Source organism: Lactuca saligna, chromosome 8, assembly GCF_052625555.1.
Source record: "Lactuca saligna cultivar CGN05327 chromosome 8, ASM5262555v1, whole genome shotgun sequence".
NCBI lineage: Eukaryota > Viridiplantae > Streptophyta > Magnoliopsida > Asterales > Asteraceae > Lactuca > Lactuca saligna.
The window spans coordinates 257,921,618-257,993,706 of NC_136424.1; the positions used below are offsets into that span (position 1 = coordinate 257,921,618).

Consider the following 72,089-nt stretch of genomic DNA (forward strand, 5'->3'; position numbering starts at 1 on the left):
GGATATCCAACGACCGAACCTTGTCGTGAGGTCTCTAGTACTCAGCCTTGACCTTCCTACAGGCTAGGCACCTCTCAACAAAGCAAGCTATGTCCCTCTTCATACATGGCCACCAATAATCGAGACGAAGATCCCTGTATATGTTCGTCTCCCATGGATGGATAGAGAACCTGGATTTGTGCGCCTCCTCCGTCAATGGCTGACATACGCCTCCAAGATATGGGACCCACACCCTACGGTGGAGGGTCAACAACCCTCCACTATCATGGTCGAAAGAGGAAACCTGATCCACAATACGATCGCTCTTTTGATGTTCCTCCTTCACAGCCTCCTATTGGGCCTCTCGGATTTGCTCTAGCAGCGGAGTCACCATGGTCATCCACATGCAGATATCCTTGATCGGCGCCGCCTTGCGGCTAAGCACGTCGGCCACTACATTGGCCTTCCCCGGGTGGTAAAGGATCATACAATCATAATCCTTCACCATATTCAACCACCAACGCTGCCTCATGTTCAGATTCAGTTGGTCCATGAGATACCTTAGGCTCTTGTGGTCTGTATAAATGGTACATCGAACCCCAAATCTTGAGGGAAAAAAACCACCCCCAACTCTAGATCATGAGTTGGGTAGTTTGCCTCGTGAGGCTTTAATTTCATCGAATCGGAAACAATAACATGTCCTATCTTCATCAAAACTGCACCCAAACCCAAGATGGGCGCATCGCAATATTCAACAAAATCCTTTATGCCCTTTGGCAAGGCTAAGATTGGCGCCTCACACAATCTCTGCCTGAGTGCCTCGAATGCTGCCTGCTGCTCAGGCCCCCAACGAAAGACTACGACCTTCTTCGTTAGTCGAGTCAAGGGTATGGCTATCTTGGAGAAATCCTGGATAAATCTCCAATAGTAGCCGACTAATCCCAGGAAACTCACAATCTCAGATGGAGACTTCAAAACCTCCCACCTCATCACGACCTCTACCTTGGCCGGGTAAACCAGAATACTGATCTGGTTGACAAGATGCTTAAGAAACTACACCTCGCGCAACCAGAACTCACACTTGGAGAACTTGGCACACAAGCTCTCCCTTCGCAGGGTCTCCAAAACCTATCATAGATGCTCCTCATGCTCCTCCTGCGACTTGGAGTAGACTAAGATATCATCTATAAATACTATCACGGACCTATCCAGCATCGGTCTACATACGAGGTTCATGAGATCCATGAATGCGGCAGAAGCATTAGTGAGCCCGAAAGGCATCACCACGAACTCATAGTGACTATAACGCGTCTGAAAAGTTGTCTTTTGTACATCCTCCTCTCTAACCCTCATCTAATGGTAACCTAAACGCAAAGCAATCTTAGAGAATCAAGATGCTCCCTGCAACTGGTCAAAGGGGTCATTAATCCTTTGGAGTGGGTAACGGTTCTTTACCATTACTTTATTCAGCTCCCGATAATCTATACACATTCGATGCGACCCATCATTCTGCTTTACAAACAGAATCGGGGCTCCCAGGGCAAACTGCTCGATCTAATGAATCCCTTATCTACCATCTCCTGCATTTGTGTAGACAACTCCTGCATCTCAGGAGGAACCAACCGATACGATGCTTTGGCTATCAGAGCCGCACCAGGGATAAGGTCATTACTGAACTCCACTTTCCTCTGTGGAGATATCCTAGGGCACTCCTTAGGGAAAACATCTACAAATTGTCGTACCACGGGCACATCACCCACCGTCGTCTTACCCGCCTCCCAGGTATCCATAACATAGGCTACGAATCATGCTTAACCTTTCTGAAGGTAGCGCCTTGCTCTCGCAGCCGAACATAAGGCTAGTCCTTGTTGTGGCCTCTCGCCATGAATCACCAGCTCTCCCTCACCTGGGGTCCTGATCTGAACCAACTGTTGTGCGCAGTGAATCACTGCCCCATTGGGGCTCAACCAATCCATACCCGTAATAACCTTGTTCTCCCTCAACGTTATGGGAACCAAATACACTAGATAATGCTCTTTTAACAACCTCAAATCAAAATCCCGGAAGACCTCCGATGCTCACACTAACTGGTCATCTGCAATCTCGACCTCTAGAGGGCAATCCAACACGCCCGAAGACTCAGTAAACTTTTTGCTAAGCGCAAGAGAAACAAACGATTGGGTAGCGCCCGAATCAAACAAAACCTGAACCAGTATATCATTCACATGGAACGATCCTAAACATGTATATATACATGCATATATCAATATCAAAACATCATATATATAAATCAGAGGGAAAGAATCCTACCCGTCACCACATCGGGTGCGGCGCGTGCCTCCTCGGTAGTCAACTGGAAGGCCCGAATCCTCACTACTGGATCCTCTGTCTTGCTATGTCGGCCATCAGTAATCCGCAGGGTCACTGGAGCTGGCGCCTTCACTGGTGTTGCTGCTGCCAACTAGGGGCAATTGGTCTTCTTATGGCTCTTCTGGTTGCAGTGGAAAGAAAGAAACTCGGATGTATGAATAGTAGGTGCAAGGGCGGTACAATCCCTGCTGAAATTCCCCGTCTTGCCGTACTTGTAGCAGCCCGACGATCCCAACCTACACGCCCCCTTGTGTAACTTTCCACATATCCTGCAGCGTCCTCAGCCTTGTTGGCCTTTTGGCCCAGCTTCTGATCCTGTGGGCTTCTTCCCCAAAGCCCCAGTCATCTGTCCATCCTTGTCCTTCCTTTTCCGGATGTGCTGCAGGTCAATCTCCCTCTCCGTCGCCCTAACAATCATGGAATCCAGGGTTGGGCAAGCTGAAAAACTGACATGCTCCCGAATATCGGCTAGCAGCATGTCATGGTAGCAGGTCCTCCTAATGTCCTCATCTCCCGCATACTGGGGTACCAGCAACGCCCTCTCCCATAACTTGGCAGTGATCTCCGCCACAGTTTCTGTAGTCTGTCTCATATCCAAAAAATCCCTGGCCAGCTGCGGAAGCTCCACAGCTAGCGCGAAATCACTCCTGAACCGAGTCACAATGTCCGGCCATGTCATAGCCTCAATGGACGAGGCTCCCAGAGAGTCACCAACTAACTCCCTGTAATCCCGGGCTCGGTCTCTCAAGCATCGTACTACATATCGCCCCTTCGACCCCTCTGGGCATAAGCTAGTCAACTGTGCAGACTCAATGTCTGCACTCCATTGTCTGGCAGCAATGGGGTCCTTCGCCCCATGGATATCCAGCACACCACTGCCCTTGAATTCCTTAAAGGACAATGTGTGTGATCCTGACTGGCTGGTCGCCAGGTCACTCCTGAACGCCCTAAGGCGATCCTCCATCAACTCGATAATCCCTTCCTTGATCTACCCAAAGATGACTGTGGTCACATCAAGGATGCCTCTAGTGATCTCGGACGCGATGAACTCGCGTAGCCTCTAATCCACTGGTTCGTAACCTGAACCCAAACCCGATCCCTCTCTTGACCTGCCAACTGCTAGCCTCGGACGTAGCACCACCATTCTGCAATACATAATGAAAATTATCAGTGATACTGATACATCTAAAGGGATCACATCTATCACAAGTTTCCTAGTCTTGTCTCAGCCTTCCTCGACTTGAGTACGGATCCTCTGCTTTCAGTAGTACGGGCCCAAACTACCTTCCACATCTGTCTGTACTTTCCTCAAGAACTGCCTTGACTCCACCAAGTCCCTCCTACTACTACTGATCTCTGCTACTTTCATCCTAGGCTTGCCCTAGGGTACCTCTAACTCCACCCAAACCAGTCCTCAGCTACTGAGGGCCTCTATTCAATGTCCATTAGTCACCATATGGATATAGTCACATGCCACGAGGCTCGGATAATCCTTCGAGTAAGGGACTCATCCCTATAACGGTTAGGACTCAGACAAGAGCTACGCAATAGGGTCAAATCCAACACTATGAGATTAATCAACCCTAATTGCATGTGACCTAATGTACCCACCTAATAGCTTACTCCCATCACTCTGAGTCCCATGTAGCACAAAGCAAGCAGCATTCAGACAAAAGGAAACAAGCTCAACCAATTCTATCCACATAACAGGAATCTATACTAGCATGCGATATAAGCTCATGTAATTAGGCATAACCTAAGCAGGCTACCCTATCGCTGTCTAATCAACACTATCGTGAAACTCAAAAGCACATATAACAGGCACATAAGTCATCCTTCCTAGATCCTTAGTCCTATTCTAGCATGATGTTCTACTGAAACTAATAATCATAACATAAACTTGTATTGGTACTTCGGGGAAAACTTACTTGAGCTCAGCCGGTCGTGCACATCACACATGTTGTTGTCTCTTTAAAAATTAAATTAACTTTTAGAAAACCATTCTATTTGTAAAAATCCTTTAATCCCTCTGTTCGAGTCCAGACATCCCCAAGGGTGCACCTGAATCCCTCAAACCAGGGCTCTAATACCAACTTGTAACATCCCAAATTTCGAGTCCAAAAATTTCAATTTAATATAACGATTTAAGAAAAATTTGTTCTAAAACATTACTGTGTCATATCATTTTATAAAAACCATAATCTCGTGTCTGAAAAACATATCACAAAAGTAGTAACAATGTCAGAGTACAATCCCAAGAATTCTCATAAGGAGGGATCGCATGTGTGTATGATGTGCATCTACCGCGCCGACTCCTTCCCCTTCACTGAAGAGGTACCTGAAACAAAATTGAAAAATGTAAGCACAAATCTTCGTGAGTTCCCTCATCTTACCACATACCATATAATCACATAACATGCATATACTGTCAAGCATATCTGGGTGCTCGACCTACCCCTTCGGCCCTCTCGACCGAATGCTGCCTAGCATATCCGGGTGCTGGCCTCCCCTTCGGTCCTCTCGACCGGATACTGGGGACTATTTCACCCCTCTACTACTATATAACATGTATCACGTAATCATATTCTATCTAGCATGGGTGGGTGTTACTACCCCCTTCGGCCCTATCGACCGGAAATCTTGGGGGTTTTGTCCCCTACTACTACTAGCATATAACATCATACCATACTATCACATAATATACCAGGTAGTAGCAACCTAGATGAATATCACAAAGACAATCATCTAACATACGACTACTACTGGTGGGCCAGCATTGGTGCCTTAGACCTATTTCTATTGGAAGGTAACTCACCTTGTAAGGTTGATTGCTGAAAAGTTGATCGACAGATGTCTAACTGCTGCATCGGCGATCCTCCGGCTATATATCAATAAAACACTGAATCAAAAATTGATAACTACTCTTAGGGTAAAATAAGTATTTTACCCTTGACCAAGTCAAAGTCAAGGTCAACTTCCAGTTGACCCGACTCGCCGAGTTCCGCCAACACGTCGAGTCCCTATCTTTTCATATGGTCTTCTTTACGCCTTAATTCGTCGAGTTTGGCAATGACTCGACAACTTCTCTTTCTAAAATAACTCTGAACGAACTTTCATCCGACTCGCCGAGCTGTATGAACAACTCGCCGAGTTTATCTCCCTCATATGACCACGTCCAGACTACGACTTGCCGAGTTCTATGAACAAATCGTCGAGTCTATCTTCGAAGATTGAGAGATTTCCTTGGACTCTTCGAGTCTGTTCATACACTCGTCGAGTCCCAGGATTCTTAGGGCCCGATTTGCATCTAAACATCTACGGGACTCCTGTCCCTAACAACTGGTCCATTGGAAAAATGGATTAGGTGGTCATCACGCCTCGACTTGTCGAGTCCCAAGAATAACTCGGTGAGTCCATCCTTGACCAATACCATACAATCAATTTAAATGGGTCTTAACGCATCAAAATCATAGATCTGGCCTCCTAATGTCCATTTTATACGTAAAGTTCCAAACTTGGTGTACATGTATGGGGTTTGTGACTCAAAAATCCATAAAAAGGTGCTCTACAATGTGCATGGGGCTCTCATGGCCATAAGGTTGGCACCTATATGCCATGAGAGCCCTCCAATGACTCAGATCTAAAGGTAGAATGCCATGAATCACCTTACAACTCCGGAAATGGCCTAGAAGGCCTTAAATGCACCCAAAATCTGAGCCCTAAAGATGAACAACCAAAAGAAAGACCAAAATATGGGCCATTTACCTTGATTGAGCTGAAAATGGAAAAAGATCTCTAGATCTACAAAGCCCAACTCGAATTCCCAAGCTTCCTCCTTCCTTCCAAGCTTCACAACCACCCAAAGGCACCAAAAATGGCCTTAGATCAGTCAAAGCGGCTAGGGTTTCAATAAGAGATCTTCTGGGAGCATAAGGGACATTGGAGGCTGCAATAAAATGTTTAAATAGGGTGCAAACCCTCGAATTTATGTTTTCCCTCAAACAACACCTACTCGCCAAGTGAGTTTCCTGACTCGTCGAGTAGGTCACCTAAAATGCATGCGAATCGCGACCCTACTCGATGAGTTGGGACACCAACTCATCGAGTCACCAAAGAAAATAAAGAAATGCTTAGATTAAATGCGTACTGGGAATCAGGTGTTACAAATACTCTTTTCTATACCTGTCATATCTTTGTGTTTCCATGTGAACTTCTTGAGTCTGGTTCGAAGGAAGTTTAATAGCTCTTGCTCAATTTGCTCAAGTATTAAGGATTCTATGAGGACTTTGGCTTCAAGATCCTTGCTTTTTAGGGGCACTTCCTTCACGTCTTGCTCCTTTGTTTCTAGAACGTGTCATGCCCCTTCCTTAATTGCTATGCTTGCTAGGGTTTCATCATAGACTTCATAAACATTTTATAGCATTCATTTGACTCTTGTTGATCTACCATGATCTTCACTATTCCCCACAACGTATGCATCTTTACACACTGATGATATGTTGATGGAGGCACTTTTGTCTCATGGATCCACGATCTACCTAATATTAAATTATAAGAAGATAAAGTGTCAATAACATAAAATTTTTATATAGAGTTTACCCCCTCTATGTATATTGGTAGCTTTATCTCCCCAATGGTTTGTTTTGTTTCTCTGCTAAATCCTATGACGACCAAGGATCCTTTGATTATCTCTGATTCTAAGATGTTCATCCACTTTAGTGCGTCCAAGAGTACGATGTTGATCGAGGATCCTCCATCAACAAGGATCTTTCTGATGAAGTGGTTGGCAATGCATAGTGTTATCATGAGTCCATCATTGTGAGCATCATGGATGCCTTCCCTATCCATCTCATCAAATGTAATTTTCTTTTCATTGCTAACAGAGGTATTCTTCCATGCTTTATCCTCCTTTTTCATTTTAGATACCTTAGCGTGTCTTTTAGCCTTAGAATAAAAAGTACCACAAATGTTAGATTCGCCCGAGATAATGTTAATCATCATGGTGTTTGGGGGTGGATATCCTGGTTTCTCCAAGATCTTGTGAGCATCCTGGTTGTTCTCCTTGGACTTTTCTTTCTTTCTTCCAAGGATTTATTTAAGATGCCCTTTGCCAAGGAGATAGATGATCTCCTTTCTTAGGGCTATGCAATCCTCCACCATGTGACCAAAATCTTCGTGGTAAGCACACCATTTAGACTTGTCTTTCCAACTGGTGGACTTGTTATCCTTCTTTGGCCACCTTGCTTTATCTCTGAGATCCTGCATACCATGGATTAAACCTAAAACATCCATAAAAAACAATAGTTAGTGATCTTAGGAGGTTCCCCTTCCTCTCATTCATCTTTGAGGGCATTAACCCTGTGATGATCTGGTTTGGAATAGGGCTTCGATTTGTAGGATCTTGGAGTTGTGGATTCGGCCTTCCTATTGGCATTCTCTTATTGACTTGAGGGTTTGCTCCTCTTCTGGGCTTCTTTATCGTCTTCAAGCCTTATGAATCTCATTGATCGACACCTAACTTCATCCAATCTCTTGCATGGGGTGATCACGAGATCCTCATAGAAGAGTGAATCCTTCCATAGACTCATCTTCAAGGTCTCTACAACAGTCACCATGTCAATGTAAAAGATGCTGAGAGCTTCCCTGCCAAGCCTATTTAAAAAATCCCTAAGGTGTTCCTTAGGATCCTAAACCACCCGATAGAGATCAGTAGTGATATTCTCGAAGGTTCTGCTACACGAACACTAGTTATTGAAAATATTAACTAAGTGTGAAAATGAAGGGATATAATAGGGAGGAATGTTTAGTATCCATTTAAGAGCTAATCTCATGAGGGTTTAACCAAATACTTTGCATAGGCAACCTTCCTTCAAGTGCACTAGGATGGGAATGATCTCCATCCTTTCTTGGTATCGTGTTACATGCTCTTCAGGATCTGTAGCGTAAGGCTCCATGCTAGGAGTCTATAAGCACTTAGGAACTTTGGTATCATCTATTACACGAGAAAATATCGAGATCCTGTGACTTGTTGGAGATGCTTCTGGTATGGGGTGAACTACCCCAGGTACGCTTGAGATCATCTATCTCATCTGCTGAAGTTCCCTAGCCATATTTGGACTTATTCTCGCATCAACATTCATAGAGTTAGTATTGATATTATTGTTGTTTAAGAAGTTACTATAATCAAGGTTTCTAGGAGTATTGAAAGGCTCATTGAGATCATTGATCATAGATGCTTGATTGTTCGTAGTTGCCCCCCCCCCCCCCCCAGGGTGACACATCAGTAGCAGGAGTTGTGTTCCCCTGGTTATTTCCTAAGGGTACCGCATTGTCGAAGTTCAAGATCCTTGGTTATACAACTGTGGGCATTGTTTCCTGGGATTTATGAAATTGTGTCTTCATCCTCTCTACTTCTCTAAGTAGTGTTTTGTTGTCATCTTGTCGTTGAGTCATCTATTGTGTCATTTTCCTCATTATAGCGAAGAGTTCAGCTGTAGTGACCGGAGCAATCAGATTCTAGAGTCCTAAAGATCCCAAGCCTCCTCGGTTACTGACCATAGGGGTGTTTTTCTCAGAAGTGTCAGGCGCATTCCTCTGACCAGGGGGTCCACTCGGAGGAGGTGGTAGATTTTTGGTTGGAATGGAAGGAGCGAAGGATGAAGAAATGATTGGTTTTGTAGACATGATCTTTCGAGGATTTTGAACATCACGGTCCCATGGTGGATCCTAAATTGTTTTGGTCAAAAATTACACAAGTATATATCAACCAAATTAAATGAGAGGTTGCGATGTTCGAATTATGCAATAGAAAAATGTAAAGAGAATGACACAATTGTTTACAAGGAAAGCCCTTCATCCTTGCTAGGATCTCTGAAACAAAACCTTGGGAGATGATAATGATCACCTCTGCCTTGATGATTTTTTTAATATAAAATGATGATTATAGAGAGTATTTTAGTAAGAATAAGTGAAAAAGTTTGTAGAGTAAGCTAAAAGTAAGCAGTGAGTGTTGTGTGCAAGATACATGTGTCAAATTATAGTCTAAATTAGCTAATAAGATGTCCGGTATACCCAGGATCCTCTATGACTAGCTTTGTGAACGTTGTTAGACTTGGTATTCCGGGTCATTAGCATAGTTGAGATGACTCTCTATTGAGAATAAGTCTTCTCTTGAAAAATGCTACACATGGGTTAATTAAAATTGAAATACAACCATAACAAATGTTAGTAAGTAATAATAATGGTAATAGTCGGGATCCTAAGATAGTTGACGATCCTGAATATTTGATGAGGATTGAGGATCCAGGCCCTAACAATAGGGTTCCTTTAGGGTTGTTTATATTCATAGTTTATTGCTATCAATTGGAGAAAACATAGATCCTTTATAGGTTTCATGTGAACTTAAGAGTTATGATTTTCTACTACACATGTTTTCTTATAACCTTTAAAACCCATCAAAATGGTCATTATGTAATAATAAAGTTATTGAATTGGTCTCTACGCCTTTATGGTTTGCAAGAAATGACTTTTTGTACAAGTTATTCCATCGAAAATTACTTTTTGTATATTTAAATAGTTTAAAAATAAAGTTTATTCTTGAACTTTCTATTTAATTGGTTTATCAACATTAAAAATTGTGTGGGTGTCGTGTGGGTGAGGTGTGGGTATCGGTGTAGGGGTGGATGTGTAGGGTGGGTGAGTGTAGATATGGATGTGGAAGTGTACGTGTGGGGTAGGTGTGGGGTTGATATTTAGAAAAAATTTAGAAATGAAAAAAAATGGAAAACAACAATTATCAGTTTTTAAAGTTATATGTAACCATGTGTGTTATGGGTTTATTACTTAGTAAGTGTGGCTTTTGTTCTTTTCTTGGTTTTAAGGAATTTTCCTCTACATTCATATTTCGTTGATACAGTTCATCATGATTGGGAGAGATATTGTTTGGACATTCTATCTGGATTCAAGTATCCGGATTTGGTAGTGTAAAAGGTAGGGTCCACCATCACCCCCCAGACGTCTGATGACTAAGAAAGTGTCAACATGCTAGACGCTTAGTGTTAGATATAAGATGATTAGGGATTTAATCATGATTGATTAATTACGGTGGAGTTTGTAAGGTTGCAACACAGATTGGCAAACAATCTGACAAAAGGTTTGGACAAGGGTTAATGCGTAAATCGATGATAGTGATGAGTTTAAAGTCCATTTAATTCCTTAATGTTGAGACACCTAATTCCCTTCTTATATGGAATTGGAGGTTTAAATCAATTAGGTAAACACACACATAAGGATTGAAACACATATATTATGTCATTCTAGGTTAGTGTGTTTGGACCTATAGAGGGAAGGTTAAATGTATATTCTTAATAATCCAATTGACAAAATGTAAGTAGGTAAATGAGAAAATGAATTACCTATATAATCTTGAAATTTAGTTAGGCTTCGAAAAGTAGGGACTTAACATTTATACGATCAATAATGGATTTTGTAACGACCCGTCTCTGGTATGTTGCTTTATAGTATTTATTTTAGAAGTTTGTAGGGGGACTCGACGAGTCTATGTCCCAATTCGTCGAGTAGGGTCGTGATCATGATCAGCTTATGGGTTGGCGACTCGGCGAGTCCATATTCGGGGACTCGGCGAGTCGGCCTGCCAGGTAGAAACCCTAAATCCCCGGGTTTGCACCCTATTTAAACCATCTTATGAGCCCCAAACTCGTCTCCTTCACCCTAAAAGCTCCATTTAGCAAACCCTAATCATTCCATTGAGTATTTGAGCATTCTTTGTGTAATCATGAAGTTTTGAAGAGAAGGAGAAGGCTAGATCCAAAAAAGAAGAACAATATCGAAGTCTTTGCACCCATTTCAGAGTATTTTGAGGTAATAATCGGTTTCTTCCTATGTTGATGATTGATTCTCCTTTATAAGCATGTTTAGCACATTCTTTAGCTTGTTCTTAGTGGAGAAATCATATTTGATGTATTAGCTTTCGAATCTAGCCATGTTTCAGTTCCAAAAACGTAGATCTATCAACTTTATGGAGCCATTTTGCATATTAGCCCTAAATCTACTCTTCTAAAGTGCCTTTCTAGCCTTTATATCCTTTTGTATGCTTATGTACACGTAAAGTTGGGAACTTTACGTGGTAAACCAGCCTTAGGAACTCAGATCTATATATTGAATGCAGTGGTTTTGATCAGAATCGAGTTTTTAGAAGCTGCATGCATGAGACTTGGCGAGTCGTTCATTGGACTCGGCGAGTCGAGTCGCGAGTCCCCAATTCTTCCCCTTTGAGTGATTCTGAGTGGGGACCAGTGAGTAGTGGAATGGACTCAGTAAGTTAGAGGTTAGACTCAGTAATGGAGGGACTCGACGAGTTGTTCATACAACTCGGCGAGTCCAAGGCAATCTTCGTATGATTCAAGAACAACTCGTCGAGTTGTTCATACAACTCAGCGAGTCGGATGCAGATGACCTGAGTGTTGGAATAGAATAGGAACTCGTCGAGTATATGCCATACTCGACGAGTAGTAGCGACCAGGGTTGATAAGTGAGAGTAAAGACTCGGCGAGTTGGCGGCAAAACTCGGCGAGTCAGGTCAACTGTGAGTTGACTTTGACCAGGAGAGTTGACTTTAGCTAGGGGTAAAAGAGTCATTTTACCCAATGCAGTTATTAGTATTTGATTGAGTATATTTGTGGAATTGTAGCTGGGGAGATACCGGAGCAACAACAGATAGTTTCCAGAGCCACATACTCGGCAGTTAGATCACGAGGTGAGTTTCCTTTTCGGTAGGAACGGTTCTAAGGCCACAATGCCAGCTCGTTTAGCTAGTATTAGTTTCCGGACTTCGGTTCGATGCAGATTTTAGTATGTTTGATGCCTTCGTGGCTCAAACAGGATTTCTGTGTTATGTGTTCCGGGTTACAGCCAGATGTAGTATGCTATTTATGTGCTCATGATTAGTTGATATGCTTATGTTTTGCTATGTTCAGTAGTTCCGGACTGCTGTCCGATGCAGTCAGTTCCGGACTTCAATCTAATTCAGTTAGTTCCGGACTTCAGTCCGATGCAGTTAGTTCCGGACTTTGGTCCGATGCAGGAGGCAAGGCCTCAGTAGTTCCGGATTTCAATCCGATGCAGAGGGCAAGGCCCTGGTTAGTTCCGGAATTTGGTCCAATGCAGTTTCCGAACTTCGGTCCGATGCAGTGGGCAAGGCCCAGTATGTGTTTATATGTATTTTATGGTATGTGGTAGTTTGGGGGAGCTCACTAAGCTTCGTGCTTGCAGTTTTAGTTTTGGTTTCAGGTACTTCCGCAAGCAAAGGGAAGAGCTCGGGTTGATGGCATCGCACACACCACAGCTTCAGTTGTCTTTGGAGTTATTTTTAGTTATTCATAGATGAGATTTGATGCATTATTGATACAATTTACTCATAACACTTGTTATTGTTTTTGATATATTGACGTACGAGTTTTACCTTATGATATTATCATTGTGTTTTTAGTAATTATTAAACAAAAAATTTTTGGGTCGTATTTTGGGATGTTTCAAGTTGGTATCAGAGCCTTGGTTTGAGGGATTTGGATATACTTTCGGGTGTGTCTGAACTCAAACTAAGGAAACGGTAAAGATTTTCAAAGTAAAATGGTTTTGAAAATGATTTTGTAAAGGAACTTAGGAAAATAAGAAATTTGATAAAAAGGAAATTGGTGTGGCGTATGCGATCAACCAAGCTCAAGTAAGTACTCCCAAATTACCCATACATGTTACTTTATGTTGATCAGTTTTAGTTTCAGTATAACAGCATGCTAGAATAGGACTAAGGGTCTAGGAAGATGCCTTATGTGCCTGCTTTATGTGTTTCAGCTTTACAAGATTTGCATGCTAGTATTGAGTAGACAGTAGTAGGATAGTCTGTTTAGGTTATGCCTAATAGTATGAGCTTAGCATTGTATGCTAGGACAGTATTTCGTTATGAGAATATATTTGCTTGAGTAATTTCCTATATCCGAATGTTGCTCGCTTCATGCTTTGTGGGACTCTGAGTGACGGGAGTTAGTCATTAGGTGAATACGTCACATCACATGTGACCAGGGTTGAATAATCTCAAAGTGTTGGATTTGGCTCTATTGCGCAGCTCTTGTTTGAGTCTAACCGTTGTAAGGATGAGTCCTTTACTTGAAGGATTATCTGAGCCTCATCACATGTGATGGTATTCAAACTATTGTTACTAGAAGGCCTTCAGCAGCTGAGGACCATTTTGATTAGAGTCAGAGATTTCCTTAGGGCAAGCCTAGGATGAGAATAATAGAGATCAGTAGTAGTAGAAGTGACTTGGTGGAGTCAAGGCAGTTCTTGAGGAAAGTACGGATAGATGTGGAAGGTAGTATGGGCCCGTACTACTGAAAGCAGAGGATTCGTACTCGAATCAAGGAAGGCTGAGACAAGGCCAGGAAACTAGTATTGGTATCAGTGTTCCCATGAGATATTTCAGTTTTCTAATGTTGCTATGATTTGTTTAAGAATGGTAGTTTTGCGTTCGAGGCCAGCAGTCGGCAGTTCAGGTGCCGGAGGGGGATCAGGATCAGGATCAGGATCAGGCCCGAAGGCCGGGCAGTTGGATGAGCGGACCAGAGAGTTTCTTTCTTCTGTGGTTACCCGCATCATACTGGAGCATACTCATGTGATCTTCGGTTCGATTAAGGAGGGTATTCTAGAGCTGATGGATGAGAGATTGGGCACCTTCCGTGCCGAGATGGCGGCCATGATGGGGTTGCCCACACTTATGTTCAGGGAGTTCAGGGCATGTGGAGCTCCAGATTAGCACGGGGCGCGGAACCCCGTAGCGAGTACTAGATGGTTGGCGGATGTGGCCAACGCTTTCCGCACGAGCAGGTGTCCCGATGGGGGACAAGGTTAGATTGGCGTCCTGTCTTCTAAAGGACAGGGCACGGGATTGGTGGGAGGAGGTCGGACATACTATTGGAGATGATGCAGCGTTAGATGCCATGACCTGGACTGATTTTTCCACCAGGTTCAAGGCAGAGTTCGCACCGGTTATCGAGGTGCAGCAGTTACCTAGGGAGTTTCAGGACCTCACCCAGACTACAGAGACAGTGGCGGAGATCACCGCCAAGTTCAGGGAGAGGGCTCTTCTCGTTCCTCAGTATGCAGCTGATGAGGAAATGAAGAAGGCCCGTTATCATGAGATGCTGCGGAGCGATATCCGCCAGTTTGTGAGCCGGTCCAGCTGTAAAACACTGGATGACATGATTGCTAGGGCTCGGGAGAGGGAGATTGACCTTGAGATGGAGAACAAGAGGAAACCGGAGGCGGTTTCGGGTACAGGCAGTTCGGGCAAAAGGCCCAAGGTTTCAGATCACAGATCCAAGAGTCAGCAGAGCCACGGCCGATGTGGCAAGTGTAGGAGATTGCACGACGGGGTGTGCAAGGCAGGGAGTTTTGCAGCTACAAGTGCAGTCAGACTGGGCATTTGAGTAGGGATTGTACGGCTCCTGCTACCGCTATTGCAGCATCAGATCTGATTTGCTTTCAGTGCAATTAGAGGGGACATAAAAAGTCCCAGTGTCTGAGTTTAGCTGCAGCAGGGAAGGTGGTTGCACCTGCCCCTGCTACTTTGAGGATTACAGATGGCCGGCAGGGCCGAGCAAAGGCACCAGTGGCAAGAAGTCGAGCTTTTCAGATGACAGCAGAGGAGGCGCGAGTGACTCCTGATGTGGTGACGGGTATGTATTTTTCCCTTCATCTCTTTATTATTATTACTGAATATTTCTTATGGTTATATGTTTTGTATAGGGTCGTTCTCTGTGAACGACATCTCTGCTACAGTATTATTTGATTCGGGGGCTACCCGATCGTTTGTATCGCTAGCGCTTAGCAAGAGATTTGGTAGAGCTCCAGGGGAGCTGGATTGTCCACTAGAGGTTGAGATAGCAGATGACAGGACCGTGAGGGTCGCCAGGGTACATAGAGGATGTTCTCTTCAGTTGTTCGACGAGCAGTTTTCGGTGGATTTGGTCCCTATTCCCCTATGAGGAAATAAGGTTATAATGGGCATGGATTGGTTGAGTCCCAACGGGGCAGTGATTGATTGCGAGTTACACCTAGTGAGGGTTCGCACTCCCAGTGGGGGAGAGTTAGTGATTCAGGGCGAGAGGCCACAACGTGGACCAGTTCTTTGTTCAGCCGCAAGGGCGAGGTGCTATTTTCAGCAGGGTTGCGCCGGTTATGCTGCTTATGTTATGGATGCCCAGGAGAAGGGCAAGATGACAGTTGACGATGTTCCGGTAGTGCGAGACTTTCCGGATATATTCCCGAAGGATTTACCGGGAATACCTCCCGAGAGATAGGTCGAGTTTGGGATTGACCTAATTCATGGTGCGGCTCCGATAGCCAAGGCACCATACCGGTTAGCTCCCCCTGAGATGCAGGAGTTGTCTACGCAGCTGCAGGAGTTGTTAGACAAGGGTTTTATTCGGCCGAGTAGTTCACCTTGGGGAGCGCCGATCCTGTTTGTGAAAAAGGATGGGTCGCACCATATGTGCATTGACTACCGGGAGCTGAATAAGGTAACGGTGAAGAACCGTTACCCCCTCCCGAGGATAGATGATTTGTTTGATCAGCTTCAGGGGCGTCTTGGTTCTCCAAGATAGAAGTACCGCTCACCCGACTGACTAAGAAGTCGGTGGTGTTTCGTTAGGGGGCCTGAGCAACAGGCGGCATTTGAGACCCTCAGGCAAAGGATATGCGAGGCTCCGATTCTTTCCCTGCTTGAGGGAATAGAGGATTTTGTAGTCTACTGTGATGCCTCAGTCACAGGTATGGGAGCAGTGTTGATGCAGCGGGGACATGTGATAGCTTACGCCTCGAGACAGTTGAAGCCTCACGAGGCTAACTATCCTACTCACGATTTAGAGCTGGGGGCAGTGGTGTTTGCCCTCAAGATTTGGAGACATTATCTTTATGGGGTCCGTTGTACTATTTACACGGATCACAAGAGTTTGAGATACCTTATGGATCAGCCGAGCCTAAACATGAGGCAGAGGAGATGGTTGGATGTGCTGAAGGATTATGATTGTGAAATCCTTTACCATCCAGGGAAGGCCAACGTAGTGGCCGACGCCTTGAGCTGAAAGGTGTCAGCAGCCCATATCAGAGACTTATGTTTGAGGATGACAGTGATTACTCCATTGTTGGAATGAATCAGGGAGGCTGAGGTTGAGGGCCTCAAGGAGGAGAGGCAGAAGTGTGAGAGGATAGTAGGCCGAATAGCTTTGTTTGATTATGATAGTCGGGGGTTGTTGACCCTTCATGGGAGAGTGTGGGTACCGTACGGGGGCGGAGTACGGCAGGTGTTGATGGACGAGGCTCATAAGTCTCGATTTTCTATCCATCTAGGGGCAACGAAGATGTATAGGGATCGTCGACCCGATTATTGTTGGCCCTGAATGAAGTGGGATGTTGCTTGGTATGTAGAGAGGTGCCTAAACTGCAGGAAGGTCAAGGAAGAACACTAGAGGCCTCATGACAAGATGCAGCCGTTAGACATTCCCGTGTGGAAATGGGAGGACATCACCATGGATTTTATCACTAAGCTTCCCATGACCGCACGTGGGGTGGATTCGATTTGGGTGGTAGTGGATCGTTTGACGAAGAGTGCTCATTTCATACCGATCCAGGAGAGCATATCAGCGGAAAAGTTAGCCGATATCTATGTGCGAGAGATAGTCGCACGTCATGGAGTGCCGGTATCAGTGGTGTCAGACCGAGACGTCCGTTTTACATCCAGATTTTGGAAGCAGTTTCATGACGAGATGGGTACTCGTCTCCTTTTCAGCACCGCTTTCCACCCCCAGACGGACGGGCAGAGTGAGAGGATGATTCAGACTCTCGAGGACATGCTCCGAGCATGTGTTCTAGACTTCGGGGGCAGTTGAGATACGTATCTTCCGTTAGTGTAATTTTCGTATAACAACAGTTATCATGCGAGCATTGATCGACCTCCCTTTGAGATGCTCTATGGGAGGAAGTGTAGGACCCCGATTTGTTGGGGCGAGGTCGGTCAGAGGGTCATTGGGAGAACGGAGGTGGTGCTCAAGACGACTGAGTTGATTCAGCATGTTCGTAGTAGACTGCAGACTGCGTAGAGTCGGTAGAAGAGCTACACCGATAGGAGGCATTCAGATTTAGATTTCCGGGTAGGCGACATGGTCCTTCTGAAGGTCTCACCTTGGAAAGGTGTCATCAAGTTTCGGAAGAGGGGCAAGCTGGGCCCCAGGTTCATTGGTCCTTTCAGGGTTTTGGCCCGGGTGGGTCGGGTTGCTTATCGGTTGGATCTTCCTGCAGAGCTTAGCCAGATCCACAACACTTTCCATGTGTCTCAGTTGAGGAAGTGTTTGGTGGATGAGTCGGCAGTTGTTCCTTTAGAGGATATTCAGGTTGATAGCGGCTTGAATTATATTGAGAGGCCGGTCGCGATTCTGGATCGGAAGGCAAAGACCTTGAGGAACAAGGTAATTCAGCTAGTGAAGGTGCAGTGGGAGCACGGGAAAGGGTCTGAGTGGACGTGGGAGGCTGAAGATGAGATAAGAGAGAACTACCCCGAGTTATTTGCAGATTCAGCAGTAGTAGACTTCGAGGACGAAGTCGGAGTCAAGTGAGGGAGAATTGTAACGACCCATCTCTGGTATGTTGCTTTATAGTATTTATTTTAGAAGTTTGTAGGGGGACTCGACGAGTCTATGTCCCGACTCGTCGAGTAGGGTCGTGATCATGATCAGCTTATGGGTTGGCAACTCGGCGAGTCTATATTCGGGACTCGGCGAGTCGGCCTGCCAGGTAGAAACCCTAAATCCCCGGGTTTGCACCCTATTTAAACCATCTTATGAGCCCCAAACTTGTCTCCTTCACCCTAAAAGCTCCATTTAGCAAACCCTAATCATTCCATTGTGTATTTGAGCATTCTTTGTGTAATCTTGAAGTTTTGAGGAGAAGGAGAAGGCTAGATCCAAAGAAGAAGAAGAATATCCAAGTCTTTGTACCCATTTCAGAGTATTTTGAGGTAATAATCGGTTTCTTCCTGTGTTGATGATTGATTCTCCTTTATAAGCATGTTTAGCACATTCTTTAGCTTGTTCTTAGTGGAGAAATCATATTTGATGGATTAGCTTTCGAATCTAGCCGTGTTTCAGTTCGAAAAACGTAGATCTATCAACTTTATGGAGCCATTTTGCATATTAGCCCTAGATCTACTCTTCCAAGTGCCTTTCTAGCCTTTATATCCTTTTGTATGCTTGTGTACATGTAAAGTTGGGAACTTTACATGGTAAACCAGCCTTAGGAACTCAGATCTATATATTAAATGCAGTGGTTTTGAGTAGAATCGAGTTTTTAGAAGCTGCATGCATGAGACTCGGCGAGTCGTTCTTTGTACTCGGCGAGTCAAGTCGCGAGTCCCCGATTCTTCCCCTTGGAGTGATTTCGAGTGGGGACCAGTGATTAGTGGAATGGACTCAGTGCGTTAGAGGTTAGACTCAGTAATGGAGGGACTCGACGAGTTGTTCATACAACTCGGCGAGTCCAAGGCAATCTTCTTATGATTCAAGAACAACTCGTCGAGTTGTTCATACAACTCGGCGAGTCGGATGCAGATGACCTGAGTGTTGGAATAGAATAGGAACTCGTCGAGTATATGTCATACTTGACGAGTAGCAGCGAGCAGGGTTGATAAGTGAGAGTAAAGACTCGGCGAGTTGGTGGCAAAACTCGGCGAGTCAGGTCAATTGTGAGTTGACTTTGACCAGGAGAGTTGAATTTAGCCAGGGGTAAAAGAGTCATTTTACCCAATCAAGTTATTAGTATTTGATTGAGTATATTTGTGGAATTGTAGTCGGGGAGATACCGGAGCAGTAGCAGACAGTTTCCAGAGCCACACACTCGACATCCAGATCATGAGGTGAGTTTCCTTTTCAATAGGAACGGGTCTAAGGCCACAATGCCGGCCTGTTTAGCTAGTATTAGTTTCCGGACTTCGGTCCGATGCAGATTTTAGTATGTTTGATGCCTTCGTGGCTCAGACATGATTTCTGTGTTATGTGTTCCGGGTTACAGCCCAATGTAGTATGTTATTTATGTGCTCATGATTAGTTGATATGCTTATGTTTTGCTATGTTCAGTAGTTCCAGACTTCTGTCCGATGCAGTCAGTTGCGGACTTCGGTCCGATGCAGTTAGTTCCGAACTTCGGTCCGATGCAGTTAGTTCCGGACTTTGGTCCGATGCAGGAGGCAAGGCCTCAGTAGTTCCGAATTTCGATCTGATGCAGAGGGCAAGGCCCTGGTTAGTTTCGGACTTTGGTCCGATGCAGTTTCCGGACTTTGGTCCGATGCAGTGGGCAAGGCCTAGTATGTGTTTATATGTATTTTATGGTATGTGGTAGTTTGGGGGAGCTCACTAAGCTTCGTGCTTACAGTTTCAGTTTTGGTTTCAGGTACTTCCGCAAGCAAAGGGAAGAGCTCGGGTTGATGGCATCGCACACACCACAGCTTCAGTTGTCCTGGGAGTTATTTATAGTTATTCATAGATGAGATTTGATGCAGTATTGATACAGTTTACTCATAACACTTGTTATTGTTTTTGAGATATTGACGTACGAGTTTTACCTTATGATATTATCATTGTGTTTTTAGTAATTATTAAACAAAAAAATTTTGGGTCGTATTTTGGGATGTTTCAGATTGGGACGCTTTGCTTAATAATGATGTTATAAAATTCTACTAGATAATTCTTAGAGCACTCGATTTCAGATATTTAGAATTTGTAATATACTAATATGGAAATTCAGCCGTTTCAATATTTTCATGTGTATAAGTTTTATTAGTTATAATTCGTGTTTGTGTGGATTCTTGGCCACACTAAAATAAAGGAAGATTTTTGGTGATTTTATTGTCAACAAATCATTTTAGTATAATGAAATTTACAAGATTATCAATGAAGTTCAAAGGATCGACCAAATGGAGGGATTGTGCTCATTGGAGGGTCTTAAGGGTAATAACCCCTAACGAGGTTCCAAGGCGAAGAACTCGTACCGGGGGTCTCACTACCCAATCATCAAATAAGTAGACAATGGGGGCTGCCCACAGGGTACGAGGCACCTTGCCCCGTAAATTTGCTTTACTAATCAAATTATTTTGGAAGAATATTAATTTCAAATTATGTTTCGTAATAATTATTTGAAAACATATGCTTACGAAATATAATAAGCATTTAATGTTGATAAGAATTCAAATTCCTAAAAATCTCTAGTTCTTGATATCTTATCAGTGTCTTGATATAAAATTGTTCCTTGAATGTTCATTTCCATAATCTGGATTTCATGATACCTAAAAATAAGGTTGAAATATCATAGTAGTATTCTACATGATCCGTCAAGTAATCATGAAAACCTCTTGATTCCATAAACCATATTATATTCCTCCCAAACCACAACAAGTACACTCAAATAGTTATATTGGGAAGAATAGCAACAAAATCCTATAAAATTCATATCGAGTTGTATGCCAAAAAATCATTATCCAAATTGACTTCAAAAACATTAAACAATGTCCTTTCTTTTATAAAAAGAATATTACAACCTTGAGTTTTTCTTGTAAAGCATATTACTCTTAGGATGGAAGATATACGTAGAATCATACATCGAGCGGAACATGTCCAACCAAACAGGAAACTGAAGTGTTGCGAATACAATGACTGGTATGGCAGCTAATATACCGATAATGATTGGTACCCATTTCAACCCGTTACGGTATAACACAAAGAAACTTGCAACAAAGGTAAGCATCATGGCTGCTACAGAGATGAAGAGTGTTACTAAACCTATGACTAGTTTTCTGGGTAATGAGTATAGGAAATCACGTTGAGCATAATTAGATGTGATTATAGACAAGAACACTAGAAGTGAAGTTGAGGAAGAGAATAAGGAAATTGCATCTGCTATTATAAAAACTAAGAAGGTGGGTTCATGAATGAAGATAGGAAACCCGTCTTCTTGGTCATATCCTCCGGGAATAGTAAACGCAACTGCAAATGCTACAATGACAATAAGTGTTGCAACAACCATAGAACCTTTCATCCACTTCAAACTGCCCGAAACTAGATCTTTGTTGTTCTCAAAGAATAATTGCTAGGCCGTTTGGCCATCTTTGTTCTTATGTTCCCTTAGAGGAGGTGGCAGCATCTTCTCCACATCCTACAACACAAATGTTTTAAACAATTATAACCCATTAAAATATCCACTTATTTTATCAGAGTGTTGGATAAAATCATTTCTCATGATCCATATGTGATTTGGTTCAAAAGTCATTTGAAAAAGTATTTGATCCCTTGAACAATGAATGAGTCTAGTGTAACTTCAAACACCCCTTCCCTCATATCTATTTACCCCTTTTAAGGAAACAATGAGTTGTATAAAAGTTTGTTTGGAAAACATACATGGAACCATAGTAAATCTCGTTGCAACAATAGAGATACTCTTGACTGGGTCTGAAGTTTGACTTTCTCTATAGTTAGCCCAAGTAAATGAAGTATAGTATTTTCCTTTTTGTCTGTCCATGAAGCTATCACATACTTCCTTGAGCCTATCTCATACAATAGATTGTAGATACCTTGGTGACGATGCATAATAGCTATGTGAAATATAGTGTGTCCATCATCATTTGGCATCCATATTACATGGGGATAGATTCGGATGATTTCAATAATAAAACATGTGTTGCCAACTGCTGCAGCATTAAATACTATTCCGGAATACTTCTGAACACCATCCTCAACGCGCCTGAATAATATTTTATCGATGACATGCTTATTGAATTTAAGAGTACTTTTCAGAACCCTTGTTAGCAAATTCAATGCTTGATGATCCTTTTTCGAAATTCTCTTCTTCATACGTAGTTTAGCAAAAACTGAAAGAAATAAACAATTAGAAGCCTACATAGTAATGGTAGTTAGAAGGTCTATAAATATAAAAACAATGACTAGCGGTATAACTTACTTGAATCAACGTTTTTCCAAATTTTAATTGGTTCTTTTTTATTAACTGCATCAACCTTTCCAGACAAAGCATCAAGTATAAAATGACTTTCAGCAGGTGCATCCATGATTTCAGGGTAGTCTGTCAAAATTTTTACTGCGATATCTACAAAACATTTGAAATCATTTAATAAAGAAAATGATATACATATACGACAAACCAAAGTACCAAACAACATACAAAACAACCCAATGATATTTAATGCAAAAATATAATCATACTTACCAAACATATCGGCAGTTACACAATGGTTAAGAGTAAATATTCGATCTATATGTGTTAAGCTCTTCATCTTCTCAGAAGCATCATAGAGATACATCGCCATGTTATGATTTCCACAGTAAGTACTTGCAGCTAATGGAATAGACATGCCTTTGTGCTTTTGTAGCAATATGTCAACCATTTTGGGACTTCCACTTACAGCTGCTGCGAAAAGTGCATTATCGCCACCTCTATTCTCAAGCTCCAAATCCTTTTCTTCCATCCTATTAACTAGATTCTTCAAAAATTCTTCAGCCAGCTTTGTCGGTTCTGCTGATGCTGCAATATGAAGTGCTGTCTCGTAACGATCAGTGATAGCAAATCGAACCAACTCTGGGCGTTTGTCAATGATGGCCTTAGCAGCTTCCCAATCACACGTAACTGATGCTTCGTACAGAGGAAGCAATATCTTGATGTAATCATCTCTACTTCCTTTCATTTAATGAAAAAATAGTTGCTACTCAATTTATAATAAGATCGAGCATATCCTTAAATTAAGTTGACTTTCGAGAACAAATCACATTGAGTATATTAGCGTAAAAATGTTTTGTGTTCGTTTTTATTTTTACATATTTGTAATAAAGGTTACGTATAAGAGAAAGAGAAGTTGTGTTGTTAAAAAGTCCATGTTTATGGTAGATTTACCGTGGAGTAGATCTGTACGAGGTAGATTTTGTGGACGAGGGTTAATATCATGCTCCTCGTTTATGGTATTGAGGTCATTGGTTGAACCAGGTTCTGGTTTTGACTCCGACATGTCAACTCGAGTGCTTGAAATATTAATTTTGTGTTGCTTGCTCTTGTTATTCAGGCTATTGGTGCTCGTTGGATTCATCTGAAAAAATGAAACTGTTGTTTTATACAGATAAATGGTACATCCATGAATCCTCAAAATATAACAAAATTGCAAAAAAAAAAAAAATGGTCTTATAGTTTGTCATTCTCTTAATCCCTTATGTTAGGGTCCAAAAGTTTTAAAATTAGGAATGTAGTCCATTTGCGATTAGTTTTCGATCAAATCAAGATCAACGATTTTAAAAAGTGGTCCACAGACACATCAATTAATTTTATTAACAAATTCTTAATTATTCATCAAGTAATTACTCAATAATACTAAAATTTTAATTAATTTAAGTAACTAAACATTTCAAAACAATGAAACATCAAAAAAATACTTTATTTTAATCTGGATTAATATATATATATATATATTTGATTTTAAAATATATTTTTATAATAAGCAATAAATAAATGAAATAAATTAAATTTTGAAATAAAAATAAAACTAAAGAAAATAAAATTACTATGTTTGCAAGTCTAGTAGTTTTCAAAGATATAATCGTACGGTGACATGCAAATGTAAACCTAGGTGTCATGCAATTCTATTTATGTGCCTTTTTAAATGGGTTTGCATGAGCGGGGAGGCTTTTACCCCTTTTTTATATTTTTTTAATGTTTTATTTAAAAACTCCAAAGGGCCCACACCCCACCCTCACTCCTTTCTCCCTCTTCTCCCCCCTCCGTTTTGCTTCTCCGACAACCACCAACCATCACCGCCGCCACTCAAGCAATGACCACCGATTGCAGCTCAACATCATCAAGCGTAAGTTGAAAGTTGAAACTGCAGATTGTTTTGGATTGTTAAGCTTGTAAGGCTACATTAGAACCACCAACAAACTTCAAGCATGTGAGAAAATATTTGTCGTATTACACTACACCTTACAACAAACTTCAGAGCTTACGAGAACGGAAATTTCTCATGGACAAAAAATCTAATCTAATACACATTGACTTTGTCATTTATTTGTCCTTGTGCCTCATATGCATATGTAATTACATTACGATATCCACCTCAAACATTCAATTATTTCACATATATAAGTAAAAAAGAGAACTTACTTCTTGAGGAAACTTGCTCATATGGGATTTATCGACGACTTCAACTCTTTTCTTCTTCCTCCTTTAATAATAAGTTTGCAAACCAGCATACACAAAGTCGAGGAAAATTATTTCTAGGGTTTTCAAATTCGACAGTGTTAGCCCCTCATTTGTTTACAAATGTCCATTTTGCGTACATACATAACCAGTCACAAAGACATCATAATAACCAGTAGCATTAGAGGGGGGGAGTGACGCCGGTGGTAAGGGGAGGAGGAAGGGTTTGTTTGTACTCTATGCTGAGTTTTTCTCCAGTTAAAGGGGATAAAGTCGCCAGTGATTGGCGTTGACTTTAAGAAGCAGTTGAAAGTGAGGGGGTGGGGTGTGGGTTGTCGGGTGTTAGACAATTATTTTTTATTATTATTTGATAATATTATATTGTGAAAACTGTTAAACCATCGATTTGCTTCTGATTTCAAATCAGTTGTTTTCCGAAAATGTTGTAAGATCCGTTTAGTCGTTATTATTTATATATTTATTATATTATTCAACATATTTCTAATATTTTAATAACCATACAAAGACGAAATTACACCATGGGTTCATATGTTTTGACAAAACACGCTATTTCATAACAACAATCTTTTTGACAAATTTTGCTTTGTAAAATAACTTTTGTATCATTTTAATTTAATTTTTTTTTTTTTAAATGTTTTATTTTTATTTTTTATATATTATTGACAAACACTTCATGAATAGTCCCTAAGGTTTCTAATTAACTTCAAAAGAAATTTATACAAAGTCGTTGTATTTTTCAAATTTTATCGTGGTTGGTTCTCGCATGAGAAAACTTCTCTACATTTATTATTTCCTTTTGTTATTGTGGAAAGCCTTTTTTTTTTTTATTAGGGGGATATGTTGCAGAATATTTATATAGGACAATGTTATAATAAGGATCCCTATATTATACAACAAATAATAAAAAACGTATAACTAACACTCCCTTAGTTTGAGCATGAGGTTTACAAATGTTCAAACTATCTTGAAAGTCTAAAAATAACCGATTAGGAATTTGTATCGTAAAAAACAACCGAACTTTGGAAAATCATGGAATCGGTGACCGAGTCAGAAGCAGCCTCACATGACTAGTGTAACAGGAGCATTTTTTCGCCTCAAGAAAGGAGGGAAAATGTTTGGTATTGGTGATGACATTTACAATACTATAATATGATGGTTGTAACCGTCGTAAAATTTACATGAACAATGCGATTTCAGTGATAGGAGATTCAACATCTTTGAGATCACCAGATAGGTTCTTGAGAATATGATAGAACTCTGTAATAGAACTTGCACCTTTCTTTGTATTTCGAAATTGATCATGTAATTGCAACATTCTAGACATTTTGTTGTTCCTAAAAAATTTCTCAAATTTATCCCATAGATCTTTGGCAGTGCAATCATCATTAGATATAATTTTTAATAAATTAGGATCTCCCGATTGGTGTTGATTTGCCAAGGATGTGACCATAGCTTAAAGTTCAATGGCACATGTTGGAGAAAATCTGACGCCACAACTTATATCGAGACCCATCCACACTTAGTTTAAAACTAAATTGGTTGTACATTTTTGTGTGAGAGAGTACACGAGATTCACCTTGGATGGGGATGAAGTAGAGGAAGAACCAGGAGTCAACATTCGAGGCTAGTACCTAAAAAGATGGAAGCAGAAGTGTTGAATTCTATCGGAGAAATCAGTTATCGACAAAAGAAACTTGATGGGCAGCAGGAATGGAGAGTGACCAGAATATGATAGTGGACATGAGGCTGGGATGGCATCTGTGATTGCTTGGAGCATATGAACCGGAGAAAACTGGTTGATAAGGAGATTTGCGATGCAGGTAGTGGATATGAGACCAATAGAACATAAATAAGAAAAAAAAATTGAGTGGCTTAGGGAGTTCTAGCGGCAATAGTAAGATGCATGGGATTATTAGGGTAAAAACCCTCTGTATACCATGTTATTATGGAAAGCCTCCTTAATTATGGGAGATATATTATAGAATATTAATAAGCAAGAATGTTATAATAAGGTGCCCTATATTATACAACAAATAAAAAAAATCATACAACTAAAATTTTTAATAATTAAATTTAACTAAAGCTATTAAAATACAAATTAAATAACCCCCACCCGCGGGCTCACATATCTCTCTCTCTCTCTCTCTCTATATATATATATATATATATATATATATATATATATATATATATATATATATATATATATATATATATATATATATATATATATATAAAAGTGTTTTTAAGAACTTCTAAATCTTTATTGCTAAAAATTTAGGGTTTTGATCAAGAATAGAAGATAATGGGGACATTTTCTTAATCAATTAGTTCTGTAACAAACCCGACGTGTGACACACCATCCAAACCACCCACTGTGAAAGCTTTTTTCGGTAATCATGTTGTATCAGATCATTGATTTGAGGAAGAGAGGACCATCTGTAATTAATAAATGGAACCTCTATAAGAACTCCGACTAACTTGCAACACGATACACGATTTCAACAATCTTTAATTTCACAACATTTAAATAAACTTCAAATTCTTGTTGGATTTTAAACTTCTAGGAATGTTCTTGATACAACTTCATGTGGGATATGATTAGAGATGCACATAAAAACCTCTTTCACTATTCAAAATCGGATCCAATCTGAAACCGGATTGGGTTAAAACTGGTTTTGACCAAACCGGATTGGATCGGATTTAAAACCGGATTTTCAATCGGATCGTAATCCTATATCCCAAATCGGATTTGATACCATATTAGCTAAAACCGGATCCACATCCGCCCCAAAATCCGCTTAAAACCCACTAAAGTCGGTTTTAAACCGATTTTAAATCAGATTCGGATTTTGGTTGGAACCGGATCAGATTTTGACCAGATTCGGATCGGATTTTGACTATACCGGATTTTTTATGACGTAAGCGAAACCGGATCGGATTCGGATCCAGATCAGATCAGATCGGATTCTGGTTTTGTGCATATCTTATATAATCAACTCAGGACACCAACGAGATAGAATTTAGATCCAATTTGTAATTAGCATGTATGTTCTGGAATATCTGAAGATTCACTCTTTAACAAACGCTTTGAATTTAGGATGTAATCTCCATATCCAACTTTATAGAATTGTAGAAGATATATTCCCTATTTCAACCATTTGTTTCTAAAATATACAACATATCAATTTCGATAAAAAAAAAAAAAAAACTGTTAAAAATACACATAAATCTACATTCTACACAAATTAAGTATGAAATAAAAGGGGTTTATTAATATATGATCTGTAACGTTAGTGTTGGAGTAGTGATCAGTTCAATTATCTTTCAAACTGTGAGGTAAGTTCTTTCACTATTCGTTTAGGTTGAAGGCACCAAAGCCGATCCATTTTTTATGTTATGTACTTCATGTAGGACCATTATATGGCTAATTATTATTTCCATATGTCAACATATTTTGATGGTTGGGTTGTTGCATAACGCCAAAAAACCCAGATGGTTGGGTTGAGGTACTGCTTCATGCGGTGGGCCTACAAACCTGGATGATTGGGTTGAGACTCCATGTAAACAAATCTGAATGGTTTGTTTGAGACTCTACATCAACAAACCCGGATGGTTGGGTTGATGTTATGGCCAACAACCCTTATGAATGGACCGTAATTGTATTTATGGTGTGTTGGGTATTTTGGGAAACTCACTAAGCTTGAGCTTACAGTTATGGATTTCTTGTTTTAGGTACTTTAGATGATCGCGGAAAGGAGAAGGCATGATCGTACACATCTTTTACAGTTTTTGATTTCTGCCTTTTTGGATACTCTGATTTTTGATACATTTGTATTAAAAAGTATGTTTGTGACTTGGGTTTTATTAGAACAATGATTTTATTTGAATAAAAACCAAAAAAATTATCGTGATTTTTGGGATGTTAAAAGTTGGTATCCAAGCCCTAGTTTGAGAGATTTGGATGAACACTTGTATGATTACAGATTCAAACTATGGATCCACAAAATGTTTTTCAAAGTTTAACCTTAAAAGAAATGACAATAAGGATGTGATGTGTACAATCAGCCAAATCCAAGGAAAGGGGTTCCCCTAGATACCCACACTTGTTTTGTGTATTGATAGAATTGCATGCTAGTATATAGGCTAATGATCTTCAGGAATTTCATGATAGAATTGCAGGTTGTATGATGATTGATAGCTTAGGAGAGTTCCTTGTTATGCTAGATGGAACAGACATTATTACTATGGTTGCTTAGTGTGTGCTTGCTTTGTGCTTTGTATGGAACATATTGATGTGAGTTAACTATTAAATGAATATGTTAGGTTACATGTTGCAAGTTAAATAAACTTTGTGTGAAGGATTTGGTCCTATTACACAAATGTTGTCTGAGTCCAACCATCACAGGGTTGAGTCTTTTAGTCTAAGATTATTTAAGTTTTGTTGCATGTGATTGTATTCAAGAAGTAGTTAGATGACATTAATAGGGGCCTTTTAGAAGCTGATAACAGGGTGAGGTAGGGATCCTAGGAGAGCCTAGGAAGTGCTTTAATTCAAATGGTGCAATGTTTAGCAGGTTTTGGGAGTATCATTATGAGGAGGTGACTTAGAAGATTCAGGATGATTCTTAAGGAAAGTATGGATATGTGTGGAAGGTATTATTAGGCCCGTACTATTAAACGTACATGATCCATACTCGAATCGAGAAAAGTCAAGAGGATTCTAAGAAGCCAATAGATGATTTATGTGCAATTTTCTGTATAGTGGGTAAAGTATGATCGATTAATGGTGATAGTTTTGTCTAGTCTAATAAGATGTTGATGTTTGGGGGGAAGTAGAGCCCTCAGAGGTTTATTCAGATGACACAGGGTTACGCAGTTGGATTACTACTAGAGTTTCATGGATATTCCTGGAAGAATTGACCGATATCGTTGGTTGAATAATTGATAGCCTGATTGCCAAGTTCGAGGAGCGGACTGCAGCCTTGCATATTGTGTGTGAGACTACTAAGGGGACTATAGGGGAGATCTTGATGTGGGAACATGACACAGAAAGAGAAAGAGGGCTCATGACTCAACATTTTCATCGATTAACGAAGAGTTTGAGGTTGCTAACCTGGGTACTGGAAGTTAGGGGGACTTTGTTATATGTGGAAAGTGTGGAGAGAAAAGGAACATCGTTCGTGATTGCAAAATGGGTCAGACGTGTTTTCGTTGTCACCAGTCGGGTCATCTCTAACCTAACTGTTATGCATGGGCAACGGAGGGAATGCAAGCCCCAACTCCCATCATCCGGCAGGAGGTCATGGTTGCATCGCAAAATATCGTAGGTATGAATTTTGAATTTCAGTTTGACCTAGAATGGATATGTACTTGATTAGTGTGGAGCAAACAAATGATAATTATTATTATTATAGTTATAATTTTAGAACTATTATGTTAGTATCTGTAGGTTTTAATTGATCACGGATTCAAACTTCGGGGCGCTTCATAAATCATAAGCTAAGGGGAAGCTTCATGAAGGGTTGGAATCTATGTTGTTAGGAAAGTTTCTGACATCTTCATCCAAGGTTCAGGATTTTCTTACAATTGTTGGTTATTATTGAAGAATTCTCATATGCCATTTTGCAAACTGAAAGTTGTGTTTAGAAAGTACCTAGATGAACTGATTTTAGGCTTCGATGTGGAACCAAATGAGTTTGATGGTTCCAACATGATGGGTCGGAGGAAGTTGCAGTATAAGTTCATTGGATTTTTGTGTTCAAGATTGTCGAGATCTTTTATGGTAGAAAGGATTGAGGGATTGATCAGAAGCGAGTGCGGGGTGAGTTATTGTAATATTCTTGTTTTTAGGGTTGTAAACGTATTCCTTGCGCTGGAAGCTTCTAGACAATATCATGTTGTGTAACAACCCAATTTTCACGCCCAAAAATTTCATTTAAAATAAGTTGTTTGTAAAATATTTATAATAAAACATCATCCAATCATATCATTTCATAAAGCATATTTCGTGTTTGAAAACCCAAAACATGAAAATAATAATAATGTCAAAGTACAATCCCAGAACATCTCATAATGCGAAAATCAAATGTGTGTGTGTATGATGTGCCGCTACCGTGCCAGCTCCTTCCGCTTCGCTAAAGAGGTACCTGAAACCAAAACTGAAAACTGTAAGCATGAAGCTTAGTGAGTCCCCCCATCGTACCATATACTATACATTCATATCACATACATACTGCCAGGCATTTCTGGTGTGCCCGACCTACTCGGTACGGCCATTCTGGGGTGCCGACCAACCCGTACGGCCTTTCTGGGGTGCCGACCTACCCATGTCAAGCCGTTCTGGGGTGCTGACTACCCTTCGGTCCTAACAACTGAACCTCGGGGACTATTCCACCCCTACTACTACTATCACATATAACATAACATAAGCATATTATCAGACATATCTAGGGTGCCTGAACTACCCTTCGGTCCTAACAACCGAACTCGGGGACTAGTCCCCTCCTACTACCTCTATCGCATATAACATAACAAGCCAGCATGCAAACATATCATCACATACTGTCAGACGTACCTGGGGTGTCTGACTACCCTTCGGTCCTCACAATCGAACTCTACTACTATCACATACAACATATCATGCTAGCATATAACATATCAGGTAGTAAAAAAACCTAGATGATATCACAAAGACAATCATCTATCATACGTCTCATACTGGTGGGACGGCATTGTGGCCTTAGACCCACTGCTAATGGAAGGTAATTCACCTCGAAAAGTAGCTGCTGAAAGTCTACTTGCTAAGCACCTGACTGCTGAATCAGTAATCCTCCAACTATAAATCATAAACATAGATTAGCTACTCATATACACCCTTAGGTAAGATGACTTGTAACAACGTAAAATTTCCAATTTAATTTTTCATTTTCAAACCACAAAATGTATAACATATCAAGATCTCAAATCCATAATAACAGTGTTTTCAAAACAAATCCCAAGATCTCTCTAACATGAAGTCCATCGGTGACGGTGTGTACAAGTCAAGCCTTTGCCTTCCCACGGTCCTCGCTGGTACTTGAGACATCAAACACAACAACTGTAAGCATAAATGCTTAGTGAGTTCCCCAAAATACCATATATCACAAATACGCCACTCAAGGCTAAACCTGACCCTCCGGTCAAGATGTCTCAGCGGGACCCTCCAGTCCCGCAGCTCGTCGGACCCTCCGGTCCAGTCATAGCTCGTTGGGCCCTCCGGCCCGGTCAGAATCGTTGGACCCTCCGGCCTGGTCTATATAACCATACAGCATACAAATAACACATAGCACCAAATCTCTTAGACAACACATAAACTCATACATAGCACATGAGATCCTTTGGTCAACTCGAAATACCTACTCAAGGTAATGAATAGTGAGAAGACTCACCTTGCATATCTCGGTAACTCGTAAATCTCGTAACTACTAGTGCTCGATCTCCCGAGCTATCGTCCTCCTACAACACAAGCATATCTCTACTTAATACCACCTTGACCCTAGCTGACTAACACTACAAAGTCAAACTAGTCAACTCTGGTCAACGGTCAACGGTTGACCCAACTCGTCGAGTCTGGCGTGGACTCGCCGAGTCCCTACGGGAACCCGATCTTTCTGAATGTCTTCCAACTCACTAAGTCACTAACCCGACTCGGTTACTCAGCCCCTGGTTTGTAATCACTGAACAACCCGCACCAACTCACCGAGTCTGGGAGTGGAATCGGCGAGTGCATTCGATGCACATCCCCAAACGACCTTCTGAGGTCAGATCCACTCTACTAACTCATAGATCCAGTCCTCTTAAGCTTATTGACCACGTAAAGTCCAAGTCTTGGTGCTCATTAAGCATCAAATAGCTCATTAATGGTGTTTTAGCCTCAAATACATTGATCCCAACCCAAAACCTCCATGGATGCATATAAAGCTTGGGCAAAGAGGTGCTCTGGACCTCTATGGGTCCAGATTCAGAGCCATAACTCGCCAAGGGACCATGAGGATACTAGATCTAGCCACAAATGGGTTCAAAAGCCCTAAATCTATATGAACATCACAATAACAAAGAAGAATTCAAAATGGTACCTCAATTGTGATGTCCTGGACCTCAGTTCTTCAAGAATCCACCCCTTTCTTGCTTCCTCTTGGCTAGATCTCCTCTTCCCTTGCTAGACAATAACTCCATGATCAACAATGGCTCCTTCCCTCACTTGAATCACTCAAATGCTCTAGGATCTCACTCTGGGGACTGATAATCGCAAATGACGGCCATTAGGCCCTTTAAATAGGCCTCAAACCCGAGAAATTAGGGTTTCATTAAACAGCGCAGACTCGCCGAGTCCACCAAGGCGACTCGCAGAGTCCGGGCATCAATCCGGGTGAAAAATCGCGTCTCAACGCGGCGAGTCTACGCACCAACTCGCCGAGTCCTTCCACAAAACTCAAAATAAAAAGAATAATTAATATACCTGAAATCCCGGATGTTACATGACTGACCCACCCCTGGTCCAAGGCCAACTCCTTGGTCAAAGTTAACTTCCAGTTGACTGGACTCGCCGAGTCATGGCACCGACTCGCTGAGTCCTTCTTCTACTAACCCGGTCCTACTCTACAAGTCCCTTTTCCCACTCACTGAGTCACCCTTAACTCACTACTTGGGATGATAGAACCGGCTCCCGATCCGACTCGCCGAGTCCAAGAACACCTCGTTGAGTCCATACGAGCAAACCTCCCACTCGCTTCCAAATCCTCACCAGAGCATCCTTTATGAGGATTTGGGTTTCTAGGACTATTGCAACATGTTAGATTGCTAATTCCGCGTGCAAATACAAAGGGTTGGACCTTCAACAGCTATACCCCTCTTACTTAGTAACTGTTCATCTGACTCGCCGAGTTTGAAGAAAAACTCATCGAGTAGCACGCAATCTTCATAGGACTCGCCGAGTTGTTCATCCGACTCGCCGAGTCTAAGGCCATCTTCAAAGAACTCGCGGAGTTCCACTTTGGGACTCGCCGAGTCCCTTGACCAATTTCCCATATAGACCAAATCTAAGACATGCAACGCTTCAAAACCATAGATCTATGTTCCTAGGGCATGCTTATCACGTAAAGTTGCAAACTTTACGTGCATGCATGGCCCTACAAGCTCAAAAAGGCAAATCTAAGCTCTTTATGAGGTCATACACTCAGTGGGGACCTCAATCACTTCAACCACATAAACTTTATGCTTCTAATACGTCCACAAGGTCTAGATCTGAAGTTCTTTCGGATCATTAAGCACAAACACATGGAGTTTGGTGTTTTAGGGCTTGAAAACCACTAATTAGGGACAAAAATGGTATCTAATGACCTAGTGATCAAGGTAGGAACTTTTCTACCTGAATGGAAGCTTCTCGCAGTGTAGATTTCGGATATACTCCCCTCCTTGCACTCTTGAACCTCCTCTTTGTTCTTCTAAGCTCCAAACTTCCTTCACTAAGCAAAAATCACTCACAAGAACAATATGGGGGCTAGGGTTTCACTCTACAACTCTCTGGAAGTGTTAGGGACAAGGGAGGCCGAGTTAGAGTGCTTAAATAGGGTGCAAAGACTCGGGTTAGGGTTTTTTCCCAAACAGGGGCTACTCACCGAGTCCAAGGCTCAGACCCCGCATCTCATCTTGCTCCTACTCGGCGAGTCGGTCCTTCAACTCGCCGAGTCCAAGGCAAAAATGCATGAATTAAGAATTATTAATTAGAAGAAATATGTACCGGGAACCAGGTGCTACAAATCTCCCACTTATTTTAGACTTCATCCTCGAAGTCTGCTGCTCGATCCTAAAACAGCTCAGGTTAGTGCTCCGTCATCTCTTCCACCGGCTCCCAAGTTTACTACGATCCTTTTCGGTGCTGCCATTGCACCTTTACGAGTTCCGCCCTCTTGTTCCTCAGATCCTTCGACTTCCTGCCGAGGATTGCCATAGGCCACTCGATGTAATTCAGGCTATCATTGTCCTGAATATCCTCCAAAGGGACCACTACCGAGTCGTCCACCAAACACTTCTGCAACTGAGAGATGTGGAAAGTATTATGGATCTGGCTGAGTTCTGCTGGCAGATCCAACCTATATGCCACCTTGCCCACCCGAGCTACAACAATGAATGGCCCGATGTACCTTGGGCCCAACTTGCCTCGTTTTCTGAATCGAATGACGCCTTTCCATGGCGACACCTTCACAAGAACCATATCCCTGACTTGGAATTCCATGTCTGAACGGCGCTTGTCGGCATAACTTTTCTGCCGACTCTATGCAGTCTGAAGCCTGATCTGAACTTGCTGAATCTTCTCGGTTGTCTTGAGGACCACTTCGGTGCTCCCCATGACCCTCTGGCCAACCTCACCCCAACATATCGGGGTCCGACACCTCCTCTCGTACATCATTTCGAATGGATGTAGATCAATACTCGTGTGGTAGTTGTTTTTGTACGAGAACTCAGCTAAAGGAAGATAGGTATCCTAGTTACCACCGAAGTCTAGCATGCATGCAACATATCCTCAAGCATCTGGATGGTCTGCTCACTCTGACCATCTGTATATGGGTGAAAGGCGGTGCTAAAATGCAGACGAGTACCCAACTCGCCATGAAATTTCTTCCAAAACCTGGAAGTAAAACGCACATCCCTATCTGAAATCATGGATACTGGCACCCCGTGCCGCGCCACTATCTCCCTGATATAGATGTCGGCCAACTTTTCGGCCGATATGCTCCCATGAATTGGAATAAAATGGGCGCTCTTGGTCAATCGATCCACGATAACCGATATCGAATCCACTCCTCGCGCGGTCTTGGGAAGCTTTGTGATAAAATCCATCATAATATCTTCCTATTTCCACAACGGGATGTCCAACAGCTGCATCTTTCCGTGTGGTCTCTAATGCTCGGCCTTGACCTTCTTGCAGGTCAAACACCACTCAACGTACCAAGCCACATCGCGCTTCATGCAGGACCACCAATAGTCTAGACGAAGATCCCTATACATCTTCGTCGCCCCGGGATGAATAGAGAACCGGGATTTGTGTGCCTCCTCCATCAGAACCTGACGCACGCCACCATGATAAGGGACCCACACCTTACGGTGAAGAGTCAATAACCCTCGGCTATCATAGTCGAAGGAGGAAACCTATCCCACAATCCGCTCACTCTTTCGATGCTCCTCCTTCATAGCCTCCTGCTGAGCCTCCCGAATCTGCTCCTACACCGGAGTCACTACTGTCATCCATAAACAGATATCTCGGATCGGCGCTGCCTTACGGCTAAGCGCATCGGCCACCACATTAGCCTTCCCAGGGTGATAAAGGATCTCGTAATCGTAATCCTTTACCACATCCAACCACCGATGCTGCCTCATGTTTAGATTCGGTTGATCCATGAGGTACCTCAAACTCTTATGGTCCATGTAAATGGTACATCGAACCCCATAGAGGTAATGACGCCAAATCTTGAGGGCGAACACAACAACCCTCTGCATCATGTCATGCGTCGGGTAATTCGCCCCGTGATTCTTCAGCTACCTCGACGCGTAGGCGATGCCATTCCCTTTCTGCATCAATATCATGCCCAAACCTGAGATGGATGCATCGCAGTACACAACAAAATCCTCTATGCCCTTAGGCAGGGCTAAGATTGGTGCCTCACACAATCTCTGTCTCAGTGTCTTCAACGCTGCATGCTGCTTAGCCCCCCAATGAAAAACCTGATGGGTTTTGAGCATTCTAACACTTCCTATGTGTACATGCAACCCTAATAAACCTTGGATCTATGTTTGTCTAAGAGACATGAAAATAATTATTTTTCCAAGGTTCATATCCTAACTAGCATGGCATGAGGAACATGAATCAAATAAAGCTAGTAGAAATACTTACCTTGTAGTAGTAGTTGATTGCTTGGAGTTTTAGAGCCTAGCACCAATAATGTGAATGCCTCAAATGGAAATCACAAATCACCACAAACTTGGAACTTTGAGAGAATAGTCACTACTATTCTTGAAATTGGCCCTTACCTCTACAAGTGTCAACTAGTGTGATTTCAAGAACCAAATCCTCCTTTATATAGTGCGGTGGATTAGGGTTACATCCATGTAGACCCTAATACCCATGTCTCTTCATTTCCATGAGATCCATGGGTTAAAGCTCCATGGAGTATCCATGGACTTTTCCATGCAAGTCTAGCCCATTCCAAATAAGCATTAGCCCACACTATATAAATATAGAAGCCCATATTTAATTAGTAATATATTTGATCTCTAAATTAATCGTAGATTAATTATAAATCAATACTAATCAAATAATATGATTTTATATTAATATATTAGAACTTATAATATATTAATAAATCATAACTTGTACTATTCTCAAATATTATCCATAAATTGTTCGGGTGAAGTGCAACCCAAATGGACCATGCCGGGTCGGGTCAAGTACATACCAAATATAGTTATGGACTTAGACACTATATCCAACAGTCTCCCACTTGGATAAGTCTAATAACTATAGTTGCAAGTATGACTTCAGGAACCGTCCAGCAATCGTAGCTCTTTAAACTCTATTGAACTAGAACGCGCCATTTTAGATAAGTGATCATATAATCCTCTGCTCAAGATATCAACCAGACAAATACATGGAACATGGTCTTACTTATTGTCCAGCATTTGTTTCCCGATTTCCGATTTGTTTGACATATAACATAACTGAACACATCAATTTAGTTCTGACCGGGCCCAGTACATAGGTCAAAACACAATCACCGAGGGGCCCATATATCAGCTTCTAATCCTAGAAGGAACATATAAACTTCGACTCATATGTTTGTTCTACCACTCATTGAATTATACACAAAGGCACGTTTTATAACATCGAGTTACCAATGCGTTTTCGTACAATCAATGCATAATCAGCTCATAAGTAACAAATCATATCTCCAGGTTTGAAGACTTATATGATATTACCGTCTCACGATCACTCGAGATAAAATTCCATGAAGTGATTCCAGTGAGCGTGGGTTGAGTCCAGTGCTCAGAACTTATGAGCACTCATGATTGTTATAGCCATGTCCAACACCTTAGAACCCTGCAACCAATCATGACAGTCTTGATTCATATCTACTTCCGACATATGACCGACTGTGGAAGTTTGAATAATATGATATACCAAACATAATTATTCTGGAAGTCAAAACATGCAAAAGAAATATAGTAAACGATCGACAAGATGAAACGACCCAAAAATACGACCTAAATTTTTTTGTTTTTAATATAATCAAACTGTCATCAGAGTATCATATAATAAAACCATGCGTGATGTATTCCAAAACATGATAAAATACTGTGCGGAAAGCTGTATCATACTACATCAAATCAAATAACTAAATCAATCCCAGGCTAAAGCTGAAGCGGTAGTGTGTGCGATGCCGTCATCCCGGGCTCTTCCCTTTGCTTGCGGAAGTACCTGAAATCCGGAACTACTGCATCGGGCCGAAGCCCGGAAACTGCATCGGACCGAAGTCCGGAACTGACTGGGACCTTGTCCCCTGCATCGGACCGAAGTCCGGAACTACTGCATCGGACCGGAGTCCGGAACTGACTGCATCGGACCGAAGTCCGTAACTGACTGGGACCTTGTCCCCTGCATCGGACCGAAGTCCGGAACTAACTGCATCGGACCGAAGTCTGGAACTGACTGGGACCTTGTCCCCTACATCGGACCGAAGTCCGGAACTAACTGCATCGGACCGAAGTCCGGAACTGTCTGACTGAACATGGCATGGCATAACACATCAACTAGCATAACACATATACGACATGCTACATCGGGTCGTGGCCCGGAACACATAATACTTAACACATAAAACATAGCACACAATCCTGTTCGAACCACGAAGGCATCGAACATACTAACTGCTGCATCGGACCTAAATCCGGAAACTACTGCTAACTGAACGGGCCGGCATTGTGGCCTTAAAACCGTTCCTACCGGAAGGAAACTCACCTCGTAAGCTGGCTGCTGAGTGTGTGGCTCGGAAAGCTAACGGCGGCTGCTCCGGAATCTCCTCGGCTACAAGTCCATAAACACACTCAGTCAAATACTAGACACTGCTCTTGGGGTAAAATGACTCTTTTACCCTTGGTCAAAGTCAACTCTCTTTTGGGCTGACTCGCCGAGTTGGCCACCCAACTCGCCGAGTCCTACTCTCACTTTTCACTTCTGTTCACTGCTACTCGTCGAGTCTGGCATCGACTCGACGAGTACCCACTTGATCCAAGAACTCAGACAATCTTCATCCGACTCGCCGAGTCGGATGAACAGACTCGACGAGTTGTTCTTGATCCCCAAGAAGATTGCCTTGGACTCGCCGAGTTGTATGAACAAACTCGCCGAGTCCCTCCATCACTGAGTCTACCCTCAACTCGCTGAGTCCACTCCCTAACTCATCTCGTCCACTCGACACTGATAAAACTGAAGAACTCGGGACTCGCGACCCGACTCGTCGAGTCGTTCTTCCGACTCGCTGAGTCGCCGCCATGCAACTGATTTCTACTTGATTTTGTTTGAATCCAATGCATACAATTGATAGATCTGAGTCCAACAAGCTGTTTTACCACGTAACGTTTCCAACTTTACGTGCACAACCTCATGAATAAGGGAAACAAGGCTAAAAGATGCATAAAATGGGTAGATCTATGGTTATCATGCAATATAACTCCAAAAAGACAGTAGATCTGGGCTCTACAACACCCCAACATTCAGATCCATGGATATTCCGACTTAATAAGACATTCATGCAAGTGTAAGGCTAGAAACAAGCACCAACTAGCTCTTAGGAGAGCTCTAATGGAAGTTTAAAGCATATAGTAAGATGGAACTCCGAAAATACCTCTATTAACTCTGATTTGGCCTTGGATCTTTGCACTCCAACCCTTCTCCTTGCTTCTTCCTTCTTCTCCTTCTTCACACCTTCACAAAAAGGGCACCAAACACAAATAAGCTCTTCAATGGAGGTTTGGGGCTCTAACACTGTGTTCTCAGGGTGAGGGAGGCGAGAATGGGGGCTATAAGGTGGTATAAATAGTGGGAAACCCGGGAAATTTAGGGTTTCACCCAGACAGGTGGACTCACCGAGTCCATATTATGGACTCGTCGAGTCGCCGGCTCACGCGTGTCCTCAGACGCGACCCGACTCGGCGAGTCAGGCTAGAACTCGCCGAGTCCCTCTAGGAAAACTCACTATAATTACCAATAAATCAACATACCGGGAACGGGTCGTTACAATTCTCCTCCACTTGTCTCAGACTTCGTCCTCGAAGTCTGCTACGACTGGATCTGCAAATAACTCCGGGTAATGCGCTCTCATCTCCTCCTCAGCCTCCCATGTCCATTCAGACCCCTTCCGGTGCTGCCACTGCACCTTTACTAGCTGAATTACCTTGTTCCTCAAGGTCTTGGTCTTCCGTTCCAGAATCGCGACCGGCTTCTCGATATAATTTAGGCCGCTATCAACCTGAATGTCCTCTAAGGGAACGACTGCTGTCTCATCCACCAAACACTTCCTCAACTGCGACACGTGGAAGGTGTTGTGTATCTGACTAAGCTCCTCAGGGAGATCTAACCGATAAGCAACCCGACCCACCCGGGCCAAAACCCTGAAGGGACCAATAAATCTGGGGCCCAATTTGCCCCTCTTCCAGAACCTGATGACACCTTTCCAAGGTGAGACCTTCAGAAGAACCATATCTCCCACCTGGAACTCCAACTCTGAACGCCTCCTATCGGCGTACCTCTTCTGCCGACTCTGTGCAGTCTGCAGCCTACTACGGACCTGCTGGATCAACTCCGTCGTCTTGAGCACCACTTTGGTGCTCCCTATGACTCGCTGACCGACCTCACCCCAACAAATCGGGGTCCTGCACCTCCTGCCATATAACATCTCAAAAGGAGGTCGATCGATGCTCGCATGATAACTGTTGTTATACGAGAATTCCGCTAACGGAAGATACGTATCCCAACTGCCCCCAAAGTCTAGAACACATGCCCTAAGCGTGTCCTCGAGAGTCTGAATCGTCCTCTCGCTCTGCCCGTCAGTCTGAGGATGGAAAGCGGTGCTAAAATGAAGACGAGTACCCATCTCGTCGTGGAACCGCTTCCAGAATCTGGACGTGAAACGCACATCTCGGTCCGACACCACCGATACCGGCACTCCATGACGTGCCACTATCTCTTGCACATAGATGTCGGCTAACTTTTCCGCCGATATACTCTCCTGGATCGGGATAAAATGGGCACTCTTCGTCAACCGATCCACCACTACCCATATCGAATCCACTCCACGTGCGGTCCTGGGAAGTTTGGTGACAAAATCCATGGTGATATCCTCCCATTTCCACACGGGAATGTCTAACGGCTGCATCTTGCCATGAGGTCTCTGGTGCTCCGCCTTGACCTTCCGACAGGTCAAACATCTCTCCACATACCAAGCGACATCTCGCTTCATGCAGGGCCACCAATAATCCGATCGAAGATCTCGATACATCTTCGTCGCCCCTGGGTGGATAGAAAACCGAGACTTATGAGCCTCGTCCATCAATACTTGCCGTACTCCACCCCAGTACGGTACCCATATCCTACCATGAAGTGTCAACAAACCACGACTGTCGTAATCAAATGAAGCTACTCGGCCCACTATCCTCTCACACTTCTGCCTCTCCTCCTTGAGACCCTCCATCTGAGCCTCCTTGATCCGTTCCAACAAGGGAGTGATCACTGTCATCCTCATACACAGATCTCTGATAGGGGCCACCGACACCTTGCGGCTCAGGGCGTCGGCCACCACATTGGCCTTCCCTGGATGATAAAGGATCTCACAGTCATAGTCCTTCAGCACGTCTAACCATCTCCTCTGCCTCATGTTCAAACTCGGCTGATCCATAAGATATCTCAAACTCTTGTGATCCGTGTATATAGTACTACGGACCCCATACAGGTAATGCCTCCAAATCTTGAGGGCAAACACAACTGCCCCCAGCTCCAAATCGTGGGTAGGATAATTAGCCTCGTGAGGCTTCAACTGTCTCGAGGCATAAGCTACCACATGGCCTCGCTGCATCAATACTGCTCCCATACCTGTGATCGAGGCATCACAATAGACTACGAAATCCTCTACTCCCTCTGGCAAGGTAAGGATCCAGGCCTCGCACAATCTCTGCCTGAGAGTCTCGAACGCCGCCTGCTGCTCAGGCCCCCAACGAAAAACCACCGACTTCTTGGTTAGTCGGGTGAGTGGCACTGCTATCTTGGAGAAGTCCTGAATAAATCTCCGATAATACCCTGCCAACCCTAGGAAGCTCCGAATCTCAGATGGAGACCTCGGGACCTCCCACTGCATCACGGCCTCAATCTTGGCCGGATCAACCAAAATACCCTTCTGGTTAACGAGATGCCCACGAAACTGCACCTCGCGCAACCAGAACTCGCACTTGGAGAACTTAGTGAAAAGTCTCTCCCTCCTCAAAGTCTCCAACACCTCCCGCAGGTGCTCCTCGTGCTGCCCCTGAGTCCTGGAATATACCAAGATGTCATCTATGAATACTATCACCGACCGATCCAGCATCGGTCTGCACACGCGGTTCATGAGATCCATGAACGCGGCTAGGGCATTGGTGAGCCCAAAAGGCATCACCACGAACTCATAATGACCATACCGGGTCCTGAAAGCAGTCTTCTGTATGTCCTCATCTCTAACCCTCATCTGATGATAACCGGAGCGTAGATCGATCTTGGAGAACCAAGACGCTCCCTGAAGCTGATCAAACAAGTCATCTATCCTCGGAAGTGGGTAACGGTTCTTCACCGTTACTTTATTCAACTCCCGATAATCAATGCACATACGATGCGACCCATCCTTCTTCCTCACAAATAAGATCGGCGCTCCCCAAGGCGAACTGCTCAGCCGAATGAAACCCTTGTCTAACAGCTCCTGAAGCTATGTAGACAACTCCTACATCTCAGGGGGAGCTAGACGATATGGTGCTTTGGCTATCGGAGCCGCACCAGGAACTAGATCGATCCTGAACTCAACCTGTCTTTCTGGAGGTATCCCCGGCAAATCCTCGGGAAACACATCCGGGTAGTCACGAACAACAGGAACATCATCAATCGCCGTCTTGCCCTTCTCCCGGGCATCCAAGACGTAAGCTACAAAACCGGCGCAACCCTGCTGAACATAGCGCCTCGCCCTCGCGGCGGAACAAAAGATCGGTCCTCGCTGGGGCCTCTCGCCCTGAATCACTATCTCTCCCCCACTGGGAGTGCGAACCCTCACTAGCTGTAGCTCACAATCAATCACCGCCCCATTGGGGCTCAGCCAATCCATGCCCACAATAACTTTATTCCCACGCAGGGGAATAGGAACCAGGTCCACTGAAAACTGCTCATCAAATATCTGAAGGGAACACCCTCTATGTACTCTGCCGACCCTCACAGTCCTATCATCTGCGATCTCAACCTCTAGTGGGCAATCCAGCTCCTCGGGAGCTCTGCTAAGTTTCTGGCTAAGCGCAAGCGATACAAATGATCGGGTAGCCCCCGAATCGAACAATACCAAAGCAGGGATGCCGTTCACCGAGAACGATCCTAAATAAAACATATCATCAAGTAATATTCAAGCAATATAATAACAAAAGATGAAGGAAAGATTCATACCCGTCACCACATCAGGAGTCGCTCGCGCCTCCTCTGCTGTCATCTGAAATGCCCTGCTCTTCGCCACTGGCGCATCAGCTCGGCCCTGCCGGCCATCCGTAATCCTCAAGGTGGCAGGGGCAGGTGCAACCACCTTCCCTGCTGCAGCTAAACTGGGACACTGGGACCTTTTGTGTCCCCTCTGATTGCACTGAAAGCAAATCAGATCTGATGCTGTAACCGTAGTAGCTGGGGCCGTACAATCCCTACTCATATGCCCAGTCCGACCGCACTTGTAGCAGTCGGAACTCCCTGCCTTGCACGCCCCCTCGTGCAATCTCCCACACTTGCCACACCGACCGTTGATCTGCTGACCCCTGGACCTGTGATCTGAAACCTTGGGCTTTTTGCCCATACTGCCTAAACCCGAAACTGCCTCCGGTTTCCTCTTCTTCTCCATCTCGAGATCAATCTCCCTTTCTCTGGCTCTAGCAATCATGTCGTCCAGTGTTTTGCAACTGGACCGGCTAACAAACATACGAATGTCACTCCGTAGCATCTCATGATAACGGGCCTTCTTCATCTCCTCATCGGCTGCATACTGAGGAACAAGAAGGGCCCTCTCCCTGAACTTGGCGATGATCTCCGCCACTGTCTCGGTAGTCTGAGTAAGATCCTGGAACTCCCTGGCTAGCTGCTGCACCTCAATGACCGGTGCAAACTCCGCCCTGAACCTGGTAGAGAAATCAGTCCAGGTCATAGCATCCAACGCCGCATCATCCCCGATGGCGTGTCCAACCTCCTCCCACCAATCCCGTGCCCTGTCCTTCAGAAGACAGGACGCCAATCTGACTTTGTCCCCCTCGGGACATCTGCTAGTGCGGAATGCGTTGGCCACATCCGCCAACCACCTGGTACTCGCTATGGGGTCCCGCGCCCCATGATAGTCTGCAGCTCCGCACGCCCTGAACTCCCTGAATGTAAGTGTGCGCGACCCCATCACGGCCGCCATCTCAGCACGGAAAGTACTTAATCGCTCATCCATCAGCTCTAAAATACCCTCCTTGATCGAACCAAAGATCATAGCAGTCTGCTCTAGTATGATGCGGGTAACCTCAGAAGAAAGGAACTCCCTAGTCTGCTCATCCATCTGTCCGACCTCCGGGTCTGATCCCGATCCTGATCCCCCTCCGGCATCTGAACTGCCGGCTGCTGGCCTCGGACGCAAAACTACCATTCTGAAACATATCATAACAACATCAGAACACTGAAATATCTCAAGGGATCATGATACTACTACTAGCTTCCTGGTCTTGTCTTGGCCTTCCTTAATTCAAGTACGGATCCTCTGCTTCCAGTAGTATGGGCCCCTACTACCTTCCACATCTATCCGTACTTTCCTCAAGAACCGCCTTGACTCCACCAAGTCACTTCTACTACTGCCATTCTCTGATACTCTCATCCTAGGCTTGCCCTAGGGAAACTTCAAGCTTGACACAACTGGTCCTCAACTGCTGAAGGTTTCCTCATAACGCCAATTAGCCATTACCTAAACACCATCACATGTGATGAGGATCAGATAATCCTTCGAGTAAAAGACCCGTCCCTATAACGGTTGGACTCAAACAAGAGCTGCGCAATAGGGCCAGTTCCAGTACTCTGAGATTATTCAATCCTAGTCACATGTGGTGTGACGTGTTCACCTAATGGCTTGCTTCCATCACTCGGAACCCCACTAAGCACAAAGCAAGCAGCATTCGGACACGGAAAACAGACTCAAGCAAACTATTCTCCTAACAAGAAACTGCACTAGCATAAGATGCTAAGCTCGTACTATCAGGCATAACCTAACCAGGCTATCCTACTGCTGTCTACTCAATTCTAGCATGCAATACTCATAAAGCTGTAACACACAAACAGGCACATAAGGCATTCTCCTAGATCCTTAGCCCTATACTAGCATGTTGTTCTACTGAAACTGAAACGGAACAAATAATTTGTATGGGTAATTTGGGAGTACTTACTTGAGCTCGGCTGACCGCATGCACACACCTCTATCTTGTTAAAACAATTCTTTCTTTCTAAGTGTTTTCAAAATTTCTGCTTGTAAAACATTTTTATTTTATTAAAATCTTTTATTTCCCTTAGTTTGAGTTCAGATACGCCCGAAAGTGTATCCGAATCCCTCAAACCAGGGCTCTGATACCAACTTGAAACGACCCAAAAATACGACCCAAATTTTTTTGTTTTTAATATAATCAAACTGTCATCAGAGTATCATATAATAAAACCATGCGTGATGTATTCCAAAACATGATAAAATACTGTGCGGAAAGCTGTATCATACTACATCAAATCAAATAACTAAATCAATCCCAGGCTAAAGCAGAAGCGGTAGTGTGTGCGATGCCGTCATCCCAGGCTCTTCCCTTTGCTTGCGGAAGTACCTGAAACCAAAACTGAAACTGTAAGCACGAAGCTTAGTGAGCTCTCCCAAACTACCACATACCATACAATAACAAATAAACACATATTGGGCCTTGCCCACTGCATCGGGCCGAAGCCCGAAAACTGCATCGGACCGAAGTCCGGAACTGACTGGGACCTTGTCCCCTGCATCGGACCGAAGTCCGGAACTGCATCGGACCGGAGTCCGGAACTGACTGCATCGGACCAAAGTCCGGAACTGACTGGGACCTTGTCCCCTGCATCGGACCGAAGTCCGGAACTAACTGCATCGGACCGAAGTCCGGAACTGACTGGGACCTTGTCCCCTGCATCGGACCGAAGTCCGGAACTAACTGCATCGGACCGAAGTCCGGAACTGTCTGACTGAACATGGCATGGCATAACACATCAACTAGCATAACACATATACGACATGCTACATCGGGTCGTGGCCCGGAACACATAATACTTAACACATAAAACATAGCACACAATCCTGTTCGAACCACGAAGGCATCGAACATACTAACTGCTGCATCGGACCTAAATCCGGAAACTACTGCTAACTGAACGGGCCGGCATTGTGGCCTTAGACCCGTTCCTACCGGAAGGAAACTCACCTCGTAAGCTGGCTACTGAGTGTGTGGCTCGGAAAGCTAACGGCGGCTGCTCCGGAATCTCCTCGGCTACAAGTCCATAAACACACTCAGTCAAATACTAGACACTGCTCTTGGGGTAAAATGACTCTTTTACCCTTGGTCAAAGTCAAATCTCTTTTGGGCTAACTCGCCGAGTTGGCCACCCAACTCGCCGAGCCCTACTCTCACTTTTCACTTCTGTTCACTGCTACTCGTCGAGTCTGGCATCGACTCGACGAGTACCCACTTGATCCAAGAACTCAGACAATCTTCATCCGACTCGCCGAGTCGGATGAACAGACTCGACGAGTTGTTCTTGATCCCCAAGAAGATTGCCTTGGACTCGCCGAGTTGTATGAACAAACTCGCCGAGTCCCTCCATCACTGAGTCTACCCTCAACTCGCTGAGTCCACTCCCTAACTCATCTCGTCCACTCGACACTGATAAAACTGAAGAACTCGGGACTCGCGACCTGACTCGTCGAGTCGTTCTTCAGACTCGCCGAGTCGCCGCCATGCAACTGATTTCTACTTGATTTTGTTTGAATCCAATGCATACAATTGATAGATCTGAATCCAACAAGCTGTTTTACCACGTAAAGTTTCTAACTTTACGTGCACAACCTCATGAATAAGGGAAACAAGGCTAAAAGATGCGTAAAATGGGTAGATCTATGGTTATCATGCAATATAACTCCAAAAAGACAGTAGATCTGGGCTCTACAACACCCCAACATTCAGATCCATGGATATTCCGACTTAATAAGACATTCATGCAAGTGTAAGGCTAGAAACAAGCACCAACTAGCTCTTAGGAGAGCTCTAATGGAAGTTTAAAGCATATAGTAAGATGGAATTCCGAAAATACCTCTATTAACTCTGATTTGGCCTTGGATCTTTGCACTCCAACCCTTCTCCTTGCTTCTTCCTTCTTCTCCTTCTTCACACCTTCACAAAAAGGGCACCAAACACAAATAAGCTCTTCAATGGAGGTTTGGGGCTCTAACACTGTGTTCTCAGGTTGAGGGAGGCGAGAATGGGGGCTATAAGGTGGTATAAATAGTGGGCAACCCGGGAAATTTAGGGTTTCACCCAGACAGGTGGACTCGCCGAGTCCATATTATGGACTCGTCGAGTCGCCGGCTCACGCGTGTCCTCAGACGCGACCCGACTCGGCGAGTCAGGCTAGAACTCGCCGAGTCCCTCTAGGAAAACTCACTATAATTACCAATAAATCAACATACCGGGAACGGGTCGTTACACAAGAGATAGTAACACTTTACTCATAAATAAAACACCTTTTATTCATCATCTAATGTCAATTACACTCTACACATTTCATAATTTATCTAACTACTAAAACTTATATCATCCTTCAGCCCTATGCTCCGAACATGCTGGAGATGCTTAACCCTACTCAGTCCCTTCGTGAGGGGATCTGTTAGGTTCTCATCCGATGATACCCTCTTTGCCACGAGGATTCCTTCTTCTATTCGATGTCTGATAAAGTGATATTTTCTGTCAATGTGTCTGGATCTCCCATTATCTCTTGGTTCCTTGGCTAAGGCAACCACACTATTGCTGTCACAGAAAATCTCCATTGGCTCTTTTATAGTTGATACAAATCCAAGGTCTCCGATGAAGTTCTTTAGCTATATAGCCTCCTTTGCTACCTCGCTTGCTGCTATATACTTTGATTCACAAGTGGAATCAGCCACTGTCTCCTGCTTGGAACTCTTCCAAGTGATTGCTCCTCCGTTTAAGGTAAAGACCCAGCTCGACTGAGAGCAGAAATTATCCCTATCAGTTTGGAAGCTAGCATCACTATATCCTACAACTCTCAAGTCATCACTCCCCCCGAAGGTAAGGACCCAGTCCTTAGTTCTTCGCAGGAACTTGAGGATATTCTTTACCGCAGTCCAGCGTTCCTTGCCAGGGTTCCACTGATACCTGCTAACCATGCTCAAAGCAAAGGCTACATCAGGTCGAGTACACGTCATAGCATACATAATCGATCATACAGCTGAAGCGTAAGGCAGTCGACTCATTTCTGCTATCTCAACCTCGGTACTAGGGCTTTGTGTCTTACTTAATTTGGTGTTACTCTGAATGGGTAACTCACCTTTCCTGGAGTTATGCATGTTGAATTTTTTCAACACCTTATCCACATAGGTGCTTTGACTAAGTCCAATTAGTCTTTTACTCCTGTTTCTCAAAATCCTTATCCCTAGAATATAGGCAGCTTTACCAAGGTCCTTCATAACGAAACACTTCCCAAGCTAGGACTTTACTTCCTGCAGGGTTAGGATGTCGTTTCCTATGAGTAGTATGTCATCCACATACAATACCAAAAAGCTAACTATACTCCCACTAGCCTTGACATACACACAAGATTCATCTTCACTCCTAGAAAAGCCAAATTCCTTGACATTTTCATCAAAGCAAAGATTCCATCTGTGAGGTGCTTGCTTTAATCCATAAATGGATTTCTCAAGCTTACACACTGTATTAGGGTACTCGTTGCTGACAAAACCTTCTAGCTGACTCATGTAAACATCTTTAGTCAACTTTCCATTAAGGAAAGCGGTTTTGACATCCATTTGCCAAATTTCATAGTCATGAAATGCAGTTATGGCTAACATAACCCTAATAGACTTAATCTTGGCTACTGGAGAAAAGGTCTCATCATAATCCACTCCAGGAATTTGAGAGAAGCCCTTTGCAACCAGTCGAGCCTTATAAGTGTGTACATTACCATCCATGTCGGTCTTCTTGTTGAAGATCCATTTGCACCCTAAGTCTTACGACCTGGTACATTCTCAACCAAGTTCCAAACTTGATTGTCATACATGGATTGTATCTCGCTATCCATAGCCTCTTTCCATTTAGCACACTCGGGGCCTGCCATGGCTTCCTCGTAGCTATTAGGGTCATCCAAACCTACTAGTGTCCCATCACTAATAAGTGTCTCACCTTCTGCAGTAATATGAAAACCATAGTAATGCTCAGGTGCACTCCTAACTCTCGTGGAATGCCTCAGAGGTAGATATTTGTCAATTGGCTCAATAGGAGTTTCCTCGTCAAGTTGAGGGCTAGTGTTTGAAGTTCCTTCACCACTTGACTCTTGAATTTCTTCAAGATCAATTTGCCTCCCACTGTCTCCTTGGCTTATAAACTCTCTTTCTCGAAAGACTCCTCTCTTGCTACAAAGACCACATTATCACTAGGTCTGTAGAAGAGGTAACCAAAGGATCTTTGTGGGTAGCCGATGAAAATACACCTCTCGCTTCGGGGTTCTAGCTTTTCATGAGTCTCGCATCTCACGAAAGCCTCGCAACCCCAAATCTTGATGTGGTCTAGTTTAGGTACGTTACCAGTCCACTTCTCGTGAGGAGTTTTGGAAACTTTTTTTGTAGGGACTAGATTAAGAATATGGGCGGTAGTCTCTAAGGCATACCCCCAAAATGAGATTGGTAGCGAAGCTCGACTCATCATGGAACAAACCATGTCTAACAAGGTTCGATTACACCTCTTAGCCACACCATCCAATTGTGGTGTCCTGGGAGGTGTCAATTGTGAGACAATCCCACATTCCCTTAGATAGTCAAAGAACTCTGAACTAAGATACTCACCACCTCGATCGGATCGAAGCATATTAATGTTCCTGCCCAATTGATTCTCGACTTCCTGTTTAAATTCCTTAAACCTTTTGAAAGTCTCTGACTTATGCTTGATTAAGTAGACATATCCATATCTACTGTAATCATCAGTAAAAGTCAAATAATAACGATTAGCATCCCTTCTGGCATGTTTGAATGGTCCACACACATCTGTGTATACAAGGTCCAACAAACCTTCACCCCTCTCACAAGAACCTATGAAGGGTGACTTTGTCATTTTTCCAAGTAAGCATGATTCGCAACTATCATCTAACTTTAGGTCAAACGACTCCAAGACTCCATCCTTTTGGAGTTGGCCTATGCGTTTCTTTCTTATATGTCCAAGAGAACAATGCCATAACGATGCTTTATCCAAGTTATTATTATTAAGAGAATCAATACACAAAACATTATTTCCTAAGTTATCTATAACAGATACAACTTCATACACACCATCACAAGGTAATGCTTTAAAATAAAGAACATTATTAAAGAAACCATTAATCGAACCAACTTCATTATCAAATGAAAAGGTGAAACCTTGTTTATACGATGCATGAAAGGAAATAATATTTCTTGCCATTTCTGGCGAATAACAGCATTTATTCAAATCTAAACTTAACCCACTACTTAGCGATAAAGTATAAACTCCAATCTTGGTGACAGGTGTAACTTTCCTATTCCCCATGATTAAGTTTATTCTTCCTTGCTCCACATTCTCACTTCTTCTTAGTCCCTGCAAGTCACAACAAATGTGAATACCACAACCGGTTTCAAGGACCCAAGACTTAGAATGGGGTGAGTTATTAGAAATGATAGTGTAAATATCTGCATTGTTGGGTTTAACTTTCCCATCCTTCACATCTTGCTGGTACTTTGGGCAGTTCCGCTTCCAATGAGCCTTTTCATGGAAATAGAAGCATTCAGCCTCTTTTGGGTCAAAAGAAGGAGTGATGAAACCTTTCTTGGTTCCACTTGAAGAAGAGCCATCAAGGGTCCTAACCTTGGTACCCTTCGAAGAACTCTTTCTCTTCTTCCCTTGTCCTTTCCCAATTGCCAAGACAGCGGCGGAGTTGATAGGAGTAGGAGTAATAACAACCGTCTTACCCTTAAGACCACTTTCCGCGGTCTTTAAGAGTCCTTGAAGTTTGCTGAGTGTGACCTCTTCCTTGTTCATGTGGTATGTCATGCGGAATTGATCATAACATGAAGGTAAGGAGTGCAAAATTATATATATTGCAAGCTCCTCAGGGAAGTTCACATTTAGCTTCAACAAACAGTCCACAAATCTTTGCATTTTCTGCATGTGGCCCGTGATGGGTTCACCATCCTTCATGCGAGTTGTTATCATGGAGGAGATGATTTCATACCTCTCTTGATGAGCACTTTGATGGTATTTTTCTATCAAGTCTTGGTGCATCTCATAGGGGTAGACATCTTCATAGGATTTTTGGAGATCAGCGGTCATGGTGGCCATCATGATGCATGCCACTTTCGTGGCATCCCTTTCATGTGCCCTAAACTCAGTGATCTCTTGAGGAGTTGCGACTGTCTCATCAATCTCCTTAAGCTCCTTATCGAGGACATATTCCTTGTCCTCGTAGCGAGTAATCATTCTGATGTTTCTGATCCATTCATTAAAGTTGGATCCATCAAAAGTGACTATCCCACACATGTTCATAAGAGAAACGGAGCCATTAGGATTTGAGCCAGAAGCAGCAGTGTTTGTAGTCATCTGAGAAGAAGAAAATTTTAGTTTAGAAATAGGAATAGTCCTTAATAAAACACCCAAATGTAGTATTAAGGCTAGGACCCAATCACAATATATTATACTTAGAAGAGGTATGCCATAATCTAAGTAATAACATATTTGAAAGGTAGGTGAATGACGATTCACCAATTTCCACCAAAGTCGAAATATTAAAATATTTAATTTGGTTCTTAGAAACTTCTAGATTCTTTTGAGATTCAATGAACTTTTCAAAGTCATGTTTCAATCTCGAGTGTGCCCTCCATGTTTTGTGACAAAATAAATTACCATGCAAATTACTTGGTACCATTAATAAATTACCCCTTAATCGATGTGCCGGTTAACCACACACGCTCCATCGATACTATGATAAATATTAAGTCACCCTTTACCTACCTTGTGAAGTCCAAGTTAGTGTGCCGGTTAACCACACATGCTCCACTAACGAATTAGACAAAGTGTAAAGTGTAATTTCATGGATTAGCACCTTATTCACTTTTTTCCTAAAGTAACTAAGATTGGGAATTTAGTAAAACATTTAGTTACTTTATAATATTCATCATACTTTTAATGAGAATTTATAAGTCCTTGTCTTACCCGTTCGGCTAACGACCCTCCACTAGTCAAGCAAGCGGTGGGTGAGAGTGGACACCCATTAAGTTGCCATTTTATAGGCAACAACCTTATACCCACCTTATAGACTAGCTTCGTGAATGAGGCGTACTAGCGGTAAGACGACTTTGATCTTATACATATATATATTATTATTAACTTGTAATATTATAAGTATAAGGGTTGAATTTTAACTCTTAAAATTCTAAGGGTTGGAACTAAAGTTTAATATGACTTTACTTGTTCCAAAACTTGAGGGCAAGTTTTGTAAACTTTCAAAACTTTTCATTTCTTGTAACTTATGAGTTAAATAGAGTAATAATAATGAAGACTCTTCATTTTTCTAACTCTTGTGTTCTTTTAATGGTTTTAATTCAAGTGTGACTCTTGGTTTTCCATAACTTGAGGACAAGTTATGGACTCCATTAAAACACATTATGATCAAGAATTAAACTACCACATAGGTTACAAATAATTCCTATGATCATCTAACATCATAAGATCAAGAACATGAATATGAACACTTTCATGAATAAAAAATTACACATAAAACTTTTGTAATTTTGATAACTAATTGTTGTAAATGAATTAGCAAAGACATTACACCATCTAAAACAAGTTTTCAAGTACCAAAACAGTTTAGGGTAATGTTTCTAATCCATTTCCAGCAACTAAAGTCGAAAATCTGCACTCTGTCGACCCTACTCGCCGAGTGCATAGACCTACTCGACGAGTAGGTTGAAGATACAAGTGAACTCGACGAGTCCCCCCATGGACTCGACATGTCCAGCAGTCAGACAGCAAGTTTTTCGACTTTTTCAACTATATTGCATCAAGTATCAAGCAAACAAACCTGTCTCTGATACCACTGATGGGTTTTGAGCATTCTAACACTTCCTAAGTGTACATGCAACCCTAATAAACCTTGGATCTATGTTTTTCTAAGATACATGAAAATAATTATTTTTCTAAGGTTCATATCGTAACTAGCATGGCATAGGGAACATGAATCAAATAAAGCTAGTAGAAACACTTACCTTGTAGTAGTAGTTGATTGCTTGGAGTTTTAGAGCCTAGCACCAATAATGTGAATGCCTCAAATGGAAATCAAAAATCACCACAAACTTGGAACTTTGAGAGAATAGTCACTACTATTCTTGAAATCGGCCCTCACCTCTACAAGTGTCAACTAGTGTGATTTCAAGAACCAAAGCCTCCTTTATATAGTGTGGTGGATTAGGGCTACATCCATGTAGACCCTAATACCCATGTCTCTTCATTTCCATGAGATCCATGAGTTAAAGCTCCATGGAGTATCCATGGACTTTTCCATGCAAGTCTAGCCCATTCCAAATAAGCATTAGCCCACACTATATAAATATAGAAGCCCATATTTAATTAGTAATATCTTTGATCTCTAAATTAATCCTAGATTAATTATAGATCAATACTAATCAAATAATATGATCTTATATTAATATATTAGAACTTATAATATATTAATAAATCATAACTTGTACTATTCTCAAATATTATCCATAAATTGTTCGGGTGAAGTGCAACCCAAATGGACCATGACGGGTCGGGTCAAGTACATACCAAATATAGTTATGGACATAGACACTATATCCAACAATACCACGACTTTCTTTGTTAGCCTGGTTGATGGTACAACTATTTTGGTGAAGTCCTGGATGAATCTCCGATAATAGCCTGCTAAACCTAGGAAACTCCGAATCTCGGATGGAGACTTTGGAACCTCCCATCTCATCACGGCCTCTACCTTAGCCGGGTCTACTAAAATCCCATCCTGGTTGACAACGTGCCAAAGAAACTGCACCTCGTGAAACCAAAACTCACACTTGGTGAACTTAGCATATAAGCTCTCTCTCCTTAGGGTCTCCAACACCTCTCGGAGATGCCCCTCGTGCTCCTCTTGAATCTTGGAATAAACCTAGATGTCATCAATGAAAAGTATCACAGACTGATCCAGCATCAATTTCCACACACGGTTCATGAGGTCCATGAACGCGGCAGGAGCTTTGGTGAGCCTAAACGTTATCAGCACGAACTCATAATGGCCATAGCGCATCCGAAACACAGTCTTCTGCACATCCTCCTCTCTGACCCTCATCTGATGATAACCTGAATGCAAATCGATCTTGGAGAACCATGATGCTCCGTGCAATTGATCAAAGAGGTCATCAATCCTCGGGAGTGGGTAACGGCTCTTCATTGTTACCTTGTTTAGCTCCCGATAGTCTATACATATCTGATGCGACCCATCCTTCTTCTTCACAAAGAGAATCGGGGCTCCCCAGGGTGAACTGCTTAGCCTGATAAATCCCTTGGCTAGCAGCTCCTGCAGCTGCGTAGACAACTCCTGCATCCCGGGAGGAGCGAACTGATAGGGTGCCTTGGCTATGGGAGCCGCACCAGGGACTAGGTCAATCATGAACTCGACCTGGTGCTCCGGAGGTATCCCAGGTAGCTCCTCGGGGAATACGTCCACGAACTCTCGTATTACAGGCACCTCGTTCACCATCACTTACCCGCCTCCCGGGTATCCATAACATACGCGACATAACCTGCGCAACCCTGCTAGAGGTAGCTTCTTGCCCTCACCACCGAACATAAGGCTGGCCCTTGCTGTGGTCTCTCACCCTGAATCACCAACTCTACCCCACTTGGGGATCTAACTTGCACTAGCTGCTGCGCGTAGTCTATCACTGCCTCATTGGGGCTTAACCAATCCATAGCGATAATAACCTTGTTTCCCCGTAAAGGTTTGGGAACCAGATCCACCAGATAACGCTCCTCAAAGAATCTTAATACACAATGCCGGAAAACCTCTGATGCTCGCACCGATCGATCATCAGTAATCTCTACCTCTAAAGGGCAATCCAAGCTACCTGAAGACTTAGGAAATTTCTTGCTAAGCGCAAGGGAAACAAATGATCGGGTAGCCCCCAAATCGAACAACACCTGAACTAGGATACCGTTCACATGGAACGATCCTAAGCAGAGCACATACATATAACATATCAACATTACAACGACATAACATAAAAGCATAAATAAAGAATCGTACTAGTCACCACATCGGGTGCGGCGCGTGCCTCATCAGTAGTCAACTAGAATGCCCGAGTCCTCACCACTGGAGCCTCTGCCTTGCCCTACCAGCCATCAGTGCTCCGCAGGGCCGATGGACCCGGCGCGTTCACTGGCACTGATGTTGCTGTCAACTGAGGTAATTGGCCTTCTTATGGCCCTTCTGGTTACTCAGACGTCTGAATAACCGGTGCATGGGAAATACCATCCTTGCTGAAATGCCCAGTGTTTCCGCACTTGTAGCAGCCCGATGATCCCAATCTACATGCCCCCTCATGTGGCCTGCCGCATTTCCTGCAGCGGCCCGGTCCTGACCGGCCTTTCAGCCCAACATCTGATCCCTTGGGCTTCTTCCCCAAAGCCCCTGTAACATGTTCCTCGTCTGCCTTCCTCTTTCGGATATGCTCCAGATCAATCTCCCTTTCCCTAGCCCTAGGAATCATGGAATCCAGGGTAGGGCAAGCTGAAAAACTAACATGCTCCCGGATGTTAGCTCGTAGCATGTCATGGTAGCAGGTCCACCTCATATCCTCATCACCAGCATACTGGGGCACTAACAAAGCCCTCTCCCGGAACTTGGCGGTGATCTCTGCCACGGTCTCCGTCGTCTGCCTCATATCTAAAAACTTCCTGGCCAGCTACTGAAGCTCGATAGCCAGTGCAAACTCTGCCCTAAACCTAGTCACAAAGTCTGACCAGGTCATAGCCTCAATAGCTGAGGCTCCCTGAGTCACCAATAGACTCCCAACAGTCTCTAGCTCTATCTCTCAAACACCCTACTGCGTACCTCACATTCGACCCATCGGGGCAGAAGCTAGTCAACTGTGCAAACTCAATGTCTGCAATCCACCGCCTGGCAGTTATGGGGTCCTTCGCCCCGTGAAAATCCAGAGCACCACTGCCCCTAAAGTCCTTAAAGGACAGCGTGCAAGATCCCGACTGGCCAGATGCCATGTTGCTCCTGAATGCCTTGAGGCGATCCTCCATCCACTCAATTATACCTTCCTTGATCGACCCGAAGATAATGGGAGTCGACTCAAGGATGCCCATGGTGAACTCTGATGCGATGAATTCGCATAACCTCTCTTCCGCTAGCTTGGAACCTGATCCTGAACCTGATCCCTCTCTACAATATATAAACAACGACTGATAGCGATACGAATACCTCTTGAGGAACCACATCCACTACAAGTTCCCTGGTCTTATCTCGGCCTTCCTCAGTTCAGGTACGGATCCTCTGATTTCAATAGTACGGGCCCATACTACCTTCCGCGTCTATCCGTACCTTCTTCAAGGACTGCCTTGACTCCACCAGATCCATTTCTACCACTGCTGATCACTACTATCTTTATCCTAGGCTTACCCTAGGAAAATCCCTAACTCCACTTAAACCAATCCTTAGCTGCTGAAGGCCTCCTTGTAATGCCAGTTAGCCATCACCTGAATACCATCACATGTGATGATGCTCGGATAATTCTTCGAGTGAAAGACTCATCCCTACAACGGGTGGACTCAGACGAGAGCTGCACAGTAGGGCCAAATCCAGCACTCTGAGATTATTTAACCCTGATCACATGTGATGTGGCGTATTCACCTAATGGTTAACTCCTATCACTCAGAGTCCCACTAAGCACGGAGCAAGCAATATTCAGATAAAGGAAGCATACTCATGCAAACTACTCTCATAATCAAGAAATTGTAATAGCATACAATGTTGAACTCTTACTATCAGGAATAACCTAAACAGGCTATTCTACTGCTGTCTACTCATTTTCTAGCATATAATTCACATAAGGCTGGAACACATAAAGCAGGCACGTAAGGCATCCTCCTAGATCCTTAGTCCTATTCTAGCATGTTGTTCTACTGAAACTGATAAACATAGTATAACATTGTATGGGTACTTTGGGGAATACTTACTTAAGCTCAACCGGTCGAGCACATCACACACTTCGTTCTTTCTTAAAACTCATTACTTAATCTTTTAGAAAACTTTTTCTTTTTTCGAAATCCTTTAATCCCTTGATTTGAGTTCAGACACTCCCGAAGGTGTGCCCGAATCCCTCAAACCAGGGCTCTGATACCAACTTGTAAAATATTTATAGTAAAACATCATCCGATCATATCATTTAATGAAGCATATTTCGTGTCTGAAAACCCAACGAAAATAATAATAATGTCAGAGTACAATCCCAGAACATCTCATAATGTGGAAATCCAATGTGTATGTGTATGATGTGCCGCTACTGCGCCAGCTCCTTCCCCTTCGCTAAAGAGATACCTAAAACCAAAACTGAAAGCTGTAAGCACGAGGCTTAGTGAGTTCCCCCATCGTACCAAATACCATACAATCATATCACATACATATTGCCAGGCATTTCTGGGGTGCCCGACCTACCTGGTACGACCATTTTGGGGTGCCCGACCTACTCGGTACGACCATTCTGCGGTGCCGACCTACCCGTACGGCCATTCTGGGATGCCGACCTACCCATGTCAAGCCGTTCTGGGGTGCTGACTACCCTTCGGTTCTAACAACCAAACCTCGGGGACTATTTCACCCACTACTACTACTATCACATATAACATAACATAAGCATATTATCAGACATATCTGGGATGCCTGAATTACCCTTCGGTCCTAACAAACAAACTCGGGGACTAGTCCCCTCCTACTACCTCTATCGCATATAACATAACAAGCCAGCATGCAAAGATATCATCAAATACTTTCAGACGTACCTGGGGTGTCTGACTACCCTTCGGTCCTAACAACCGAACTCTACTACTATCACATACAACATATCATGCTAGCATATACATATAAGGTAGTAAAAAACCTAGGTGATATCACAAAGACAATCATCTATCATACGTCTCCTACTGGTTGGCCGACATTGTGGCCTTAGACCCACCGTTAATGGAAGGTAACTCACCTCGAAAAGTAGCTGCTAAAAGTCTGCTTGCTAAGCACCTGACTGCTGAATCGGTAATCCTCTGGTTATAAATCATAAACATAGATTAGCCACTCATACACACCCTTAGGTCAGATGACTGACCCACCCCTGGTCCAAGGTCAACTCCTTGGTCAAAGTCAACTTCTAGTTGACTGGACTCGCCAAGTCATGGCACCGACTCGTTGAGTCATTCTCCCACTAACCCGGTCCTACTCTACAAGTCCCTCTCCCCACTCACTGAGTCACCCAAAACTCATTATTTGGGACGATAGAACCGACTCGCGATCCTACTCACCGAGTCCAAGAACAACTCGCTGAGTCCATACGAGCAGACCTCCCAGTCGCTTCCAAATCCTCACCAGAGCATCCTTTATGAGGATTTGGGTTTCTTGGACTTTTACAACACATTAGATTGCTAATTCTGTGTGCAAATACGAAGGGTTGGACATTCAACACCTAAACTCCTCTTACTCAATAACTGTTCATCTGACTCGTCGAGTTTGAAAAACTACTTGTTGAGTACCAGCCAATCTTCATAGGACTCGCTGAATTGTTCATCCAATTCACCGAGTCTAAGGCCATCTTCAAAGAACTCGCAGAGTTCCACTTTGGGAATTACCGAGTCCCTTGACCCATTTCCCATATAAACCAAATCTGAGACATGCAACGCTTCAAAGCCATAGATCTATGTTCCTAGGGTATGCTTATCATGTAAAGTTGAAAACTGTACGGGCATGCATGGCCTTTCAAGCTCCAAAAGGAAAATCCAAGCTCTTTATGAGGTCATACACTCAATGGGGACCTCAATCACTCAACCACAAAAAGTTTATGCTTCTAATACGTCCACAAGGTCTACATCTGAAGTCCTTTCGAATCATTAAGCACAAACATATGGATTTTGGTGTTTTAGGGCTTGAAAACCACCAATTAGGGACAAAAATGGTATCTAATGAACTAGTGATCAAGGTAGGAACTTTTCTACCTGAATGGAAGCTTCTCACTGTATAGATTTCGGATCTACTCCCCTCTTTGCACTCTTCAACTTCCTCCTTCTTCTTCTAAGCTCCAAACTTCCTTTACTAAGAAAAAATCACTCACAAGAACAATATGGGGGCTAGGGTTTCACTCTACAACTCTCTGGAAGTGTTAGGGACAAGGGAGGCCGAGTTAGAGTACTTAAATAGGGTGCAAACACTCGGGTTAGGGTTTTTTCCCAAACAGGACCTACTCGCCGAGTCCGAGGCTCAGACCCCACGTCTCATCCCACTCCTACTTGGTGATTTGGTCCTTCAACTCGCCGAGTCCAAGGTAAAAATGCATGATTTAAGAATTATTAATTACATGAAATCCGTACCGAGAACCAGGTGCTACATGTTGTAGCTGGTTGTCCATTCCATGATAACGAAATAGAGTTAAGGGAAGCGCGTGCAACTCAGGGTGTATATGAATTGAAGGAAGTGTTATCTTCTTCAACCATTTGCTATCATTAGTAGGGGTAGAGCTGTTGTGGATTTATCAACCTACTTTGTAGTGTGGTGAATGGACTTTCGCACGTGTTTTGTTCAGTAGTTGAGATTGCTTAAGAATTTTCGAGTAGTATTAAATAACAGTGTTATGGGTGCATCAATCATTCTTCAAATGTGGAGCAACAAATGTTTTTGGACCCATGATTAGAGTGTCGGAGCTATGTTGACTAGTTTATGGAAGGACTCTAAGTCTACATGGAATCTAATTTTGACAAATCGTGCCAGTAAGGATGGAAAGCAGTCAATCTGATCTCGGATTTGATAGAACTCAAGTTAATTATGGAGTTTCCTTCGAACATGAATTTTGTTTCAATCAATTTTGAAATTGTAGGATCTTTTTGATTATTTAAATTGGAAAAGTACTTTGAGAAGGTTTTATGGTTGGAATGTTTATTCATATGGATGGGGATCGCAAACTGGAAGTCTTAGGGTCTGTATACTATGGATGGTGGGCGTATAGTGGATTTCGTGAAGTTGTTAGGGAATGGCTCATTCCAAGTGTGGGGAAACCGTTTGGTATTTATGAAATAATTTCAAGTGTTGTTTAACTTAGGGTTCGTATCCAAGGTCATGAGAATAGTTGATTTTTGGTTGTAATCGAGAAATAAGAAATTAAGGAACTTGGGATAACTCATTCGGGGACAAGAAGCAGAGGTAGGGACACGTTTGATATCAATGGCTAAGTTTAATAATAGGGTTGTGTTAGGACCTCTCTGCTTTTTCTTGTCTGATGAAGGCTTTGGGGTTCGAAGCACAACCTGAACATTTGATTGGGTTCGACAGGTTGGGGTTCAACTCATATTGATCTTTGATTAGGTATTCTTGTACATGGTTGGCAAGACCATGGGTTAGGTTTTATGGATGTTTTGAAAGTGTTGTAAGACTACGAGGTAGGCGTAGCATTCATTTGGTTGGGAGACGAGTGTGAAATGTGGTAAGTCTACGACTTAGCTTGTAGCATTTTATAGGATGAGTTGGGACGTACCAGGAATGGTTGTAAGGATATAGAAGGATTGCATATTGTAATATGGTATGGAACTTATGGTATTGGTAAGTGTTAAAAGTGACCTTGCCTAGATTCCTGCAGGTCGGTGGGATGATGGTCATATGTTTATATGCCCATAGGACGCTGGTCGGGAATCTTCATGGACGAGATTAGGCAAGGGAAAGAATGGTGAGGAACCATGAGCTTCTCATACCAATGGTTGGATGGTGTCATGAGGTGTCGTGGAACCTCATGGATTTCACTTATGTGTTGGGTTAGTCGTTATGTTGTGGAGATCTGTATGGTGTAATTCGCTTGGTCTTTTTCATAATTGGATATTTTAAGTAGTATGGGAATACTATTGATGGATTAGTATGTTGGGACCTGAAAGTGAACCTCTAGTAATCATAAGTCCAAATGTGAATTCTTACGTCAACATGTGATCCGAAGTGAAGCGAAGTCTGGAATCTGTTTAGAAGATGAGATGTTTAGAAGCGAAACATTCCAAAATGAAAATTATGTCCGGAATTTATGATAATCCGGAGTCATTCTTTTTGTCACTTTGTGTATTAATTACTTTTGTCTCATTGCATGATTAGACATTTCATAGGACTTAGTATGTTTGACAACTTGGACAATCAGCATGTAAGAATCATTCCTTTTATCCGGTCCTATGTATGTTTGATAGTTTTGTACCATGTATCACAAACTCCTATTTGTAGGAGCTTTCAATGCAATGTTAAATGACGAATCTTTCAGTTATTTCATGGCATTTACTAAGTTACTTCAATTACCTTTCAAACATTCTTCTTGTTCTTCATTTATTAACTTTACTTTGATATTTATTCTCATTCCTCATTTATGGCTTGATCACTTGTTGAATGCATTAACTCAGACTTGAAGGGTCTATCTAGGCTTGACTAGAACATTCATTAGTAAGCATACATTAATCTTAAGCATTCACTCAAGTTTTGAGTTCTCAAACCTTGTCCTTGCGCATCAGATCTATTTGTTCACTCAATTGGTATTTGAGCTTGAGTGGTTGTCCTTTGAATCCATTAGATCAAATTATAGTTGGTTTGAAATTACCTTTGTATTTCAACAATTTTTGTGTTAAGGATAAAATTTATTCTATATACCACTTTTGCTCGAAGATATCTTAACTTCAATGGTTGCTTCTAATCCTCAACAAATGATTTCAATGCAAATGGAAAATAGTATGGGTGGCCCTACACGTGCCCCATTACTAGTTGTAGAAGAATATGATCACTGGCAAGTTAGAATGGAAATATTTTTACTGGCCAAAGAAAAACGTGAAGAAATTTGGAGATTTGTCAAAGAAGGTCCTCATGTTCCTGTAAGAACAATTTTGAGAGATGCTGCCACTCAGCTTATGGGTCAAGATGAAACTAGTCCAGCTCCACTAACTGCGGATGATATTGAGAAATTGCATGCTGATCAAGTTGCTTTCTCAGAAATGGTGTTTGGTGTTCCTCCCTCACTCTTTGAGCACATAAAGTTGTGCAAATTGGCAAAAGATATTTGGAACACTTTTCAAGATCTGATTCAAGGTTTGGAAAATATGAAAGACAAGCGCCTCACTTCGGTTGTCAATGACTTTGACACCTTCACCACCACTCCTGGTGAATCAGTGGCCTCAACATCTAACTGATACTAAATTGTTGTTAACAACATGACTACTCATGGGATTGTCCGAACTCCTTTGGAGTACAATCTCAAATTCATAAACAGTCTCGGTAAAGGATGTGGAAATGTGAAATCCTGTCTCCAAAGTAACGGTTCTTTGATAAAGTTAATTCTCTATCAACTTTTTGATGAATTTCATGGACACGAGTCTAATGTTGCTCAGACCAAAAGGGAACTCTCCGGAGGTCCTCTTGCTCTTGTCAGTTCATTTGAACCAACCATTCCAAACTCGTCAACTTCGGACCTTTTCAAACCCATTGTTCCAGCAGTTCAATCTTCTTTACCTATCTTACCAACACAAAACACCCTTTCAATCCTTGAAAGGACTCTAACCTTCGTTTCCATCAGGAGTTTGCTCTACTATCCTTGAAATACAAACACCCTTTCAATCCCTCTTACAAACCATATCAAAATTGTTTCAATGCTCCTCACCAAAACAATCCTCAACCATATTCAACTCCAGAAACTCAACCAGCTTCGAAAAATCCTCCATACAACCCTAATATCTCAAAGCCAAACACTACTTCGGAACCACAACAGAATCCAAAATCTGACAAGCCAAAAATTGTGTGTCATAAGTGTGGACATGCAAATCATTTTGCAAAAGATTCCTTGGTTGAATCTCTACAAAAGCCAAAAAATCAAGGATCTGCATATTACATCAGAAAAGTTCAAGAGATAGCAGAAAGTGAAAAAGCCTTTTTAGCAACTGTATCACGAGATGTAGAAAAATATTGGTCATCTGGAGATGATGATGACTTGGTAACTAGAAAGAACATGTGCTTGATAGAAAGGAAAACCGTTAAATGTGATGATGGCTATTGGTCATCTGTGTTAGAAGATGAAGACGATGTTGCTGAACCACACTACTGCTACATGGCAACCAATGATCCACCTGGTCGAAGCATCGTTCAGCAGGTAAAATCTATAATTTCTTATAATAATTATGATTTGTCTCTTTGTGAACCTTACCTAGCCTAGATACAAGCAAATATGAGTACAATCTATAAATCCTATGAGTCAGCCATATAAGCCAGTGAGAAGAAAGATTGTGAAATAAATCGTCTTAGGTTACGTTTTGAGGATAAAAAGTTGAAATCGAATCTTTAGAACATGATCCTGTAATGTCAAAAGATGAATGTATCATTTTAAAAGACAAATGTGAAATCACCTATTCCAAAAGAAATGTCTTAATTTCTGATAACAAGCATCTCAGTGCTAAGATATATGCTTTTAGTAGTTCTATTGACATGCTTGATCAAATCTACAAATGACTCATAACTTTCGTCATCCGTGGTTAAAAGCACCTGGTCTCGGAAGCGAGTTTCCGAAACCAATTGCTTGTCCCTTGAAGGAATTGCAAAACCTGACATTTACGGGAGAGGTTCCGAAAATCAAACATTCGGACACCCCTGTTTCTCCGTTGTCATCCGTTCCTGAAACTGTAGACCACTTTGCTTTCCTAATTCCTAAGTTTCAACCCTTAATTGTTAAGAGTCTCGATTCCACACAAGTTCCGCCTATGATATACCTGGGCCTGAATCGAACCTCTAACAGTGAAAAGTCTATTGATCAAAATCCAAACCCAGGTCCTCCTTAAAACTATGTTATTGAGGAAGTCTTCCTGAATCAACTTCGTCTGAACTATTAGAGTGTGTTTGGGCATTCCTGGATAGCGAAGTCGATGAGACAATCTAATGCGATTCCGAACCAAAGGCAATTTCAAAAACAAATATGGTTCCCATTAAGCCTGTGTTCAATAATCCCTTAGTAGGACAAACTTCAAAATCCTCTTCTCAATCTAAAAGAAAGCCAATATTGAATAGGAAGGATATAGTAGATCCTAAGATAGAAGCTCGAAATGCTTACAAGAAGGAAGTTCAGACTACACAAAATTCAATATTCCTTGAGAAATCCATAGAGTGTATCTCAAAATTTTCATTCATCAACCCACAATCAAAACTTCTTCACACCCACTAAGATCCTCAAGACACATTCTAACTCTCTCATTTCTGTAGAACCAAAGAAAATGATCAGTACCAATCAGCCCAAATCTTGTGTGAATAACACATCGGTACGAAACACTTATCCTCGGACTGTTCTGTCCACTCTCATTGCTAAATCTGATGGAAAAATTTTTAAACCCACTTTTTCTAAAACAAATGTGTCATCAAACAAATCAAAAATTGCTAAGAAAACAAGCCTTTCAAAATCTTCAAAAGAACATCTTGTATGGAAAGTCATTCCAAACGCTCAAGTCATTCAATATGACTACTAGATAGATGAAAAGATATTAGCATTTGGTCTGTTTCCTAAGAACTCAACAGGCATTTCCACGAAACATAAAGGTGTACCAAAGTCACAATCTAAGACCAAAGCCCGTTCCTATGTCCCAAAATTTAACTTGAAGCCTAAAAACTCCACCACTCACTGATTTTGCAGGCACTTTGTGCTTCAGAGCTAGAAACAATATGGTATATTGATAGTGCTTGCTCCATGCACATCACAGGGGCAAAAAAACTTTATGCGAGATATCAAGCTTTCTCCTAATGCTAGTTACATGACGTATGGAAACAACTCCAATTCTGAAATTCATGGTTATCAAATTCTCACCAATGGAAACTTCTCTATCTCAATGTGGCTTATGTAGCTTATCTGAAACATAATTTGATAAGTGTTTCTCAGTTCAATGATTCAAACCGACGTGTTGAATTTTGCATGAAGCACAACTATGTAATGAATGAAGACTGAAAAAGAGTGTTTAATCAAGTTAAATCGCAACAAGAACATGTACCATCTCGACGTCAACATGATTATTGTCAAGCCAGAAATCTGTCTTCTCTCCAAAGCCGTTCCTGACGTCAGTTGGTTATGGCACTGAAGGCTTGCTCATCTAAACTTTTGCTACATGACTAATCTTGTATCTGGTGAAATGGTGAGTGGCTTACCTCTTCTCAAATTTGAAAATGATCATTTATGTGCTACCTGTGAGTGTGGAAAGCAATCGAGGAAGGGTCATCCTGTTATCATAAAAAAATCAATATCGGAACCATTGGAGCTCCTACACATTGATCTTTGTGGACCATCCGCTATAGAAAGTCTTCATCATAAGAAATACATTCTTGTGATTGTTGATGACTTTACAAGGTTCACTTGGGTCTTCTTCCTAAGGCTGAAATCCGAAATAGCCTCTGACCTCATAAATTTTATCAAAGGAATAAAAGTTCTTGTGTATCTCCCACTCAGGAGAATCCGAAGTGATAATGGCTTGGAATTCACTAATTCCACCATTGAGAAATTCCTCACCAAGAAAGGAATTGACCACAACTTCTCAGCTCCCTACACTCCACAACAGAATGGTGTAGTTGAAAGAAGCAATAGAGCTCTTATTGAAGTTGCTCGATCAATGCTAAACTTCGCAAATCTACCACTCTATCTCTGGGATGAAGACGTATCAACTACATGCTTCACTCAAAATCACAGTATCATCAATTGACGCCTCAACATGACACCATAAGAAGCTATGAATGGTTGGAAGCCAACAATCTCGTTTCTTCATGTTTTTGAATGCAGGTGCTTCATCAAAAACAACCGTGATCAGCTTACCAAGTTCCAACCTAAAGTTGATGAAGCCATCTTCCTTCGGTACTCCTCTAAATCAAAGACTTTCAGAGTTCTTAATCGAAGAAATCGTGTTCTAAAAGAAAGCTTTGATGTTATATTCGATGAAAACTTCATTCGGAATTCTGGCCCAACTTATGTTACAACTCACATTATTGAGTCTGATGCTCCATCGCCAGGATGTCCGAACCTGCAAACAATTCTTGAAGTCGACTTTGATACTCTCTTTGGACCCTCCGAAGCCACCTTTGATTCAGGATCTCGAACTAGGAAATACTCTCCTTCAGAAGCTCTTATTTCTCAAATATCTTCGGTCTGATCCCAAGTCTCTCTCCATTTGATTCTGAACCATTTCAACCTTCTCAGGTTGAGGGGTTGAATGCTCAACCCTCACTTGAATCAAATGTAGATGGATTCCTAGATGCATCTGCTCATTTTGTTGACTTCAATCCTATCAACATTGATCAAAATGAAAATTTCTTTGAATTCCCTTCTAGTGATGATGTCAACCTCTCAAGTTCAGAAGTTCAGGGGGAGCATCTTCCATAAGTTGAAACCGTTCGTGGGTACAAACTCAATACCATTGTTGATATTGGATCATTTGCTGCTCAAGAACTTCCAAGGTTACATGGTTGGAGCAAGGATCTGATGGGTTTTGATCATAAGAACATCCTATGTGCTCATACAAACCCTAATGCTTGAATCTAGGTTTCTCTATTGTACACGCAAGTTATCCAAGACTATAAACCCTAATACTAACATATGGAAATCGATATTAACATCTAATTAGGTTTAAGAAATTACCTTGATTGTTATGTAGCAGTAACAATCCAATTCCTCCTTGTATTGACTTTAGAATGCTTAGAGTCACACATGTCACTCCTCTAATGGCTCACAAATACCAAGAGCAAGATAATGAAGAGGAGAGAGGATAGAGGCTGCCTAAAACGTGTTCTAACCCTAGAAGAGAAGTTCCCCACGTTTTTGAGCCTTAAGGGTTCTATATATAGTGAGGCTATTAGGATTATCTAACAAGGAAACCCTAATTTGGATGCTTAAGCCCTAGGCAACCCCTAGACTCCTTTAATTAAGGCCTTGGACGATTTCCTTATGGGCTTCCCAATAGAATTTGTCCACTCCTCAATACAAGACAATCAATGACCCAAATTGAAATTATCTTATAATTAGAATTCTAGTCCCTTAAGTTTAATTAATCTCTTTTAGTCACAAAACTAATTACCAATTAATTATTGAGTAATATTAATTAAACAATATGATTTCTCCTTTAATATATTATTCTCATAATATATTAATAAATCATATTTAATCCTTTCTCTCAATAATTCATCCTATCAAGTTGCTTTGGTGATGGCAACCCAGAAGGACCATGCACCATCGTGTCAAGTACATACCAAAATAGTTATGGACTTAGACACTAATCCAACAGTCTCCCACTTGGATAAGTCTAATAACTATTCTGCGTATGACTTCAGATCCTGATCTGCAATCGTAGCTTTCCAAAGCCGCTGTCAACTCTGATCCTATCAGATACGCGTGTCCTTTAGATAAGGGATCATATATTCCTCCATTCTAGATATCGTAAGACATGATTTCTAATCATTCTCGTTGTACTATTTCTCGATTTCCGATTTATGCCGACTGACTAATTGAACAAATCAAATTAGCCCTATCCCGGCCGAGCATTTACGTTTGTCATCACTAAATCATCAAGGAGCCCAAAGATATCGCTTTTATCCTACTTTGGATAAATGGAACAGATAATCTTTGATGCAATGCTAGCTTGCACTCACTCACCGAATCACACACAACAATATGTTTTATAACACCAAGTTACTAGTGTGTTTACATATTATCAATGTGCAACCGATTTGCAAGATACAACTCACACATCTCGGTTTCAAGAATATAAGATGTTATCGTCTCACCAATCACTCGTGATATAATTCATGGAGTGATCCAAGTGAGCGTGGGTTTAATCCAATGCTCAAATCTTATACATAAGCACTCATGAACGTTGCAACAAACATTTACTTATGTCTAATACTCTTTTAGACAATCCACACACTAATTCACGACAATCTTCATTCATATCTACTTCCAACATATGAACGACTGTGGCCCATTCGAATAATTTGACTGTTTTAAACCAATTAAATTATTCAGGATGTCAAAACATGCAAAGTGAAACACAAGAATAATACTAATCCCATATGGCCTCAAACCTTTGAGTATAAATAAAACACCTTTTATTTATCACCATATTGACTACTCATTATTTATCGTTTCGGGTAATCAACCTCTTACTTGAATTATTATTACACTTGTCCCATGCTCCTAGCATGCACACAATGTTTACCTATGGTTCTTACTTTGTGAAATAGATCAAATTGAACACATTTCCAATCATTCTCATTTCACAACTCCTAATCCTTTTTCATAAGTGAAAGAATATCAAATTCTTGCTACTTATAGAATATGCTAGATTCTAACATTCTATGCAATGATTCTTTCGTAATGTCACTGCACCAAAGTCACAAAGACTATTGCCAATGATGTTACAAAATCTTCTATCAGAGATTGTTACAAGATAATTCCTTAGATATGATGTCTCTCACTCAAAGTACATTCCTTTGAACATCCTTTTGCATAAAAGTTTCTAATCTAGACATAGATTTTTCAATATTCAATTCCCAATATGGACACGTTTCCATATTTTCCATATGACAACTTATTCTTAATAGAATCTTATCTATTCATAATAATGTTGATATGGTCCATCCAATATGAAAACATTTCCATATCTTCCAATACTATACTTCCAACTACTCACAAGCGACAAGTCCTCGACGAACTTTGGATTGTCCTTTGATAGTTGTTTAATTATTTTAGTCAAAACCGATTCTAGTCCCTTTTCCCTCTAAATGTGCTAGACATTTGTGAAAATTTTAGAATGGTGAAATATTAAAGCATTTCAATCGACACTGTACCCTAAGCGTATGGGACACGATGCATAATGTTTTATTTGCTATGTTCTCAAAATTTGAATTGTGAAGAGGAATGCCGTAATCATAATCAAAATTTTAAGAACACACTATGTACCTTTGACTAAATTTATTAACATTTCTCAACCTAAGCCTTTACATTTGAAATGATGCATAATATTCTCTCCCTTAATTATAGCAAAACAACTATTCCATCCTTACAACTTTGCAAATAATGACTCTTGTTTTCTATAATTAATATTGCCAACTTGCAATACTTTCCTTAATAATCATACAATCATAACATTTATGCTCCCACTATCATGATGATTATTATAAAACATAACACTTATGCTCCCACTAGTTTCGACATGTATTCATAAACATCTTAACTTTCAGAAAAACAATCCCTATTGAATTTCTTAAGTCCATACTTCTAATACTTAGTGCTTTGATAATATTTTATCAAAGCTTCTTGAACTTATACACCTTTGCCTTAGATAGTTGATATGCGTGTCTAAACAATTAAGGCTAATTGCCAAACCACACAACTCAAATCATGTAAAGGGATACCGTAACCATAATCGAATTTGAGAATGAAATTTTACAATCACTATCTTTTTTTAAAATATTTCTTAGTGAAAGCATTTCCTCACAATCATTTTCATGAAGGAGGAAATCTTATAACACTTAGATTTAAACGGTGTATGTGTTCCTATCCATGTGAATTTGTTAAAACCAAAGTTTACGACAAATTCAAACTCATATGGGCCGAACTTTCTTAATCTTGATTTCTTGCCTTATAGTAGCACAGCTGCCCACCATGTCTTCCAAGTAGTTAAGCAGTTCACCTTTGCCTATCAAAATACTTTCCATTGATCAAGGTCCTTGCCTTTTGTGCATTCAAACGAGAACTCATAGGACTCATATGCACAATTAACTCAATTGGAATGGCATAGAAAACAAAATAGTGTCAACACGATAGGTTGTAAACCTCAACTCGTGTGCTAGTGATGATCGATCAGGTTTATTTGATTTGTTCTTGAAACCTTTCAAGACCATTAAGACTCCTACTGACTCCTTGACATATAAGATTCTCTTGTCAATAAACATTTCTTGACAACCAAATATTCAAGAGTTAGTGTATTTTTTATCAAAACACTTCATAAATTGGTCCTAGTTGGTCTTTGTCTTATCCAAGACATCACAACTTTCCACATTTAATGAATGTCATAAACCTTCTTAATACTTGTCACTTATTGCCACAATCTTAACTTTAAGACTTGTTATTGGAACAAAGTATGATTGACCTTTTGATTTAACCATTTTCTTCAATTCTTGATTCCTCTTCTTAAACATACAATTGTACTAAGACTCACTTAGAGGATCAATTGAGATATGGTTCTTAATCATTAAGACCTATCATAAAGCATAAACCGTACTCTCCCTTCTTGTTAGAATGGAGAACCTTTTATCTTTCTGCATACTTGATTCTTCTTATTCGATATGCTATTGATTTAAACCTTTTTATTCAATTCCGAATTACACTTAATCTTATAAGTATAATCATATTTACTAAACCTTTAGTAAATCATTATGAATGTCTTGTTACTATTATGGTGGACTTTGACCATCACACAACTTTGTGTACTCGATCTCGTAGTCCTTCACTTGACACTTTTTCAACGAATTAGTCTAATTTCCAAATATGAAATTTCTCATTCATCATGCAACCAAGTTGCGTGATTCCAAATTTTTGTCCAATTGAAACTTGGGCGATGAGAAACTCTCTCTATTTGGTAAATTCTCGGCATTTCGATAAATAAGAATCATATCCATTCGTTGTAGAAATATGCAAACATCAATTTTCATAACGATTTCATTGCAAGGGAATAAAAAAATAAATAAATAAGTCAAACCAAAATTTCTTTTATTTATAAAAGCAGCGGAAAACATTTGTCCTTACAATGCAAAACCAACTGAAAACTATGTATTCAAAATGAAAATTTCTAACAACTCTATCATAACTATTTAAGCTCAAAATCTAATCTTCAAGTCCATGCGATCGAGATCCATTCCTTGTGATTAGATTCATCTTGCTCTTTCACCAAGCTTCCTTTCTTTTCATCGATCTTGCAAAACAATCAAATGCAATCTTATCACATCATGTATTAAGAATCAATGAATAGGAACTTAACGGAGTTAGATAGTGGATTTTACCTAAAGCGCATCCATACACTTTGACTCTCCCATCTTTTGGACTCTTCAGGCTCTTTAGGGAGACTTGTATCCAACGCCCTTTCTTTTGGCAGCAAACGCAGGTCGGTTCTCCTAGAACATCCTCGGAAGCATGGTCGGTTGACTTTCCCAGCAAATACGCTCAATTGCTTCGCCAAATCATTTTTGATTCAGCAGCAATGAGCATGTAAGTTAGGTCAATGAGGTTTTCGTTATGATCCATCATATAATACTTTCTTTTGAACTCATTATATGATTCAGGAAGTGACTGCAAAACCCAATTCACAGCCAACTCATCTGAGAATGACACACCCAACATTATCAACCTATCAATGTGTGATTTCATTCCTAGAACGTGGGCACACACGGGTTCACCATCTTCATGTTTCATTTCCAATAGGGCTTTAGTGATATTGACCCT

The 72,089-nt window shown here is 42.0% G+C and overlaps 2 protein-coding genes across 2 annotated transcripts; both read right to left on the bottom strand.

The window, feature by feature from the left end:
- Nucleotides 1-20,997: 20,997 nt before the first annotated feature.
- Nucleotides 20,998-21,489, bottom strand: LOC145010626 (ankyrin repeat-containing protein NPR4-like). Its single transcript, XM_078969146.1, has one exon. The coding sequence runs from the start codon at nucleotides 21,487-21,489 to the stop codon at nucleotides 20,998-21,000; it is 492 nt and encodes a 163-aa protein (XP_078825272.1).
- Nucleotides 21,490-21,577: 88 nt separating this feature from the next.
- LOC145010627 (uncharacterized) lies at nucleotides 21,578-23,158 on the bottom strand. Its single transcript, XM_078969147.1, has 4 exons — nucleotides 22,684-23,158; nucleotides 22,420-22,563; nucleotides 22,034-22,330; nucleotides 21,578-21,618 (listed from the first exon to the last, which is right to left on the bottom strand). Exons 1-4 carry the CDS (start codon nucleotides 23,156-23,158, stop codon nucleotides 21,578-21,580), a joined length of 957 nt encoding a protein of 318 aa, XP_078825273.1.
- Nucleotides 23,159-72,089: the final 48,931 nt, after the last annotated feature.

Excerpts from the sequence above, each read along its gene's own strand:
- LOC145010626 (XM_078969146.1), bottom strand. The coding sequence starts at position 21,489 with ATGGTTGTTGCAACACTTATTGTCATTGTAGCATTTGCAGTTGCGTTT.
- LOC145010627 (XM_078969147.1), bottom strand. The coding sequence starts at position 23,158 with ATGAAAGGAAGTAGAGATGATTACATCAAGATATTGCTTCCTCTGTAC. Across the intron at positions 22,331-22,419 it reads TTGGAAAAACGTTGATTCAA|TTTTTGCTAAACTACGTATG; the intron begins GTAAGTTATACC and ends TATTTCTTTCAG. Across the intron at positions 21,619-22,033 it reads TATTATGCATCGTCACCAAG|GATGTGGAGAAGATGCTGCC; the intron begins GTATCTACAATC and ends TTTGTGTTGTAG.